The 70,906-nt window shown below is 38.5% G+C and overlaps 6 protein-coding genes and 1 pseudogene across 13 annotated transcripts in view; 5 read left to right on the forward strand and 2 right to left on the reverse strand.

Moving 5' to 3' along the window:
* The first annotated feature begins 9,956 nt into the window (after positions 1-9,956).
* Positions 9,957-13,313, forward strand: LOC122012476 (ATP-dependent zinc metalloprotease FTSH 1, chloroplastic-like). The gene is made up of 5 exons (XM_042569024.1): positions 9,957-11,318; positions 12,068-12,314; positions 12,401-12,584; positions 12,679-12,850; positions 12,953-13,313. The coding sequence occupies exons 1-5, from the start codon at positions 10,032-10,034 to the stop codon at positions 13,172-13,174; spliced, it is 2,112 nt and encodes a 703-aa protein (XP_042424958.1). The 5' UTR covers positions 9,957-10,031; the 3' UTR covers positions 13,175-13,313.
* A 1,140-nt stretch (positions 13,314-14,453) lies between these two features.
* Positions 14,454-17,586, forward strand: LOC122008402 (IST1-like protein). Of its 2 annotated transcripts, none has more exons than XM_042564119.1 (7): positions 14,454-14,664; positions 14,759-14,891; positions 15,456-15,559; positions 15,630-15,801; positions 16,335-16,475; positions 16,638-16,717; positions 16,785-17,586. In XM_042564119.1, exons 1-7 carry the CDS (start codon positions 14,564-14,566, stop codon positions 17,383-17,385), a joined length of 1,332 nt encoding a protein of 443 aa, XP_042420053.1. In that variant the 5' UTR covers positions 14,454-14,563; the 3' UTR covers positions 17,386-17,586. The 2 variants fall into 2 exon arrangements, with proteins under 2 accessions (XP_042420053.1, XP_042420054.1); XM_042564120.1 differs by having other exon boundaries at positions 14,462-14,664; positions 16,800-17,586.
* A 577-nt stretch (positions 17,587-18,163) lies between these two features.
* Positions 18,164-29,649, forward strand: LOC122012477 (DDB1- and CUL4-associated factor 8-like). The gene is made up of 5 exons (XM_042569025.1): positions 18,164-18,493; positions 27,614-27,865; positions 27,945-28,088; positions 28,165-28,884; positions 29,130-29,649. The coding sequence occupies exons 1-5, from the start codon at positions 18,377-18,379 to the stop codon at positions 29,325-29,327; spliced, it is 1,431 nt and encodes a 476-aa protein (XP_042424959.1). The 5' UTR covers positions 18,164-18,376; the 3' UTR covers positions 29,328-29,649.
* A 634-nt stretch (positions 29,650-30,283) lies between these two features.
* On the forward strand, positions 30,284-30,967 carry LOC122011357 (plastocyanin-like). Its single transcript, XM_042567738.1, has one exon. The coding sequence runs from the start codon at positions 30,321-30,323 to the stop codon at positions 30,813-30,815; it is 495 nt and encodes a 164-aa protein (XP_042423672.1). The 5' UTR covers positions 30,284-30,320; the 3' UTR covers positions 30,816-30,967.
* Positions 30,968-32,940: 1,973 nt separating this feature from the next.
* LOC122010517 lies at positions 32,941-46,633 on the reverse strand (annotated as a pseudogene).
* A 1,279-nt stretch (positions 46,634-47,912) lies between these two features.
* On the reverse strand, positions 47,913-57,446 carry LOC122012478 (protein PSK SIMULATOR 1-like). Its single transcript, XM_042569026.1, has 12 exons — positions 57,008-57,446; positions 54,022-54,347; positions 53,805-53,897; positions 53,610-53,700; positions 51,434-51,524; positions 51,013-51,101; positions 50,720-50,789; positions 50,148-50,248; positions 49,806-49,922; positions 48,891-48,967; positions 48,705-48,749; positions 47,913-48,589 (listed from the first exon to the last, which is right to left on the reverse strand). The coding sequence occupies exons 1-12, from the start codon at positions 57,176-57,178 to the stop codon at positions 48,070-48,072; spliced, it is 1,791 nt and encodes a 596-aa protein (XP_042424960.1). The 5' UTR covers positions 57,179-57,446; the 3' UTR covers positions 47,913-48,069.
* Positions 57,447-65,747: 8,301 nt separating this feature from the next.
* LOC122012481 (triosephosphate isomerase, chloroplastic-like) overlaps positions 65,748-70,906 on the forward strand; it is a 5,376-nt gene continuing 217 nt past the window's right edge. Inside the window, exons 1-10 of one of the 7 annotated variants that reach the window (XM_042569032.1) lie at positions 65,748-66,107; positions 66,409-66,435; positions 66,552-66,599; positions 67,050-67,119; positions 67,356-67,479; positions 67,972-68,069; positions 68,396-68,467; positions 69,659-69,757; positions 69,832-69,888; positions 69,972-70,035. In XM_042569032.1, the coding sequence (XP_042424966.1) occupies positions 65,943-66,107; positions 66,409-66,435; positions 66,552-66,599; positions 67,050-67,119; positions 67,356-67,479; positions 67,972-68,069; positions 68,396-68,467; positions 69,659-69,708 (654 nt within the window). In that variant the 5' untranslated portion in view covers positions 65,748-65,942 and the 3' untranslated portion in view covers positions 69,709-69,757; positions 69,832-69,888; positions 69,972-70,035. The other 6 variants (XM_042569030.1, XM_042569031.1, XM_042569033.1 and 3 more) reach the window with 6 other exon arrangements.

Consider the following 70,906-nt stretch of genomic DNA (forward strand, 5'->3'; position numbering starts at 1 on the left):
GTTGCTCAGGATCTCAACCACCAGTAGAGGGAGGGGAGTCACAGGATCTATCCATCCAGGAAATAAATGAAATTTATTATGATGTTGTGGGTGGAAGGACAAAGAACTCCTCCCTCTACGGCCTTGGCTCCCAGGGCAACGTGATATTTGATCGCTTGAAGACTCCTAGGGGTCGTGCGAGTTCCTCTACTTCTTCTTCTGAGGTGGAGTGAAAAGAAAACCAAGACTTGAAGACACAGATGACTACCATGGATCAGATGTGGGAGAAGAAGTGTGCTACACAGGAGCAGGCATTGGCCCAGATGCAAGCAATCATTGCACGATGGGACCCATCACAGCAGCCTCAGTCAGAGGAGACCCGAGACCCATCAGACCCCGCTGATGATTAGATTTTTTTGAGGTATGTTTAACTCTAACTTGATTTTTTTTAGAATTTTTTAGAAATTCATTAAGTCAAATATATTTATTCTATTGGGATATTATTAGATGCTTATGTTAAAGTGTTTTACATTTTTCAGGAGTTCATACTGATACATTCACCATCATCACTATTATTGATTATCCAAAATATAATCCAGGTATTTTTTTTTACAAGTAAAATTAGTTATATATAACAATGTTTGAGTTATATTACATTTGCATCGATTTATTCTAATCATAATCTATTGTATTTGACTTTTACAGGATTATATTCGGATATATGTATAGGTGATGTATCATGGTATGTATTTTGGATATTTTGTATTTGTCGTTCACTTACATACTTTTAGATACTTATGATTGTGAGAACTTGATACTTAGATTTTATTATATTTTGGAGATTTTCTATTTGTCATTCAGTTATGTTTATGTATTTGTTGTATGTTGTATTTTGGAGATTGTGGATTGATTTATATTATGATCTTGTTGTTGTATGTTGTTAATATATTGTGTGGATTGTGTTTGTGATGTCATCACTTATGATGGTTTGTATTTGTATTAAAATTGTATATGGGAAACGAGTAAAACAGGGGTTGGATTTTAAAATTTTTTCAGTTTTTTACCGACGGAATTATAGTTTCCGTCGGTAAAATATCGAAAGAACAGTTACCTTTTGCGATATATCGCCGACGGAATCACTTATTCCGTCGGTAATTACCGATGGAATCACTGATTCCGTCGGCCTATTCCCGACGGAATCACTGATTCCGTCGGAATATATCGACGGGATCAGGGATTCCGTCGGGAATCTCTGTTTACCACCGTTTGTTTTTTTACCGACGGGTAAAAATTACAGTCGGTAATTACCGACGGAAAATATAATTCCGTCGGTAATTACCGACGGATATACTTTTCCGTCGGTAAAGTGAATGCCGACCAAAATACTTCCGATACTATGAATTCCGTCGATATTCCGTCGGTAACGCCAAATACCGACGGAATATTCAGTCGATAATAATAGTATTTTTTATAGTGAACGAGACTGAATGAATCTCAAGTAGAGTAAAATAAGGAGAAACAGCTAAGTATCAACTCAATTCTATAAATTTGTCATGTGATAACTAACTCAACTATGCCTTGGGGGCGCTAAGTATCAATTCAAGAAACAAATAGAGTGAGTCATAAGTAAGTCAATGTTACTTAATCAATATAAATAAAAGGAAAATCATGTACTAAGATCCAAAATCTCATCGAAGACAAAGAGAAAACTACGAACTATCAACGTCTCAACGGTAGAATGTTCTCTAGTTTTTAAGTCATAGGGCATGTCTCTAGCTTGAATCTATATATAAAGGCATTAAGAGCATATAAGGATCTCTAACCGATTAATCATTTCTAATTATTAATTAATCATCCTATTATTTGATTTATTAATCAATATAATAATTTAATTGATCTTAATTAATTAATAACCTAGTCAATTAATTAATCATAACCAAATAAATTAATGAATATTTAGCAAACCTGCTTAGCAATAGGTTCAATTAAATCCATTTTAATCAATATAACTCTAATTTCATTAACTTGGTAATCTAACCACCATTAACCGGCAATTAACCAACCTTAGTTAATAATTCATTTCTAATTAATATAATCCATTTAACATTATCGTCAATACTTCGATTTATCCTACCGCTAACATAATTTAATCAATTGATTAAAACTTAAGTAATTAAATTCGTTACCCCTATAGCCGACTTCTTCTACTTCTCCGACAACGACGGCCAGCATCTTACGACCCACGATAGAGGTCAATAGCCGAGCGATGCTTGCGGTAAACATAGGCAAGATTGAAGCAATGACAGCAGTTGTCGAAGTTTTAAAGTGGCTTTGCTAAGACTAAGCGCGAAGTTTGCTCTTGACGAGAAGTAACAATGGTGTACTACTGTAAGAGAATCCACAATAATGACTAGGGATATTTCTCCCAAGTATTTGTGGTCCCCACTTCCACATCATTTTTCAAATATCCTACTATTCAAATATCTCAACTTTTATAATGAAATACCTCACCAATCAAATATTTATGAGTCTCACTCATCAAATATTCACTCTCAAATATCCTCAATTTCACAATCAAATATCTTACCAACCAAATATTTATAGGACACACGATTATTTAATTAACTTACATTTAATCTTAAGAAAAATACAATAGAAGACATATAAATTTAAGTTCATACAAATACAAATATTTTATAAATTTAAAATTAAAATACAGATATACAAACCATATTAAATTAATAAAATACATAACCATAAACTACAATTAATAAAATAAACATACGGATAAAATAAATCATAGAAATTAATTATATGTTTAATTTTTTCTTCAATTGTTCATATATTGCTAGATGAATTTGAAGTTATTCATCTATTATGCCTTGTGTGTCCATTACGAGGAGTTGATATGCTTAAATGAGTTAATCCACTTTTTTAATATTATTATTCTCTTCCAAATGTGTTATTAATTGTTGCATAGCCTAATTCAATTTATCAATTAGGTCTATTCTTTCTTTGTCTTTCCTTTTTGCTGTCTTCTGTCCCATTGAACGAGATCAGATTTCTCTATCATCTATATCAACAGTTGTGTTAGGATTAGAAGAGTCAGTATATGTACCTAATGATTCTTATGTTCTTACTTTCTTTGTAGCCAATCGCTTTAAGGATTTAGGAGCATACATCGGACTATCTTTCACGATTCTCCACACATGCTCATATTGGAAAGCAGTTTTAAAAGTACTTTTGTATTCTTAATGAGCTCGCACCATCAAATCCTCGTCACTCCATCCGCTTGGTCGATCATTATACCATTTATTGTAGATTCCATTGTATCTATTTACGATCTTTTTAAGCGAAACCCAATGTGATTTTGCTTTCTCCACAGTTCTCTTTTTAGCTCCCTTAGCTCGATTGGTATTGAAGTATGCCCAATGTGATTTTGCTTTCTCCGCAATTCTCTTTTTTAGCTCCCTTAGCTATATTGGTATTGAAGTATGCCACAATTTGTTTCCAAAATGACTCACTCTTCTAAACATTACCAACTACTCAATCTTCACTCATAATTATGTAGGCTGCTGCAAGGAGCTTATCATTTGTTATTGTCTGTACTGTTCACTTGTTATGATCTTCATTGGATTCGTTGCCCATCTCTGGTGCTTGATTGAGAATAATATCATTAGACCCTATTTCAGATGAGAATGGAGGAAATTGTGAATCAAGGACTACATAAGGTGTACCTTTATCACTGTCACTTACATCAGCACTAACTCTTCTTGATTCATTTGATTGAATCTCTGATGATTAAAGTAGATTAATTTCATGAGATGAGGTTTATATGAAATACTGACTACTCTGCCAATATTCTAGAAGATATATATAAAACGGAGCTCGAGGGCCGCCACTCAAAGAATTTGGATAACTTTAGAAATTATGGTAATATGATGGTGAGTATGGAAAAGGTTGGAAATTTGGTGGATGTTGAGTGGAAATGGAAATTGAGGATTGAAGAAATTAGGACGGACTTGAAAAGTTTCTTCACTAGAATTTTCGTCGATATTTGGAGAGTTGAACAAATCCCTAAAATAATGACCAGAATTTTTATCCATTTCTCTCTAAATTTTTGATAGACAATGGACATGGAGTGATGAAAATAGATAAAAAAAAAAAAAAGGTATATATAGGGAGAAATTGAATGTTACCTAACGTTCGAAAAAATGAACGTTTCCTTCTATCGTTTATTTTTTGAAACGTTTGATTTGTTTTTAATTTTTTCAATTTAATTAATTTTTTTAAAAAAAAAACTAAAAACAATGGCAACCCATCGTGGACCCCACAAGATTTAATTAATTTTTTTAAAAAAATAAAAACCCAAAAACAATGGCAGCCAACCATTTTGGTGGGTCCCACAAGAAAGCTCGATAATTTCCAATCACCCCTCAAAGGGCAAACGGGATCTTCTGGACCATATTTTACAATCCAGATGATGGACCACAAAGGATGATTGATCCCTTTAAATGAACCCTACATATTTAACAGATGAGACCCATTCAAATGGACTAATAAATAGAGTGATCCATCCTCTGGACTATAAAATGCGATCCAAAGGAACTGCCCTCCTCAAAGAAGAGATATTTGAAGAAATATCCCCCATTAAAGATGTCGGAAACAACGTCGAGATTTACTCACGTTGGCCAACACGGTAGGGACAATGGTCCCTGATGGTGAGGGAGACGTCAGCAGTCGAGCACGCAAAGGCGACGTGCTTGAACGAGCGAAGGAGCTTATGATATTTTAAACAGATTTTTCAAAAGCTAAATTAATTTATCCCCATAAAATATTCATAAATTCATTTAAAATTCAAAAAAAAATCAGAAATATTTATTAATTCATGTAAATTTATTTTCCTCTTAATTATGACTTATATTATATTATTTTTCCTAAATAATTTTATTATCTCAATTTTTTTATAGTTTTATCACAACCCCCCCCCCCCACACACACACACACATATATATATATATATATATATATATATATATAGCCCCGCCACGAGCCTTCTTCGTCTCTCTCACCGTCACCACCGAGCGTCCACCGCCGGCGACAGTCACCTCCTTCCTTCCCCACGCCAATGACGTCGGTTGTCACCTCCTCCCTTCTATACGCCAACGCCATCCTTCTCCTCTTCCTCTCTTCCCGCGGCCAGCATCGCCTCCGGTCCTCTTGCCGGGCTACGCCGCCAAGGCCGCGCGCATAGGGAGAGTGGGTTGCTTCGTTAGTTTCCTTCTCCGCCGCATGGACCTCGTGCTCGCTGCCTCCCCTGCTGCAAGCGTTGTCTCCTCTCTATCTCTCTCACGTCTAGGTCGCCTCTTGCGACCGTCGGCCTCGTAACCAGCCTCGCACCTCCAGGGACTGCAGCTAGGCACGCGCCCCTGTTTCCCGATGCTGACAACCTCCTTTTCCCGCTCTCCGGCACATAGGGGTATAATCGAGCCGAGCCGAGCCGAACTCTTGGATGTTTGAGTTTGGCTCGTTTATAATCGAGTCGAGCTCGAGCTTTATTTAATGAATATATTCATGGCTCACGAGCTTATTCGAGCTTTTATCGAACCTAAATAAACTTAATAAATATAAATTATAAATTTAAATATTCATTAAAAACTAAATTATATATTTTTAAAAGATTATAATATTCTTGTTAAAATTTATAATTTTATTCTAATAAATAAATTTAATATATTTATCTATGTTTTTCATAAGTAGAGTGTAAAATATATAAATTTAATATCAAAACTATTATTTTTTAAATTTAAAAGTTGATTCATGAACTTAACAAACATGTTCACGAGCTAACGAGCCGAATATTGTGAAGCTTGAGCTTGATTTATTTATCTTAACGAGCCTCATTAAATGAGCTCAAACCAACTTTTATCGAATCGAGCTTCGAATAGCTCACGAACAGCTTGCCTCATTTACACCCTTACCGGCACAATTGCCTCTGGTCATCGTTGTAAAGGGGGCATGCAGCCGCTGCCTCCACCTCTTCTCCTTCTCCGCGGCCAGCCACGATCGTCGGTCAAGCCTGCCGCCGGTCACAGCTTTGTCGTCCAACGTCTTCATTCACTCCATAGCCACCGGCGAGCGATCCCTAGCCGTCGGCGCCGTTGCAGGAGCCCCTACGCCAGATCTGACCACTCGACATTCTCGCCTTCCAATTCGTTGGTCCGACTCCTGATCTGCATTGTTGTGTATGGTTTCGCCATCGATCGGGCCTCCGGGCCACTGTCGCCATTATGCTCCGATCTGACCTGTCGCTAGCCTTTGAGCTGCGATTGTTCTTGGCTTTCGCGTCGTTATCTTGTTATAGCCAGTGTGTTGTGTTCCGGCATTGAGCCACGGTTGTATTTAGAGCTGTCAGACGGGCCAACCCGTGGCGGGGCGGGTCGGCCCGTGGCGGGCTAACCATTTGGCGGGACGGGGCGGGCCAACCCGCCAACTTGGCGGGTTGGGAAATTTCTAACCCAACCCATTCTAAGGCGGGTTGCGGGTTTGGCGGGCCAACCCGCGGGCCCATAAAAATTTTTAAAAAAATTAAAAAATATTTCTTATCTTCAATATTTTACTTCGAAAAAGTTTTCTACAATTAAATGTATGCATAAACATGTATTTTAAATATAAATGAACATAAACGAATACTTATGTTAGATGAAAAGTATTATTTTTATTTCAAAATTATAACAAAGAAAGATAATAAATTAGCCTAAAACTTAACTTACATATGTTTTTTAACCCGCGGGCCAACCCAAGCCGGAGCGGGCCGACCCGCGCGGGTCGCGAGCCTAGGCGGGTTGGCCCACGACGGACTTGGGTTGATAAAATTCCAACCCAACCCGCTTAAATTGTTTGGCGGGGCAGGCCAACCCGACGGGCCCAACCCAAATTGACGGCTCTAGTTGTATTTTAGATTGTGTGCTTTGTGTTTAGCTTTCTTGTTGTTGTTATATCTCGGCCTGCATGCTGAGATTCAATTTCGATTTGCGCATCGATGTCCTATCTCGATCTGTGTAACAGTGTCCTATCTCGGCCTGCGTGCCGATGTCATATCTTGGCTTGCCTGTCGAAGTCATATCCCGCCTGCGTGTCGATGTCATATCCCGACCTGCACGTCGCTGTTAGGTCCTGGTCTGTGTGTCGTCTTCCAGTCGGATACTAGTCGTGCTCGACTAGGTGCTGTCAGATCCAGTTCTTTATCTTACTTAGAGTCATCTACTCTTCCGAGCCACGACAACTTGAGTAACATCCCGATCAACTCACTGATTCACTCGAGGGCACCCCGAGCCAGGGTATGTTTTCCGTACTTGCCCATCGTTCATTTCATTATTATATTATTAACATGTTACTTATATACTCGTTGGATCTGCCTCGAGCATCGGGGTAGTAGGGATCGGGACGACCCGGTCACTAGCTACAGGTGGCATTAAACAGAAGACTTCTGAAGACTTGGTCAACATAGAAGACATCTCAACATACCCCCATTCGGGTCATCGTAATTCGGTCAACATTCCATCTACCTCACCCGACGATCTGGATCTGTCTGACTCAGATTCTGGACATGATCAATATATATATATATATATATATATATATATATATATATATATATATATAGACACACACGATATCCAAAAGGGATTACTGAATAACTTACTAGAATTGATATAACTACTATAGACGGTCCAATACTAAACAAACGAAGATCTCCTCTAGACGGGAGAAGATCTTCTTTTAAAAGTAGTTTAGTTCCATCTGTCAAAGCTTGAAGAATTCTCAAGGGGACAACATATTGAGGCCCAATACGTTGTTGTAGCGCTGCAAATATTTCTCTTTCCAACCCCACAATTACTAATACCCCTATTGTAATTCCCAATATAAGGATTAAAATGGGTACAAAAGTCCATATGAGCCCATGGATCTCTTTTAAGGATTCCGATGTAGAAAAATAATTGATATAAAGTTTGTACTTTTGACGTATCAATTATCATTTCACCAATCAACTTCTCCCATAATGATATCTATATTACCTAGTATCGTCATGATATCAGCCAATTTCATTCTTTTAACTAGTTGAGGAAAAATTTACAAATTTATGAAACCAGGTGGATGAATTTTCCATCTCCAAGGGAAAATACTATTGTCTCTTATCAAATAAATTCCTAATTCCCCCTTTGGGGCTTCTACTCTTACGTAAAATTCTTGTTTCGACAATTAAAAATTGGGTGAAGGTTTTTTACTAATAAATCTATATTCAAAATCATTCCATTCGAAATTTTTTATTCTACCAAAACGTCGGACTTCTAAATTTTCATAGTGTCCGCCATATATATATATATATACACCGAGTCATTAATATTTTAATTAATCATAGTTAATTCTTTAAGACCACTTTAGTCTCAAAAATTTCTAAGAAAATATTTTTAAGAAATCCTCTCTTAATCATACACCTATTCTGCACATCTATAATAGTATAGGTGTCGGGGTAAGCAAACTCCAAAAAAGATAAATAATTTTTAGAGCATCTATAACAATCCCTTATTGTTAAAAGTTTGAGAAGGAGGTGTTACAATACCTTTTGCTTGAGCACGCTTTAGACTTTGAACGAGTTCAAGTAAAGGTGGGCATGTGTATTATTTTTTTTAGTTTTTAAATTTTATTTATTAAAAAATTATAAATTTTAAAAAGTAAGATTATTATTAAAAATAATGATAATAATTTAAATATTTTAAAATATATTTATTTAATATAATATAATTTTAAAATGATTAAGTTGATTGTGGGATCATGTTAATGTTAAAAAAAATGTCGATGAAAAAAAAATATTATTATAATGAGTATGTGACAGTGAACTATTTATTTTTTATAAAATAGTGAATGTTATAGTATTGTAGTGTTATGGATGTCTTTAAGTTAAAAAAAATCATTAAAACACTAACAAAGAAATCAAATAATTTTAGAAAAACAATATTCTCATGATATCTTGCATATGGCTGTAAACAAGCCGAGCCGAGTCGAGTTTTGGGTGCTTAAGCTTGTTTGATAAGATAACCGAGCCGAGCTGAGCCGAGCTTAAAATAAACCAAGCTTTTGAAATGAGTGTTCAAGCTTGACTTGGTTTATTTTTTATGAGCTTGAGCTTGTTTGAAGCTTGACTTGAGCTTGGTTCGTTTAGATGTTATCAAGCTCTCAATTCAAGTTTGGCTTGAGCTTGGTTCGAGCTTGGCTTGAGCTTAGTTTGAGCTTGGTTCATTTAGATATTATCAAGCTCTCAATTCAAGCTTGGCTTGAGCTTGGTTCGAGCTTGGCTTGAGCTTGGTTTGAGCTTGGTTCGTTTAGATGTTATCAAGCTCTCAATTCAAGCTTGTTTGATTGTTTGAAACTTTTAATTGTTTGATTGATTATTAAGATTGATAATTTAAATTTATTTATTTTATTATTTATTTAGCATATTAAAAAGAATTTTATTAATAAATATTGTTCGTGAACATTGTTCACGAACGTTGTTCACGAACGTTAACAAGCTGAACACATATGTGTTCAAGTTTGTTTGTTTAGCTTAACGAGTTGTTCAAGCTTGTTTGTTTAATTAATCTAATGTATATCGAACGAACATAAACAAACTCTTACCAAGCCGAACACCAAATTTATTCACGAACACTTGGTTCATTTATAACCCTAATCTTGCAAGAGAATATTTTTAAACACAAAAATTCGGATGTTAACATAAGTGTTTGGGAAGAGTATAAAGTAAACATAAAACTAGAAATAATCACCGGCAAGAAGGCAATTTTGTGGAATTCCGCACAGAAAGACAAACGAAGTTCTTGCGAAAATATCAAGCCACAAATTCTGACAATAAAAATCCCCAAAAATATTAAAACCATTGGGTTCATATCCTCCACGTGGCCCTTTGTCGCCTCACAAGCAAGCCCTCGAGCTTCCTTCCGCTTCTTAATCTTTCGATTTTCCCAAATCAATCGTCTTCTTCGCTAGGATCTTCCATGGCCTCCACGACCCACCCTCTCCTCTCCTCTTCCCTCGTTGGCTCCAGACTCCGCCCCAAGATAACTCCTAACCCTTCCCTCCCGTCCCGGTCCTCCCCCGTCCGATCCATCTCAAACCGCGACCACCGTCCCCTCCTCCTTCCTCCCCTCACCGCCACCGCCGCCGCCGCCTTCCTCCTCTCCTCCATACCTCCTGTCGCCTTCGCCGACGATGCCTCCCCTCTCCCTGCCCCCACCAACTTGCCCCCTGCCCAGCTTGAGGCCGCCTCCAAGCCTAACTCCTCCTCCAACCCTTTCTCCCAGTCCCTCCTCACCGCTCCTAGCCCCCAGTCCGCTCCCGACCTCCCGGATGGCACCCAGTGGCGCTACAGCGAGTTCCTCAACGCCGTTAAGAAGGGTAAGGTCGAGCGCGTCCGCTTCAGCAAGGACGGCGGCCTGCTCCAGCTTACTGCTGTCGATGGACGCCGCGCGGCCGTGGTTGTCCCCAACGATCCGGACCTCATCGACATCCTCGCGATGAACGGGGTCGACATATCCGTGTCGGAGGGCGAGGGCGGCAACGGGTTGTTTAATTTCATAGGCAACCTCCTCTTCCCCTTCCTCGCCTTTGCTGGCCTCTTCTTCCTCTTCCGTCGTGCCCAGGGCGGCCCTGGGGGAGGGCCGGGTGGGCTCGGCGGGCCTATGGACTTTGGCCGGTCCAAGTCCAAGTTCCAAGAGGTCCCGGAGACTGGTGTTACCTTCGCCGATGTCGCTGGAGCTGACCAGGCAAAGCTAGAACTGCAGGAAGTGGTAGATTTTTTAAAGAATCCGGACAAGTACACTGCTCTGGGAGCAAAAATTCCCAAAGGTTGCCTCTTGGTCGGTCCACCTGGTACTGGCAAAACGCTAATCGCCCGTGCTGTGGCTGGTGAGGCCGGAGTGCCGTTCTTCTCCTGTGCTGCATCTGAGTTCGTGGAGCTGTTTGTCGGAGTGGGGGCGTCTAGGGTCCGCGATCTGTTCGAGAAGGCAAAGGCGAAGGCACCGTGCATTGTATTCATTGATGAAATTGATGCCGTCGGAAGACAGAGAGGGGCTGGACTTGGTGGCGGTAATGATGAGAGGGAGCAGACTATCAACCAACTCTTGACAGAGATGGATGGATTCTCAGGGAATAGTGGAGTGATAGTCTTGGCAGCGACTAACAGACCAGATGTTCTTGATGCGGCCCTGCTTCGACCCGGAAGGTTTGATCGACAGGTCACGGTGGATAGGCCTGATGTAGCTGGAAGAGTGAAGATACTACAGGTCAGTTAGTAGAAATGCATGTCTAATTTTATGAGATTGTTCTTTTGATGTTTGAGATTTTACTTCTTAGTTGTTAATATTGATTATCTAACAGACTAAACATCTAATATTCTTTAGGTATTATCAAACTTCAAGAATACCATGAAAATAGAAGTTGAATTTATGTAATATTTTGTTAGATACATATAATGGAAGGTGATGTTTTGTCCAACTGCATAGTTTTGCCTCTAGTTCATCCTTCATCCTATTGATGCAGTAAGGAAATGGAATAAATATAATGTTGAATCATGCCACATCACTTATATTATTTGATAGGATTTTATAGAGCCTATTCGTGCATAACATTATTTAGCTATGATCTTGGAGAAGACTATCCTCATGTGAACCAACACATCCTCCCCTACATGGGGGCTTTCATGGTAGTTAGATGAGGCTATGCAATTGGTTGTGAATTCTAATTCTTGTTACACTAACACAGATAACTAAGTGTTGGGTTCACGGGCTTTATTCAATTGACATGCTGTTAGGTTCAACTTCAAAATCCTTTATGGCCTCAGTTATTTTATTTTATTTAATTCGTTACCACATCTTCTAATGTAGCCATGTTTAAAATGGTTACCTTGTTTGATGAAGATGCACTTCACTATTAATTATCGTTGTTCATTGGGAAAGGACTGAAACTTTTTTTTTTAAATATAATTTGGCAATGGCTACTCTAGTGAAGGCTAACGCAAATGACCTATTTACAGGTTCATTCTAGAGGAAAAGCACTTGCTAAAGATGTAGATTTTGAGAAAATTGCTAGGAGGACCCCTGGATTCACTGGTGCTGACCTGCAGAATTTAATGAATGAAGCAGCCATTCTTGCAGCTAGGCGGGACCTCAAGGAGATAAGCAAGGACGAGATTTCAGATGCTCTAGAGAGAATAATAGCTGGGCCTGAAAAGAAAAATGCAGTTGTATCGGAAGAGAAGAAGAAGCTGGTAGCTTATCATGGTAAAGAGTTTATTCTGAACTAAGCTTCAAGTTTGCTGTTCCACTTAAATTTTCAAACTTAATAATAAAGATTATGTTCTTTGCAGAGGCCGGACATGCTCTTGTGGGTGCGCTCATGCCCGAGTATGATCCAGTTGCTAAGATCTCCATTATTCCTCGAGGTCAAGCTGGTGGTCTTACTTTCTTTGCCCCAAGTGAGGAGAGGCTTGAGTCAGGACTTTATAGCAGAAGCTACCTTGAGAACCAAATGGCCGTTGCCCTCGGTGGAAGGTTCCAACTATGAGCATGGATCTTCCTGTCATTGTTTAATTTTATCCGTTTCAGGGTTCATGTTGTTTAACAAATGCCCCTCGCTACATTTCAGGGTGGCAGAAGAGGTGATTTTTGGACAAGAGAATGTGACAACCGGGGCTTCAAATGACTTCATGCAGGTTTCACGAGTGGCAAGGCAAATGGTTGAGAGATTTGGCTTCAGCAAAAAGATCGGTCAGGTCGCCATTGGTGGCCCTGGTGGTAATCCATTCTTAGGACAACAGGTATTCATTTGAATGTTCAACCGTTTCCATTTCTTGTTTATTGACCTTCCTATGTAGAGTTGTATCAGTGATAATGATATGCACGGTTGTTATCTTCATCAGATGTCATCTCAAAAGGACTACTCTATGGCGACCGCCGACGTGGTGGATGCTGAGGTTAGAGAGCTTGTCGAGACAGCTTATTCCAGAGCCAAACAAATCATAACGACTCACATAGATATCCTTCACAAATTAGCACAGCTTCTCATCGAGAAGGAAACTGTTGACGGAGAGGAGTTCATGAGCCTGTTTATTGATGGCAAAGCAGAATTATTTGTCGCATGATCGTCAAATATCTTTTTGTATTTTATGCGACATAGTTGGTAGTCTTATGTTTATAATACATTGGTTACTTTGACATAAAACAACCATTATAGAACAATTTTAGGTATGGAGCCATTAAGAAAATCGTTTTCTCAGTTCATTCATAAGCTGTGAACAAGCTGTGTCAAGTTTTGGTAACAAGAATAACTAAGTTAAACTGAAAATGAATTTAAGTATTTGAAATGATTGTTCAAGTTTTATTTGATTTATTGTTTATAAGTTTGAGGTTGTTTGAAGTTTGACTTGAGCTTGATTTATTTATATGTTATCGAGCTCTTAATTTAAGTTTAACTTGAGCTTGGTTCAAGCTTGATTTGTTTAGATGTTATCAAGTTTTTAATTTAAGTTTATTTGATTGTTTGAAATTTTTATTTGTTTGATTGATTATTGGATTTGATAATTTAAAATTATTTAATTATTTTATTTATTTTGTATATTGATAGGAGTTTTATTAAGGATCATGATTAGTGAATATTGTTTACTAACGTTATTTATAAATGTCAAATTGAATACATATTCAATTTTATTTATTTAATTTAACGAATTTTTTAAATTTATTTATTTAATTAATTTTGTCTATATAAATTAATATAAGTAAATTTTTATCTGTTGAATGCTTCATTCATTTACCCTCCTACTCATTCATGAGCTGGATCATGGCGGTATTCTTGAACTGGATCATTGTGCAAAAGGCGGGTCCCGTCGTCCAGCGGCCCCCTAGGTCTAGCCCCACAGGGATCCTAGGAGGAGGTAAATTAGCGGTGAATGCTGGTCCGGGTAAAGCGTGGTGTCTCCGGAATTTAACACAGCCCAGATTATTCATCCAGTGCGCGTTCATGGACCTTCGATCCTACAACTCATTGTGTAAAGATGCCACGCCTTAACCGATTGATCCAGCCCACGGGGGCATTCTTGAACTGGATCATGGCGGTATAGAACAATTTTAATTTGACTGTTCTTAGTTGCTTGATTGATATTCAGCTTTAATATTAATTTAATTTCATGGTTATTAGTTAGTTATTTCTTCTGTTTTTTTTTATTTATTTCAGCAGTCCACCAAATCTATATTAAATTCTTTTGATAATTTAATTTTCAACCTCAGACCAAACGTACAAAAGGCTTAACTTAATCATGTAATTAATTAAGAACGTAGATCCCTTTCTTTTTTCCAACTTTGTAGCCTTGTAAACAATTTTGAAGATCCAACCTAATTTAGCCATCATAAGATTCCATCAAGTGACCGTTGCAAGCTCATCCCAGCCCACGAAGAAAAGTAAAGGGGCTACCTTCCTCTCTTTCTCTCTCACACACGCACACCCTGCGCACTCGCCGCTCCGACTGCATCTGGAAATGGCCTCCGAGATCAATAAGTCGCCCATTGGAGCCCTCAAGAAGTTGATGGGCAGCGGAATCTCCTCCATCCTCTTCCGAGGCTTCAACTCCTCCAAATGGTTGGTTTCTCTTCCCACCACTCTGTTGCTTCTTCCTCCCTCTTTTTTCTTTGCAAAATCTTGAAATTTGATCACTTGCCGGGGTTTTGTGTAGCAAAGCGGAGGCGAAGATGGCGATGTTTAGGATCAAGCTGCTGCGGAACAAGCGGGAGGCGCAGGTGCGGCAGATGCGGCGTGATGTCGCCCTTCTCCTCGAATCCGGCCGCAACGAGACAGCTCGCATCAGAGTTTGTATCTTTTTCTCTTGTTCGTTCACTTATCTTTCCTGAACCATAATGTTCGGTGGCGCACATTTACAAATGTCTTTGTTCTCATTTGTTAATGAACATTCCTTTGTGATTAAGTTACGGCACTGACAAATATGTTTCATGATCTCTCATCTGAAGTATGTTACCACATATAGTTGCTATTCTCCATGACTTTTTTTTTGGCTTAAAGTTAAACATGAAATTTCTATCAGCTCTGAAAGTCATTTAATATGCAGTAACTGTTGTAGTCACTTCCTTTTTCTTGAGTTGTAACATAAGCATTTTGGTACCATTGAATTTCAATTATGGGATGCTCTTCACATTTAATTATGAAGTATTTAATCTTTTTTTTTTATTTTGTCATTCAACAATTTATAGCCAAGCTTCTCAGTATGCAAACTTTTGGAATTCCTTTTGAGATATAATATACATATGTATATCTATGTGTGTATGTGTATACTTTGAATATGTTGAACATTGTGTCTCTTTTGGTAGTTTCTTGAAAATATTTTAATCCATTGTATTAACGGCATTTGTTTGTAGGTTGAGCATGTTATACGTGAACAAAATGTTATGGCAGCTAATGACATCATTGAACTTTTTTGCGAGCTGATAGTTGCTCGCCTACCTATCATTGCCAAACAAAGGTTATAACTTTGCTATCAATCAAGTATCAGCAAACTTTGAACAAGTCCTAAATTATCCTTAACATTTTAGGGAGTGCCCGCTAGATCTAAAAGAAGGAATTTCGAGCTTGATCTTTGCCTCTCCAAGGTGCTCAGACATTCCAGAGCTTAGCCGACTTCTTCTTATCTTTGAAAAGAAATATGGAAAAGAGTTTGTATCTACTGCAACTGAACTGCGACCTGAATCTGAAGTTAATCGCATGGTGAGATTTTTGCTCCTAGAGTACCTTTTGATTGTTTTGTTGTATGTCCGTTTATTTGGTATTTTTAGTTTATGGTCCACAAATTTCCTTGTCCAACCTCGAGAATGAAAAGCCATCAATCCCACATGTAGTGGACTATGGAGTGTGATCAGTCAGAGATTGAACATTAGACAAGGTATTCATAAAGAGATGTGACACTAAATTCATCCAAGGTCTACAATGACACGAGGCTTGGATTCACCCTCAAAATGGAAGGTTAAACATGATTCTCAGGGTACAGAAACATTGAGCTTGGAGTAATTTCCGATAATTTTAGGACCATGTATTTTGAGGAAAAGAGATGTAGCAAAAAATCCTGTATAGAAGGAGTATGTTCAAAGCTTTGTTCTATGTTCATAACTTTAATAGTGAATTTGGCTGATTATTTTACATGCATATGGATGCAGATTTAGTTTAGAGGAATAGTGTCTGCTAACAAATACAACAGGGAGACTTATTTTCACTTGTTTTCTGCTTTTCTTTCTATTCTGCAGTTAATTCAGAAGCTATCAGTGAGGAAACCTACTGGTGAAGTCAAGCTGAAAGTCTTGAAGGAAATAGCAAAGGAGTATCAGGTTCAATGGGATTCAACAGAATCAGAGCAAGAGCTACTCAAACCTCCAGAGGAAGTTATAGTATGCTGCTAATCCTTTCTCCTGCACACACACACAGAGTTAAACACAGATATTTTGCCTGCTTGCATCTGAAAACCTGTGATTATGTTGCCCAATGAATATCTGTATATCGTGTTTTGTCAAATTTCCAATTATTTGGTCTCTCTATTATAATTTTTGCAGGAAGGACCACGGGAATTTGCAGATGCCAAAAACATTCCTGTTAGACCTACATTTCCTATACAACCAAAGGATTATAACAGGTTTCTTCTTTTCTCTTCTGGTTTAAGCAATCAGTGAGTGATTTAATCTTTCCACTCAACTACCTAGGCCTAACAATAACAGAGAATGGCAATTCAATGACCCGGCCTCAGCTGCTCAAGCTGCTTCCGAATCTGCTGAAAAAGCAATTTACGCTACACAAGCTGATGCTCATCTTCCCAGTCAGAGTTCTCATCCATTTGATCTGTCAACACCTGTGGATACCTTGGCATGCAAATGTAGAAACTTTAATCAGGCAGAGCTTCAGAGAGAGTCTCAGGAATTAAGCCAACTATCAGGGGCATATGCTCCTTCAAATTATGAGGCCAAGGCCGTCGAGAAGAGGTTCTTCAGCTCTAAGAGTTTCAATTTATCAAACACTTTGGATGATGATATCATGGACACTGCCAACCTGAATGAGAAGAAGATACTAAGAAGGAACAGTTGCATCAGTCCGACTGTTAATTCGGAGATAAAGTTTGATGACTCAGATGGTCTTGAATCAGAGACTGATGGAGAGCAGGAAATGGAGTCGCCTTCCCCTCCCAATGTACCTCCTCCAGTTTTGCCTCCACAACAAATTAATTCATTCACTCATGTTCATCCAAACTTGCCTGATTATTCAGCACTGGCTGCTCGCTTTGAAGCTTTGAAATCTCACAGGATTTGAGTTAAAACTGGTGAATCTAACACATGCATCGAATTGCATATAGATCATATTTAAGTGCTTATGCTATTGGTAATTCTTTAAGGCATGATTGGTTATCAATTTTTCTGTAATTTTCAACTTGATCATAACAATCTCGATAAGCTTTAGACCATTTTGTCCTACAAAGTACTGTAATGCAATTGAATTACATTATTCTGATAATTTTTTTAGCTTGATCAACAGATTTTGATGGCGAATAAGCTTCATTTCTATTTATGGCACGTTCTTACGGGAAGCAACAGCCATGCGGCATGATATTTCAATTCGAATTATGATCCATATTCCTTATTAGAGGTGTCTTGTAAGGTCTAATTGGGTCATTGCTCTATTGTTTTTTTTAAAAAAAATAAGGATGTTAAAAATAAGAATCATAGTTACTTATAAAAAAAATTTAAGGGCAATTCAGTACGATTTTATTTTGTTTTTTAAAATTCACCAATCCAAGGGTTATTATAAACAAATGAAAAACACGGCCTGCCTGCAAATTAATTCTTATGTAGTCGAATTACATTTAACAACCAAAAGACAATGAAGAATTGAGTAGTTTCAAATTTCAATCTTATTTTTATTGTTAAAAAATAATACTAACAATTTTTTTAAAAAAAAAAAAATACTACCTTGGCACTATCCTTGATTTTTTTTTTATATTTCAAATTTATTTAAAGAATTTCTATTTACGAGGTCCGATCCGAACAAATACTTTTAAGCCAACGACGATGCAATTGGGTCGAACCTGATCCTTGCGCATCACCCAGGTTTTCTATAAGAAAAACCACGAACCGCAACCGCCTCGCTTGCGATTGTGGAAACCCTCGCCCTCTTTGTCATCCCCGACGAGATCACGCATTTCCATGCTCCTTCCTTCGCCGTCGCCCTCGAGACGGTGATGTTCTAACACGAGAAATTTACGTGCGGTGTTTCCTCAAGTAGTTACCGTCTTTGAGCCGCTGCAATGGTGATCTTGGGCAAGCGCCAGAGGAGCTCCGACTGTGGGATCCTCGATTTGTATCGACGCGAGGTTGGACTCCTGTCATCAAGAGCTTTCTCGCAACGCGCTATGGCTTCAAAGGTGCATGCTTTTTTCTTTTTTCCTAAATTCTATCTATCGGAAGTTCTTTATCTTCCCTTATTTCTAGATCGTTTTTTTTTCTTTTAAAATTATTCTGATCAAATTTGCACTTTCGAAGAATCTCTCATAGCAGCTGTGGTTTATGACAAACTCAATTGGAAAATGGAAACGCATGGTAACAAATAATTTGTCATTGCTCGTGATATGAGAGTGGAGAGCGATAAGGTTCCTGGAAGGAAATATTCCTTTTTTATGATAATTTACTATGTCGACTTGAAAATTCCATCCAATTTGTTTATGGTTGCCCTCTTGCTTAACGCTTGGAGTGAGGGTGTCTAGCTTTTAGTATTTGCAATTTGATTTTAACTACAGATCGAAAACTGTGAAGGTATGCAGAGAAAACAAGGTACTATTGAGTAAAATGGAGGAACTATAGACAAACATTTAGTTAATGGATATACTTCTTTCATCCATTATTGCTGTGTGTCTACATGTATGTATGTATTTATAAATATATAGCCAGCATGCATATTTAAATACAGCTCTGAAAAGATATTTGCCAACTTGGTGGCATTGCGAACTTCTTTCAAGATATGATGGGCGTTAAAAACTATTCTGGAAGTGGAATAGGATGGTAAATTAAGGTTCTGTGTTCTTGTGAAGATAGAGGAAGGTAAGCAGTGAAAGGGAGATAGAGAATAAGAGACAAAATAATTCAAACTGTTTACCCATGTTGTTTACTTGGGAAGATAGAGATTTGAAGAGGTGATGATAAACTTGTTGGTGCAATATCCCTCAGGTCAAGGTTGACCTGGGTGACCAAGCAGAGTCTTGGTTTGAGTTTAGATGTTTGACAATAAGAAATTGATTGAAGAAAAGTCAAGTAGGTCAAGGTTGACCGGATACTTGACAGGGAAGTCCTGGTGAGTGAAGCCAGGCAGAAGGAAAACCCTAGTGAGTGAAGCTAGGTGAAAGTCCTGGTGAGTGAAGCCAGGCAGAAGGAAAACCCTAGTGAGTGAAGCTAGGTGAAAGTCCTGGTGAGTGAAGCCAGGCAGAAGGAAAACCCTAGTGAGTGAAGCTAGGTGAAAGTCCTGGTGAGTGAAGCCAGGTGAAAGCCCTAGTGAGTGAAGCTAGGCAGAAGGAAAACCCTAGTGAGTGAAGCTAGGTGAAAGTCCTGGTGAGTGAAGCCAGGAAAATCCGGATGGATCGAGGATGATCGGACATCTGGTGTTGGGAAGTCCAAGTAGGTCAAAGGATTGACTGGATACTTGGCATGAATAGAAAAGTCTAAGTGGGTCAAAGGGATTGACCAGACACTTGGTGGGAAGTCCTAGCAGGTCAAAGGAGTGACCAGATGCTAGGCATGATGTACCAACAGGTCAAGGTTGACCGAATGTTGGTTTGAGAGGCTTGGAACTTGGTTTCGGGCAAAAACCAAGTGTTGGATCGATCAGTGGATCGATCCAGGAGCTGGATCGATCAGTGGATCGATCCAGGCTTCTCCTAAGCGAACAGAGAGCCTCTGGATCGATCCGTGGATCGATCCAGATATTCCAATCGATCAGTGGATCGATCCAGATGTTCCAATCGATCAGTGGATCGATTGGGACGCGGCTGCTTCGCGCGATAAGCGCTGGATCGATCCGTGGATCGATCCAGAGCACAGAGGCGCTCTGGATCGATCCGTGGATCGATCCAAAGCCTCCCCGATCGATTGGGAACATTCGAATCGATCGGGATCCGACCGTTGGCGTCGATAAAGGCCGCAGGCGTTCATTTCCTTCGGCATCTCTTCACCGTTTTATCTCAGATCTTCGTCAGCTCCTCCACAGCACTCTCAAAGCTCGTGATCGCCAGTTCTTGAAGGTTCTTGGAAGCTCTCCGAGTCAAGAGGCGGATCAAAGGCAAGAAGAGAAGCTAGGGTTAGGGTTTTCTGCATTCATTGTAAGATTTGTGCTTGTATTTTGTTTCCCTTTCCTTCTTCTTGTACCGAGAGTCTTGTAGGGCTTCTCCGCCCTCGGTAGTTACCGAAAAGGAGTGTTTCATAGTGGAGGGTGCGTGCGTGGTGTGGATCCTTGGATTAGTCACCTCCTTTGGAGGTGGATACCAAGTAAAATCCTAGTGTTAGCGTGGTTGTATTTGTTTCTGTATTTTCCGCTGCATATTCTTGAAGAAACAAGCAACGCCAAGCACCGAGCGAACGCGACGAGCTATTCACCCCCCCTCTAGCTACTTTTGGTCCTAACAAGTGGTATCAGAGCAAGGCCGCTCTTCACCGGAATCATCGCCGGAAGGGTCAAGCATAACAAGAAAAGCTAGAGGGGTGAAGAAGTTGGAGCAAATTCTTCAAGTTCAAGATTTTATCAAGCTCAACTTCAAGATGCAATTCCAAGATGGACTTGGATTTGACACAAGGGTGGCTCCACCATATTCATCTACAAGCTTCGATTCTTGGAAATCAAGAATCGAAAATTTTCTTATGATGGAGATAGAGCAATGGTTTGCTCTCATGGAAGGGTTTGAAGCTCCCACAAATTCCAGGGGCGGAGTACCCAAAAGGAGCAAGTGGAGCCAAGACCAAATCCAAAGATGTGAGGCCAATGACAAAGTGACCAAGCTTTTGGTCAATTTATTGCCAAGCAACATCTTGGAACAAATTGGAGAGTTTGAAGATGCCAAGGAGCTTTGGAGCAAATTGGCGAAGGCTCAAGAGATCCCTCCACTGTCATAATCAAGAAGAATCCAAAGAGGGCGACTCATTGGATCAAGACCAAGAGGAGGACTCAGGGGTTGAGAGATGCTCCACCTCCGAAGAAGAGGAAGCTTCATCTTCAAGGGAATGCAACGAAGGGAACAAGGAGGAGCGTACTCCTTGTTTCATATTCAAGATGATGAAGCCTCCACCTCTAGGATTGAGGGGGAGCAATCCTTGGTGACACCGGATCAAGAAGAAGGAGAAGCTTCTACATCCGGGTCAAGAGATGAAGAGATTGACGAAGCTTCTACCTCCACGAGTCAAGAAAAATCAAATGGAGGAGAATCAAGATCGGATCAAGAGGAAGCTTCTACCTCCGGATCCAAAGGGAAAGATGCCACCCCTACAAGCAAAGGTATAAATATTTCAATTAAAAATAAAAATCATATTATATGCTTTGAGTGTAGGGAACATGGGCACTACAAGAGCAAGTACCCTAAATTGGTCAAGAAGAAGGGCCAAGTGGCACAAAAGGGCAAGGCGAAGCCCAAGGAGACCATCCCCGGAACAAAGAAGAGCAAGGAGCACGTTGTGTGCTTCTCTTGCAATCAAAAAGGGCATTACCGAAGTCAATGCCCCAAGGGGAAGAAGATGGTCAAGGCTCAAGGAGGCATTCGTCAAGGGGGAGCCTCCAAGGTAAAGAAGAAGGTAACATTTATTGAGCCTACCCCTTTACATTATGGTAAAAAGCATGATAGTTCTAACTTTTATCATTTTAATGCTATTTACCATGAAAATAGAAAGCATGATAGCGTTAAAGAAAAACATATAGCTTTTCATGCTAAAACCACTACACCTAAGGCTAGGAATGTAGGTAAAAGTATAGGCAAGAACTCTAAGGATTTTAGATACAAGCTCAAGAACAAATATGCTCATGAATCAAATGAAAAATCTAAAACTAAGGACTTAGTGATAGAAAATCAAGTCTTGAGGTCAAGGCTTGATAAAATGGAAAGGACCTTAAAAAGGATGGAAAATATCCTAAAAGGGCAAAATGAGCATAGCCTAGGTCTAGGAGCACAAAGGTCATCTAATGGCCATAAAAGTTTGGGATACAAACCAAAGGCTAAGAAGGATGTGCCCTCTTACCATAGAGTTCCATATAGTTATGGAACAAACCCTAGGTCTAGTGGTCAAGCCAAGAATACTAGGGAAGTCATCCCTAAGAGTATTTTTGCAATAAATGTGACTAAGACTTCTAAGAAGTCTAAGAAAGTCACAAAGAAGGTTACAAGGGAAGCTATCCCTAGAGTTGACCTAGAAAATGTGACCAAGGCTTCTAAGAAGCCCAACAAGGTCACTAGGAAGGTATGTAGGGAAGTTATCCCTAGTGAGTACCTAGAGCATTCAAGGAGCACCAATAGGTGTTGGGTTCCTAGGAGCATCTTCTCTACCCCATAGATGGGTTAGAGAGTGTCAACTCCGATTAGAAGGGTAGTTAACCCAACTTTGAGGAAATTGACACTCAAGGAGCATTTTCAAGGTTTTAGTTAACCTTTGAAAATGAAATGGAATTATTGATTACTCCTTGAAAAAGTAAAATGTGTCTAATGGTGAAAAATTGATTTTATCTTAAAATGACACAAATTGGGAAAACCTTGAGAAATACCAAGTTGGGATTTTGGTATTCTCTTGGAAATTTAAGGCAATCCGGGCCTTGATTTATGTAATCACTCTTGAGGAAAAATGGAATATGCCAACATTTGAGGACATGTTTATTTTCAATTGGCATACATTAAATCAAGGAAATTAGAAATGCCAATTTAGGCTTTGGCATTCTCTTGTAGCACTTTAGGGCAATCTAGGTTTAAGGTGTAAGTTTAGCTAAGACTTTAAGGATACTTAGATAGTTAATCTAGGTATATTTTATTTATGCTAAATTTTGCCATGATTGTTTGCCCATCATATGCCATGACATCATGTCTAGTTTTGCATTCATGTTTTATTATGAAAAATCCAAAAATACCATGTCATGACATTCATACATCATGTAGTAATAGGATATTTTCTTTTGAAAATTATTTTCTTTTGATGTATGCCATAACATTATCACGCATTAAGTTTAATTCCTTGTAATTAAGGACAAATGGCATTTAACAACACTTATTAACGAGTGACATCCTAGGTGGATGTCTAATATTTCTAAAATGCCTAGATAAATATGCATGATCCCTAGATTAGGGCAAAAACCAAAATCTACATCTCACAAAGACTATAAGGTGACTTGTATGTGTTTTGTCCACAATAGATACAAGTGAGATGTTAGGATGATGAACAAAACTCAACATGTTGATTTAGTGCATTCTTCTGAGTTTTAGGTTCATCAAAACACATAGTTATGTGTTTTCCCATCATTGGGAAAGCTAATGTACAAGTAATGTGCATTATGCCCAAGGAACATGATGGGATATTGGTTTTGAAAATGGTTTTAAAATGTTTTTGGAAAACCTTGGTGAAGGCTATCTTTTGATAGTAATTACCATTGAATAGTTAGACACAAACTTGAAGAAAAACACTAAAGTTTTTGCAAGTTTTCAAGTTTGTGTCAATCTTTGAAAATATGATGTATTTTCATAGAAAGCTATTTTTCCATGATTAAGTATGCCCTAAATAATGTCTACACGAAATTTCATGATTTTTGGATTTTTGTAGAATTTTCTAGGGGTTTCTGAAGTTGACTGAAATGGAATTTCAGCAACTATCAGAGCTCCGATCGATCCATGGATCGATTGGAGTGCCCGAATCGATCCGTGGATCGATTCTCCCGCGAGCAGAAGCTCGCTGGATCGATCAGCCGATCGATCCAGGTAGTCTGAATCGATCAGTGGATCGATTCAGAAAGGTTCAATCGATTGGAACCCAACTCCAATCGATCCAAGTTGCTGATTTTGGCTGGGAAGGCTTGATTTCAGCATCTTTGAACCTCTTTGAGTCTAGGTAACCATTCCAAACCCCTAAAATACATTTGTATACATACAAAGGGTGTTTTCATGTGAAAACAAGGATGGATTGGTTAAGGAAGGCTTCATTGAAGTTTAGGTTGAGGTTTGTTTCAAATTTTGAATATTTGAACCTCAAAACTTCTAAAATTGGGTTTCCTAAAGTTTTGGGGATTCCAAGTCATTGTTGGTGCAATGACAGAAGTTACCACCATGTCTTTAGGGGGAGGGACTCTTTAAAGACATGAAAATTATTTTTCATGAACCTTGGAAGGTGGTTAACCTTCTTTAAAGAAAATGCTCATGTATGAGCTTTTGAACTTGAAATGGGGAGTGGATATCCTCATTATTTCAAGTGGGAACTCAAGTGGTTAGATAATGCTCAAGGTTGGGTATTTGTCTACATTGAGGGAGAAGTTAAGGATAAATGAAGGGTATGGGACCTTCATTATCGTGTTGATTACAACGAGTGATGTTGTGAACAATGATGAGTAACTCTTCAGGGGGAGAGTCGTCAACAAATGGATTTGTTGATGTGTACCCAAAATTGGGGCATGGGTTGATGTGTGCCCAAAGATGGGTTGATGTGTGCCAATAGGGGGAGAATGAAAGGACCTATGAACGGGTGTAAGTTAGGCTTTCATTACCTAGAGGGAGTGTGCCCTCGTAGGGGGAGAATGAAGAGCTTAATTTATATGTTCATTACCTAGTGGCATGAAGATTGAGGCTATAGGATTAGCCTAACTTACATGTGGTATTGTAAGTGTTATTGTGGTATTGTCAAACATCAAAAAGGGGGAGATTGTTGGTGCAATATCCCTCAGGTCAAGGTTGACCTGGATGACCAAGCAGAGTCTTGGTTTGAGTTTAGATGTTTGACAATAAGAAATTGATTGAAGAAGAGTCAAGTAGGTCAAGGTTGACCGGATACTTGATGAGTGAAGCCAGGCGGAAGGAAAACCCTAGTGAGTGAAGCTGGGTGAAAGTCCCGGTGAGTGAAGCCGCGGAAGGAAAACCCTAGTGAGTGAAGCTAGGTGAAAGTCCCGTGAGTGAAGCCGGTGAAAGCCCTAGTGAGTGAAGCTAGGCGGAAGGAAAACCCTAGTGAGTGAAGCTAGGTGAAAGTCACAGTGAGTGAAGCCGTGCAAGGAAAATCCGGATGGATCGAGGATGATCGGACATCCGGTGTTGGGAAGTCCAGTAGGTCAAAGGATTGGTGGATACTTGACATGAATAGAAAAGTCTAAGTGGGTCGAAGGATTGACCGGACACTTGGTAAGGGATTGAGTCGAAGGGTGACCGGATGCTAGGCATGATGTACCAACAGTCGAGGTTGACCGAATGTTGGTTTGAGAGGCTTGGAACTTGGTTTGGGCAAAACCAAGTGTTGGATCGATCGATGGATCGATTCAGAGCCGGATCGATCGGTGGATCGATCCGGGCTTCTGCGAGCAGAGCCTCGGATCGATCCGTGGATCGATCAGATGTTCCAATCGATCGTGGATCGATTGGGGAGACTTCGCGCGATAAGCGCCGGATCGATCCGTGGATCGATCCAGCGCTTATCGTAGGCTCTGGATCGATCCGTGGATCGATCCAAAGCCTCCCCGATCGATTGGGAACATTCGAATCGATCGGGAACCGACCGTTGGCGTCGATAAAGGCCGCAGGCGTTCATTTCCTTCGGCATCTCTTCACCGTTTTATCTCAGATCTTCGCCAGCTCCTCCACAGCACTCTCAAAGCTCGTGATCGCCAGTTCTTGAAGGTTCTTGGAAGCTCTCCGAGTCAAGAGGCGGATCAAAGGCAAGAAGAGAAGCTAGGGTTAGGGTTTTCTGCATTCATTGTAAGCTTTGTGCTTGTATTTTGTTTCCCTTTCCTTCTTCTTGTACCGAGAGTCTTGTAGGGCTTCTCCGCCCTCGGTAGTTACCGAAAAGGAGTGTTTCATAGTGGAGGGTGCGTGCATGGTGTGGATCCTTGGATTAGTCACCTCCTTTGGAGGTGGATACCAAGTAAAATCCTAGTGTTAGCGTGGTTGTATTTGTTTCTGTATTTTCCGCTGCATATTCTTGAAGAAACAAGCAACGCCAAGCACCGAGCGAACGCGACGAGCTATTCACCCCTCCCTCTAGCTACTTTTGGTCCTAACAAAACTAATATGTTCCATTTTACTCACTCTCCTAATCTTATCTGTAGTATACATTGCCATCTCTTTCCTCTCTTTTCCCCATTTTATTTTTGTATTCTGCTGCCACAAGATGTTGACCTTTGTGAACCTGTTGAATTAATTTTGTTGGGAGGAAAATTTAGCCTAAAGGGCATGCTCTGATACCATGTGAAGTTTAGCAAATAAATCTATTGTATATGTTGTAAAGGGATAATTACATATATAAATATGGAAACTCCAAGCCTAAAATATATGTGAAACTAAACTCGCTACTCTAATAACTCTATTAATCCAAGACCTCTAGCCTATTGTTAAGCTATGACTTGGAAAGAAATTCAGAATAGGGGATGATAGTGGATCAGGTACCCATATTTTTGGTACTGCCTGAACACATATCCAGTAAAAATCACTAGTGAACCTGTCTAAATAATTATTTTAGATGATAAATGGGTACCTGCAGGCATCTGACTTGAATGGACATATGTGGGTACCCATAAATCTGTAATTTGAAGCAAATTTGAATTTGATTATTAAGTATAATTGGTTATTGAATTAAACTTAAATCAGTCTAGGACTTGCAGATACAAGATTATAGGTTACTCATTGTCATCCCTATTGCAGAATGGAGTGCTTACTTATAATTGACAACTTACCTTGTCTTTGGCGCAATTCAAGGAATCCACACTTTGGTGTTGGTGCTATGCACTTTCTTGTCTGAACTTTGTGGTCATGAGCAATGCTTTTAATACTGGAGAGTGGATGAAGCAGTGGCCGATCTGGTTCCTGGTTTTTCTGGTTGAACCATGTACTGTTTCAGTTCAAAACGGATTTTCCCTGCTGATTGAACCAGTTTGGCTTCTGGTTCCCTGGTTAACCAGTTGAACTGGCTTCTTCAGCTTGGCTTTGAAAAAAACAAAGCTGGTCAGAGAAAAATGTGTATTGTTGGTGCTTCTGCCTTATGATAAGAGAGTGATTGGAAAACATGAAACCTACAGTAGTAATTTCAGGATGAGAAAAAATAACAAATGTATGGATTGAATTGCTAAAGTTTTACAGTTTGGACTTCAAAATCAGATTGGAAAATTAAAAGAAATTTATTTGCACTTTGTAGGGTTTATATGTCGTGCAATTTGCCTTACAGCCGTCAAATTGCTTCTAACTACTTTTTTCCCCCTTATTTTCCTTTTAATTATATTAGACTTGCATGCTTATTTTTGCTTCCTTTAATGCTGGTGTTTAACTTTCTAAATCCTTGTTGACCAGGATCTTGTTCTGTATTTGGGACTTGACAGAAAGCTTAACAAGCATAATGGCTGTGTAAATACGGTGAGCTTGAATGAGAATGGGAGCATTCTTGTATCAGGATCAGATGATCAAATGGTAATACTGTGGGATTGGGAGGTTGGTACTGTAAGGACTTGCTTCCACTCTGGTCATAAAAACAATGTTTTCGAAGCACACATCATGCCTTGTACGGATGATCAGACAATTGTTACATCTGCTGCAGATGGTGAGGTAATATACTGCTATAGAATTTCCTCTCTGTTTCTTCTTTATGAGAAATGCTCTCTTGGGGTCACTAAATTTTCATCAGGTAAGGCTTGCCCATTTGCGTGAAGGTGGTCAGGTAACTACAGAATTGCTAGCTGAACATGATGGTGCAATCCATAAGGTTGCTTTTGAACCTAGAAATCCCTATGTTCTTTATAGCGCTGGTGAAGATGGTCTAGTTCAGCATGTGAGTGTGTAATTTGCTTCTCTGTGTTTCTGCAAATTTCATATACACGATTCTGATACAGTTTGCTTGCTCTCAGTTTGATCTTAGATCCAAAAATTCAACAAAGCTCTTCATATGCAGATCGTTTAGGAGAAGAACAACTTATACATCATTTGTCAGTCTCATGGCTATTTCATTAGACCCAAGAAATCCAAACTGTCTTGCAGTTGCTGGTGCTGATGACTATGCTCGGGTGTATGACATTCGCAAGTACAAATGGGATGGATCAACTAATTATGGTCTTCCATGTGAAAACTTTTGCCCTCCACATCTGATTCATCACACACAAGGGATAACAGGATTGTCTTTCTCTGATTCAAGTGAGCTGCTGGTCTCTTATATGAATGAATATATCTATCTCTTTCAAAAAGATCAAGGTCTGGGTTCAAATCCTGTCTCCTGGCTTTCTGATAGCCATCCAGATGATAACTCCAATTCAGTTCCAATATCTACATCCAACTTGAGCCAAGGGATTAAGGTGTATAAAGGACATCGTAACAGAAAGACTGTGAAGGGTGTGAATTTCTATGGACCTAATTGTGACTATGTAGTTAGTGGATCCGACTGTGGTCGCATATTTATTTGGAGAAAGAAAGATGGGGTACTTTTACGTGCTATGGAAGGAGATAAACATGTGGTGAACTGTATTGTATCTCACCCTCATACCACCATGCTTGCAAGTTCTGGAATTGAGAAAGACATAAAGATCTGGGTTCCTAACACAATGGAACCTTTCAAACCAGCAAATCTAGATAAGGTAAATATCATATAAGTTACATAATCTTTGTCGTTACCATATTGAACTGATGTGTTAGAATAGACTTGAATGCTTACAATTCCTTGTTGATTGTATTGTGAACTTGTTCCCAATCAAGCATCGTTTCCTCTGTAGAGGCTAATTTATCTGGGGAAAAGATCTTTTGTTATTTGAGATTTTTTTTTGTTTGGTATTATTGTTCAATTGGATATGGCTAATCAACTGAGCATTGACTTCATTTTCAGAAAGACAATGATGATGATGAGGATGATGAGGATGACGACGATGATGATGAAGGCAAAGATCTGGAAGATGATGACGACTCTTATGATTCTGATTTCAGTGATTGTGATGATGACACTGAGGAAGATGTCTTTGGCGATGATATTAGTTCCGATGATGCTGACCTGGACTACTATGTTCATTTCAACAATTCGCCGTAATAGCCACTGAGATTTGGACAATAATTTACCAAGTTTAAAGTAACCGGTCTGCTTTCGTGGACTGTCGGTGCAAAGCTAGCTACGCAAGTACAAGCAATGAATATTTGTTGCCCACCAGAAGATCATAAATCTCAAAATGTATTTACCTTAAAATGTCTAGTATGAAATATTAGAAGGTTCTAAACGTACATTTTACAGGGTTTGTAAATTTGTAATTAACGTAGGCGATTGAGTCCAGTTTGCCGTATGTAATTATTCTGACATTGTCCTGATTCGAACAGTATCTCAATGTGATCCAGTGATGCACAGACTTTGGTGGCTTCGTTAGTAAGTATTAAATTTCACTTTGCCCTCTGTCTGTAGCTAATTAAGAGATTGAAACTTCAAATTTCGTGTGTATATATGACTACATTATGTGCGCCGATCTATTTGTCTAAGAGGATGTCTAATCATCACCTGCAAACCATCAAGAGAAGTATTAGCAATTTCTCATGCGTCGCTTGGATGGATGGATCCATGAAAATCTTCTTATTACATCAAGTGTACGCGGATTAGTCCCAGGCTTAGTCTGATTCAAAATCATTGAAGCTTAAGAAATTTGCCTCTACGTTTCAACGTGTAGATTGTAGACTTTTATAGGATCTAATCGATAGTCGGATTAGATATATGGCTTGTAGCCTTCTCCAAGTATTTGCTACGTGGCAGATTTTTTATGCCGGCATCAAAAGGCCCAAAATTTGACACGTCGGCCGGTCCAACTAGATATTGAACCTGAACGAACGGAAGTTCAGGGGGAAAAAAAATCTGCCATCGCCACTGGACAGGATCTACCTCATCCACCACTTGCCAATAGCAGCGAAGCTTAGGAGATAACGATAACCCCTTGGTCCGATATTAGCCACACAAATAAACGACGCTGTGACTGTGATCTATAAATTAATAATCCGACACTTTCCTCCTTGATTCCCTGCTTCAAATCGTAGTAACATTGCCATGGCCAGCCTCACCTCTGCAGCAGCTACGGCCCCTTCCTTCGCCGGGCTCAAGGTCGCCGCCCGAAGCTGCGGCGGCGGCGGCAGGAGAACGACCCAGCCGATGGTGGTCCGGGCGTCGCTGAGGGATGCCGCCGGCTTGGCGGTGGTCGCGACGGCGGCGAGCGCGATGGTGGCGGCGAGCAACGCGATGGCCTTCGACGTGCTGCTGGGTTCCGACACCGGAGAGCTGGCGTTCGTGCCCAACAGCTTCTCGGTGGCGTCGGGGGAGACGATCGTGTTCAAGAACAACGCGGCGTTCCCGCACAACGTCGTGTTCGACGAGGACGAGATCCCGAAGGGGGTCGACGCCGGGGGCATCTCAATGGGGGAGGAAGACCTGCTCAACGCGCCGGGGGAGACCTACTCCGTCACCTTGAAGGAGAAAGGCTCCTACAGCTTCTACTGCTCTCCCCACCAGGGCGCCGGCATGGTCGGAAAAGTCACCGTCAATTAGAAGGAAAAAAATTGTGAAGCTTGCACGCTTTCACTCTTTTGTACGAGTCGCCGGCCGGTGATGAATATTTATGTATCTTTATGCATGTTGTCTCAATTATAAAGTCTTTGATTTTTGCCAATACAATCAATAAATTGGAACGATTGCAACAACCACAACAAATGAATCAAAAAAGACAGGGCAAGGATTGATGAACTCTGCCGATACATTCACATCCACATTTCTCAGTACATACCGAATATTCATGATAAAATTAAATATTCGTTTATGTTCAAGTATTAATCCTATATTTTGTTTAGAGATTATTGCACATAAAAGACTAACCAAACAGAACAGAGTATTCATGTCCGAAAGAAATGAAAGAAAATAACAAATACTAACTAGTTGATCTCGAATCAAATAAATTTAAATTGTGGGCACCGGCTAGCTATTTACATCGCGTCAATATTCTAATGAATTGAATTAAACACACTAAAAATACTCGAATAGATCCACAGAGAGCGTATTCAATAATCTAAATGAAGCAACACATGAAGATCCAGACCCTACTCTACTGAAATAGGAACGTAAACAAGTGAAGTCGAGCCAAAATTTAGAATGTTCAAGCTTAAATTTTTGATAAGGTAATCAAACTGAATCTAAAATGAATCAAGTTATTGAAATAATTGTTCCAATTTAATTTGATTTATTTTCTATGAGCTTGAGTTTGATTCAAGTTTAACTTGAGCTTGGTTTATTTAGATATTATTGAGTTCTCAATTCAAGCTTATTTGATTATTTGAATCTTTTACTTATTTGATCGGTTATTCAGTTTAATAATTTAAATTCATTTTAAATATTTTTATCTTTATTCAACAAGTTGATAAGAATTTTATTAATGAACATGTTCATGAACGTTGTTTACGAACATTATTCATAAATACTATTCATGAATATTAATAAGCTAAACACGTATATGTTCAAATTTATTTAGTTAATTTAATGAGTTGTTCTAATTTATTTATTTATTTAATTGATATTATATGTATTGAACATAAATTTTTATCAACTGATCCTCAAATTTATTCACCAACGTCCAATTAATTTACAGAAAATTGAAAACCAATAAAGTGGAGAATTTTAATGATTCTTTTTTATTATATTTTAACACAATTGAGAAGTCAAAATAAACAATGGATAGTATATTTGAACTCCTTGCAACTCCATAAATTTACAGGAACTGAAATGGGTGCAATTGGAGCTCTCTAGGTCAATCAGTAGATTTTAGACCTAGAGAGCTCCGATTGTATCCATTTCAGTTTCTATGAATTTTTGCTGTTACAAGAAGTTCAAATGATACTATCCATTGTTTATTTTGACTTCTCGGGAGTGTTAAATATTTTTAAAAGAATCGGCATGTAAAAGAGAGGAAAGAAAAATGAGAAGAGGAAAGAGAATAGATGATGCATGCATAGTTGGAAAGAGAAAAGAGAGAGAAATGACAGAGAAAATTTTATCAGGAGAGTAAAATTGAAAGATCACTATAAAAATATGTGCTCTTTGGTAAATAATAAAATAGTATACATCTTTTGGTAAATTTAAAAATCTATGTACACCATTTGATAAATTGAAAAAAAAAACAAAAAGGTGAGAGGAAAATTAGTGCGAGAGGTGAAATAAGAAGATTCTTGAATTCATCCTATCCATTCACATAGAACTCTACCACGCCGGACTAGTCCCTGGGGCCATGGTGCCATGGTAGAATATTCAAATTATCACTCAGATACTTATGGTTCGAACTTCAGCTATGACATATTTATAAGAATTTTTCTTCCAAATGGAGGGTGTAACTAAAGGATACTGGGCTTCTGGGCTGGCCGCTGCCTGCGCTTCCCGATTTACCTTGGTGGTCGATGAAAAACTTCTAGAAAACTGATCATCCCAGAAATAATCAATAAGACAAATTGAGATTATCATATTCCTACTATGACGGACTAACAGAATTACCACTACTGTTATTATATGCTTCAAACATATACATACATTACAAAATCTACTATCGCGGCGTAGAAACAAACCCCGAAAGTGTAAAATTATCTACATGATCATCGTGAACGCCATTAATTAGAGGACAAGGAGGCATCGGCTAGCGGGCAGCGACGTCGAGATCAGAGAGCATGTGAACCACCTCCCTCATCGTCGACTGGTCAGTGCTTTGCTCCTCCACACAGAGCATTGCCACCTTGAACAAATTGGTGATCAGCTCCGCCGGACTTGGAGTCAGCCTGTTGTCCACAATCGCCATAATGACTGCTAAATCAGTATCCTCTTTCACTCCCAATACCGTCTTCCACACCCATCTCACAATGTCCACACCATCGCCTAAGCCGCCCACCGACCGTTGCCCTGTGATCAGCTCAAGCAACACAACGCCGAAGCTATACACGTTGCTCTTCTCGTCCACTTGCAGCGTGTATGCGTATTCTACAAGAAAAATTAAGTTATGAACATACGTATTTTGTGATTCGAGAATTTAATTATTTATCGAGGGTGATGTAGCCGTAGGAACCGGTGATGGAGGAGATGCACTTGGAGGCGCCAAGGTCATGCAGGAACTTGGCGGGGCCGAAGTCGGCGACGTGCGCCTCAAAGTTGGAGTCGAGGAGGATGTTGTTGGACTTGACATTGCGGTGGTGGATGAGCGGCGAACAGTCGTGGTGGAGGTAGGATAACCCCTTGGCGGCCTCCGTCGCGATGCGCCACTGCACCTGCATGCCACCCGAGTTGCACCCCCTTGTTGTCGTGCAACATATCCCCTAATCTCCCGTTGGGCATGTACTCGTACAGCAGCAGGTTGGTCTCCCTGTTTGAGACGAAGCCCAGCAGGCACATGATGTTACGGTGGTGGATCCTTCCCAGCGTCATCACTTCGACAGTGAATCCCCGGTCATGCTCCGATCCCACGCCCTAGCCAACGAGGTGTTTGACAGCCACCTCCTCCTTGCTCAACATGCTACCCCTGTACACGATCCCAGCGCCACCTTTCCTGATCACGTTTTCCTCCTTCAGGCAGCCCATCACGTCCTCCACCGCGAAGTCCAACTTCTGAAACGTCGTCATCCTCTATGTCTTTTGCCGGGCCTTCCGCTCCCTCCACCTCCTCCAGCTTTTCACTGCCATCACGAGTAGGGGAACGCTAGCTACTGCTGCGAGCCCTTCCAACGATAGTGATTCTGTCCGAAATTTGAGTCAGACGAAGGTCGGTTGAGATGTCACTAGCGTTGATGGAGAGGCGACTTGGACACCCCTGTGTATATGCCCGAGAAAACGGACCCACGCGTGGGACTGATGGGCGGCTGTGACTAAGCCGGTGGTACTTAGGCTCTGCGCACACTTAGACAAGCACATGAAATGTTAGAGACCAGAAACCAGGGAAAAAGTCTCAGCGTAGGCCCTCCGACGCTCAAGTCAGGTACTTTTTTCCCAGAAGAACAGTGTATGAAAGAAAAAGAATTGTAGAAGACAAGTGCGAATATGCAAGAGAGTGTACCTGCTCAAGGGAGAAGACCTCCCTTTTTATATGACTGTGCGTACCTCTGGAGCCCGAGCGATATCAAAGAATGTCGAGTGTCAGGATCTGTCAGGTGATGGAGGACGCGTGACATCCTCCTATAAACTGAAAGAAGGTTCCATTCATAGATGACAGCAGACCCTTAGAATATTCTCTAACATATGACAACTATTCTCTGACAGACGGTTATGATTCCCTGACATTGTAGTCGCCTGATGCCTTCTGTCCTGCCCGAGTTTAGCTATGGATAGCTCAAGATGACTCTTACAACATGGCGTCTGGTTTGAGTCTTGATGAGGGATACGAGTTGCGACGAGGGTCTCATCTTTCATGCTTGGAGTACTGGAAGGGCCAACCGAGAATTGTTTTACTGAAAGTACCAAGCCTGTCTATGCCGATCAGGTTGAGAAAACCAGACCGGTCAGGGAAGGTCAAGCCTTACTCTAGGCTAGGTTTCATGTCTTTGATCTGGGATCCTGACCCATATGTACCCGATCGAAAATTATGTGGCTGATGACGTCAAGCGGTCTACCTCCTTCTTTTCCCTAACTGTTGACTATCACGTCTCCTTGACTTTTGACTGCTACGCCTCTTGACTTCTGATTTTCACATCACCTTGACTTCTGACTGCCATCTCTCAAAGTACGTTGTGTCCGATTAACCGAACTGCCACTGTCAAACGTTGCGTATGGCAACCGGATCTGTGGCGCACAGAGTTTCAGGTTTCGTACGAATCCACTCTCGTCGAACACTAGGAATTGTCCCTACGTCGGTACCAGCCTCAAGACGCGATTGTAGGATATGTCGAACACGGTGAGGCTCTACATCCATTGTATCTCTGGTGGGATTTGTAAAATATCGAAAATAGGCGAATATTAATAAGGGAATTTTCCGGAATTTTTAGAAATTTTTTCGAGAATTTTTCGGAGCTCGTATAGACGAGTTAACGGGGATGAAAACGAGGCCAGGAAAAGTCTGTTTAGGCTATCCCGTTTTAGCGAGGAAATGTTGATTTTCTTTATTTCCTTTTCTTTTCTTTATTTTCTATTTCCTCATTTTTTTCTTCCCCGCTTCTTCTTTGACGCCGTGTGCCCGACTCCTCCCCTGCGCGTGCCGACGCCGAAGCCCTAACCGCCCCGGCGGTTACCTTCCTCCTCCTTCTACTTCTTCTCCCTCTCTTCATTTCTTCTGCCCGACACCGCTTCATCTTCTTCTCCTTCCCTTCCTGCGACGCCAGTCATCTTCCTCTCCTTCTCCGCCGAGCCACCGTCGGTCTGTGCCCTAGCCGTGGAGATCCCGAGCACTAGCCGCCGACTCTCGACACGAGTAGCACCGCCGCACCCTTTTCCCTAACACCGGCCGACTCCTCCTCCTCTCTGAGCTCGCGACACCGCCGATCCCTTGCCTCTGCCCTAGCCTCCAGCCGCGTGCCCTATTTGATCTTGGAGGTAAGTTTTGGTTGGAATTAGGTTATTGTTGAGCAGTAATCTCCACTCATGAACTTGATCCTCTCCTTGCTGCTAATCTAGGTCACGGATTGGTGAGGTTTTGTGTATTGTGGGGTGTTTTTGATTCCGACAGCAACCCCATCCTGCAGCATCTTGTTCCAGCGCCAACAGTGGCTAGGTAGTGAGGTAAGGAGTAGAGAATTTTATCCTTGTTGTAGATTCTGTGTTGTTTGGACTACTGTAATGATTTTTGAGCTCCATTCTAATCTAGACACTAAAATGTAGGGTATTTGATTTAGAGGGCAGCATCATTTACCTCGCTTCAGTCAGGTTTATTGGCTGCAAGTTGTCTCCGGTCGTGGATTCATGTAATGACTGTGAATTGAGGTAAGGTATAGGGTTTTATTTTGATCATGTTGTCGATGATCGATGGATTTGTTAATAACTAATGTTAACCTAGGTACATGTATTAAATTAGGGCTAAATCGGGTAAGATGCTATGATTACCATGCTTATTGCAAGTCCTAATTCGAAGGGATTAATTAGAAATGATTGAGAAGTTAAATGATTCAATTAGGGTTTATAATTGGATCTGGGTTTATATTAGCTTCTCGGGGATTTGATTTAGCTAATTTATTTATATATAATTAGCTAAATTTGGATACCATGTACTACAGGACTTTGACGCGAGACGAGTATCTCGATGTCGGATTTGGGCATTCCTATTAGAGGTGGGTACTTCTGACTTTATGTCGTTTGATATGCATAGTAGTGAATTTAACAAATTGTAATAATTATGTTTCTTATCTGTTCCGGTTAGTCACTACCCGATACTTGTTACATGCTTGGTTGATACTTATTTTGCATATCATGTTATTTCTTACCTGCTTATACATGCTTATAGGGGGTAGTGATATACCATTCTTCACCATGTTCAGGACCTAGGTTTTATACCTTATCTTATCTGTGTACCTTTGATTTGATTCATTGACCTAAGGTACACCTTCTATATATATATGGATTAGCTCAGTATATTTCCATGGTTAGTGTCATGTACCATTCGCATGATTGCATGTTGTGCGATGTTCTGCTCCATTATTGTTGAGCACATCGCCAGTTACATGGATCTGCACACACCACCACTCATGGGTTAGTGGTCGATTCAGGCAGAGTGTGTTGCAGCAGGGACTTTGTTTGGCTTCGTTGGTCCGCTCATGGGTAGTGTGACGCAGTGTGGTAGCCGACAGAGATTCCTCCCTGTCATCATGTACCGGGAGATGAGAGCATTGCGCTCCCCCATTTATGATTTGGGGTAGGAGGATAGGTGTACTCCGACAGCATCCCGCCCACTCGGTCACTCATCAGGAGCAGTGACGACAGAGTGCACGATTGTCACAGCCCTACCCACTCTGTCTCACTATTGTGTGTGATATGGTTGATTGGTGTCAGGGGTGACCAGGACGCATCATTGGCATCATACGCATTGATGCATTTATTTCTTGTGATTATGTTTGCTGCATTTATTTGTTGCATTTTGGTTGGATGGCCATGCTTGACATGCATACAGGATTTCTATACCTCTCGGACTGTTTATCCTTGTACCTGATCCTGGTTAGTGTACAGTTTTCTCCTGTTTACTACAGTTGCATTTTATCCTTCTTATATCAGGAGACTGTACGCATGATTAGTACTAGATGTTATTTCTCTACTATGTATATCAGTTGTTACCCGCTGAGGAGTTGACTCACCTCGTAGATATTTACTATTTTCAGGTTGATGCTGTCAGGAGAGAGTTCCAGTTGCTAGTCCCCTGCAGCCACAAGGATGTTTATTTATCTTTTGGCTTTATGTACTAGACTATGTTTGGACTTGTTTTGTTTTGATACTTGGAGCTTGCATTGATTGTACTTGTCGATGGGTTTTTAATTGGATTTGTTTTACTATATGCTTGCCTAGACAGCAGAAGAGGTAAGTGGATTTGATCGTCGGATTTGTGTTTTATGAGTGTAGTGGAGTAGGATATCGGTTTTGTGCTTTATGGGTGTAATTGAGTAGGGTGGATTTTGAGTCTTATTATCATTGCTTATTAAACTGCGTGGATGTCTATATGTTGTGGTTTGTTTATTATTGTTATTTATTCCAGCCGCATGTGGTTGAGGTATATAGTGATGTAGTAAAGTTTCAGATTGTCCGCTGTACAGGGGAGATGCTGCCGAAATTTCTTCAGACAGAGGCTCCTCCGGGGCATGACAGGATTCCCCCGGTGATATGGTTTCACGAGAGGTTAAAGGTGTTGAGGTTTTGGAGCACCACAACCTCCTTTGGAATCACGTCGTTTAATTGGTTCCGGTTGAGGTCCACAGCTACGAGAGATGTGCAACGCGTGAGATCCTTGAAAATTTCACCGGTGAGGTTGTTGCTGCTCAAATCCAATTTCCACAGGTTCTTTAGCTACTCGACCTCAGGGGGAATCGCGCCGGAGAACCGGTTCGAATCGAGCGAAAGAGTCTGTAGCGTGGGCAGTTTGTCAATTGCTGACGGGATGGGGCCTGACATGAAATTGTTCGACAGGTCAATTTTGGAAAGCACGTCGCCGACCATCAGCGTCGGCATTTCTTCAGACAGGGCGTTGTCGTTGGGCTCCAGCATGGTGTTCGAAGGCAAATTGAAGAAACCCGCAGGGATCAACCCTTTCAAGTAGTTCTTGGCGAGTCGAACCCGTATCGACGATTTGCACTCGCCGAGCTTGGTCGGAATCTCCCCATACAAACCATTTCCCATGAGTACCAGCGTGTCGAGCCGACCACTAGAGCGGAAATCTGGCGAAATCGTCCCTATGATAAGGTTCCAGGCCACATCCAGCTTCAAGAGATTAGCGCTCCAACCCAATGTCTCTTGGAGGCACATGGTAAAGTTGTTTTCCCACAGTTGGAGCACTTCGAGCTCGGGAAGCTTTGCAATGAATGATGGGATGAGACATTTGCATGTGGTTACGAAAGAGGCTCAGTAGCTTCAGCTTCGCAAAGCTCTATGGTATCTTGCCAATGAGCTCATTGATAGAGAGGTCGAGCTGCTTCAGCTGAGTGAGTCCACCGAGTTCAGGAGGGATGGTGCTGGTAAGATTGTTGATATGGAGGAATAGGGTATCGAGATTCTTCAACTGTCCTAAACTCGCTGGGATCATGCCAGTGAGGTTGCACCCTCCCATGTCGAGTCAGACCAACGATGGCAGTCTCACGAACTCTGGCGGTACCCCACCGAAGAACGTGTTGAAGTATCCAATGTACATCTCCTTGATCTTAGAGAGATGACTGAGGCTAGCGGGCACACGACCGGTGAGGCTGTTGCTGTTGAGGCCGAGGTACTCGAGGTTCTTAATCTCAGAGTACGACTCTGGGATCTCCCCATAAAAGAAGTTGTTGTAGAGGTTGAGGTACCAGAGTCGTGGCGCTGCTGCCAGACCCAGAGGGAGAGGGCCGGTGAGGTTGTTGTTGTAGGCGTCGATGAACTCGAGTGCCAAGAAGCCGTCCGGGTCGACGTCGGGGAACTCGCCGGAGAAGTTGAGGAAGCGAAAGGATGGAAGGGAAGCCAACTCCAGGGGGAGCGGACCGACGACGTCGAGGTTGGAGAGGGTAAGGTTGACGAGGCCATGGAGGAGGCCGATCTCCAGCGAGAGGATGTCGTTCAGTTCGACGGAGTGTTAGAGAAAATTGGGAGGAGGATAAGAGGACAAGATGGACAAGTGGAACACAATAATCGTTCATGCTTCAAATAAATCATAAAACATATAGCCTATTTATAAGCTACCTACATAACTCATTACAACCCACTAACTCCACAATTCACCTCACTAACTCAACTACTCTACCCCACTACTACCACTATTACCATTCATTGCCATCTCATCAATTCACTAACTCAATTGTTAATTTTGAGTCATTTATCAACCCTTCCCCTTGATTCAAAATTACTAACACCAAGACACGATCTAAAATAAATACACTTCTCTCTTGAAAGTGACTTCGTCAAGATACCCGTCACTTGTTTATGTGTGTTGCAGTGCTCCAACATAATTTCTTTATTTGCAACTAAGTCTCGAATGAAATGTAGACGAATATCAATATGTTTAGTCCTCACATGGAAATCTGGATTTTTTGTCATTGCAATTGTCGCCTTATTATCACAAAAAATAGTAGTTGCATCTTTTTGTTGTTGGTGAAGATCTGCAAGTAATCTTCTAACTCAAATTGCTTGACATGTTGTTGAAGTTGCTGCAGCATATTCTGCTTTTGAAGACGATAAGGCTGTAGTAGCTTATTTCTTTGAACTCCATAAAATTGCTCCTGATCCAATATTAAAAACACTAGTTGAGGTGCTCTTTCGATCATCCACTGAACTTACCTAATCACTATCAGTGAACCCGTAAAGATCAAAATTTGAAACTTTAGTATAATAAATTTCATAATCCACGGTTCCAGTAACATATCGTAAAATCCTTTTAGCTGCTCCAAGATGATGCTTCGTAGGATTTTGCATAAACCTGGAGATTACACCAACAGAAAAAATAATATCTGGTCTAGTATGAGTTAAATAAATTAAACCTCTAACTAAACTTCTGAAATTTCTTGCATTAGCTTTTTCTAAACCATCTTCCAGTTGCAATTTCTCATTTATATTCATAGGTGTAGTAGGTAGATTACAATTGAATAAGCTGAACCTTTTCAGAAGATCTGTCGCATATTTTCTTTGTGAGATAAAAATCTCATCAACTCCTTGCTTCACTTCAAGACCAAGAAAATAATGTAATATTCTCATATCTGACATCTCAAATCTCTTCATCATATTAGATTTAAAATCAGCTAATAAAGAATCATAAGAATTCATATAAATTATATCATCGACATAAAGGCACATAATAACATAATCATCTCTACCTTATTTTTTCACATAAAGAGTGACTTTATTTTCACTTCTTGTGAAACTATGTTGTCGAAAATAACCATCAATCTTGCTATACCATGCCCGTGGTGTTGGTTGCTACTCGGAAAACCTAATGATTCCACTGTACAAAAATTTTTGTACAAAGGTCTGAACCTTTTCCTAGCTACCATGTGTTCTTTTAAATTAAACTTAGATCGCTTGCGGAACTTAACACGTTTGATCCAAAGTTTAATATATTTGTTCTTTTAGGTTAAGACTTGGATCTCCTGCAGAACTTAACACGTTCGATCCAAATCACCTAGGTTATTAATTTCATTAAATATTAGTTTCCAAAATTGACTTCCAGGACTGCATGGCGAGGTACATGGCCTTCTTGGATATGGGAACAACCACCACCGCCTAGACAAAGCCTTTTAAGGAAAGTTAATATTTAATTTTCTTAAATAACTTTAGGTCAACCGAAAAGAACAATCAAATCACAAGGAAAAGAAAAACAAAAGAACACAACATCGAAAACAAAATCGAAATACTAGAATCGCATGCCTCTTGTATTTGGTATTTTTTACATGAAGATAAAACTAGTATGATGCGGAAATTAAATACTAGTATACCTTTTCTTTTGCAAGTAAAAACCTCTAGGTCTTCTACCGTATTCCTCTTCTAACCTCGGACGTTGTGTGGGCAACGATCTTCCGAGATGAGAAACCACCAAAGCACCTTCTTCTCCTCCTTGCAAGGTTCGGCCATAAACAAGAGCTCCTCCAAGGATGAAGAGAAAACACCACCAATGCTCCAAGGGATGCAAGCTTTCTCTCCTTCTTCTCGAAGCTAGAATCCGGCCACCACTTGATCTCCAAGAGGGATGTGAGGTTCGGCCACAATGATGGAGAGAAGAGAAAGGGAAGGGTCGGCCACACCAAGGAAGAAAAGAGGGAGAAGAATAATAAAGGTTGTGTGTCTTGAAGGCACCCCAACCCCCTCTTTTATAATCCTTAGCTTTGGCAAATAAGGAATTTTAATTACAATAAAATTTCCTTAACTTTCCTTGACATGAATTAATTAAGAAAAATAAAATAAAATTTCCCAATTAATCATATCATGGTCGGCCACCTCATGGAGAGCAAACAAGTCAATTTTCAATCAACAATTAAAAATTCCTTATTTGTCTTCAGAAATTTAAAAAAATAAAATTTCCCTTTAAAATCCCTTCATGGTTGATAAAAAGAAATTTCTATAATTTTAATTTTTCAACATGTGAATAATTTATAAAGAAGAAAAATAAAATATCTTTCCAATCTACAAATAAGGAAAGAGATCTAATCTCTTTCTTTAATCTTTTGTAGATTCTTTTAAAAAAGATATTTTAATTTTAAATCTCTCTAATAAATTATATCTTTCACGTAAGAAAATTTTAAAATTAAAATTCTTTTAAATTTAATGGGGGCCGGTCACCTAAGCTTGGGTTCAAGCTAGGGCCGGCCACCAAGGCTTGGCCGGCCCTAGCTTGATCCACAAGCTAGCTTGGCCGACCCCTACATCATAGGTATGAAGGCGGGTATAGGTGGATATAGTACTCTATAAATAAGAGACTACAATAGGGACCGAGAGGAGGAATTGGTTTTGGTCTCCCGATAAAATTAAGCATCCCGTGTTCGCCCTGAACACACAACTTAATTTTATCAATAATAATTGATTCCACTAGAGAACTATTATTGAACTATCGCACCAATCCCAAATTATATTTTTGGGCTCCTTATTATGAGTGTGTTAGTCTCCCTGTGTTTAAGATGTCGAATGTCCACTAATTAAGTGAGTTACTGACAACTCATTTAATTAATATCTTAGTCCAAGAATAGTACGACTCAACCTTATCATCATGTCGGACTAAGTCCACCTGCAGAGTTTAACATGACAATCGTTATGAGCTCATCTTGGGGACATTATCAACCTAGATCACTAGGACACAGTTTCCTTTTATAATCAACAACACACACTATAAGTGATATCATTTCCTAATTTATCGGGCTTATTGATTTATCGAACTAAATCTCACCCATTGATAAATTAAAGAAATAAATATCAAATATATGTGCTTGTTATAATATTAGGATTAAAAGCACACACTTCCACAATAACTGAGGTCTTTGTTCCTTTATAAAGTCAGTATAAAAGAAACGACCTCTAATGGTCCTACTCAATACACTCTAAGTGTACTAGTGTAATTACATAGTTAAGATAAACTAATTCCTAATTACACTACGACCTTCCAATGGTTTGTTCCTTTCCATTTTGATCGTGAGCTACTGTTTATAATTTATAAGGTACTGATAACATCATGTTCTGTATGTGACACCACATGCTATGTTATCTACAATATAAATTAATTGAACAACTACAAACAAATGTAGATAATTTGACCAATGTGATTCTTTATTCAAAATAAATGTTTACAGAAGCTTAGACTTTCAGTATACACTCCAACACGTGGGGCTTGTTTTAACCCATAAAGTGCCTTTCTCAATTTGTATACCTTTGTTTCTTTGCCTTTAATTATAAAACCTTCTGGGTGATCTACATAAACTTCTTGCAAATAACCATTCAGAAATGCAGATTTAATATCAAATTGATAAACATGCCAATGCAATTGTGTAGCTAATGCTAGGATAATTCTCATAGTTTCAAATCTAGCAACCTGAGAAAAGGTTTCTTCGAAATCAATACCTTGTTGTTACGAATATCCTTTTGCAACAAGTTGAGCTTTGTGTTTTTGAATGGTTCCATCGGCATGATATTTTATTTTAAACACCCACTTGAGACCAATCACATTCTTGCCTTCGAGTAGGTTTACCATCTCCCATGTTTCATTTTTATGGATTGCAATTAACTCTTCTTTCATTACATTCCTCTATTCCTCTTTTGTTACGACTTCATCAAAGGTTATAGGATCTGTAACAAAAAAAAACAAATTGACTTGACTCATATATTTCTCTTAAAGATCTAACCTTTGCTGGAGGTGCTTCATCAGAAGATTCTTGTAAGGAGGATGAACTGCTACTTCTTAAATTTGATGGTGAGGGAGCTGGTGATTCCAAAGGAGACGATTCAACACCTTCTGTTGTTGGAGTTCTATCCTCCATTGGGATGTGAATTTGAGTCTCTTCACCTTGTGTATTCCAATTCCACTTTGAATTTTCATCAAAATCTACATCTCTCCTTATAATTAGTTTGCCAGTAAGAGGATTATACAACCGATATATATGGTATTGATTGATTGCAACATCCAACAAATATGCATTTTTCAGATTTCTTCTCAAGTTTATAACGAAACTGAGAGTTAATCAATGCATATACAATACAACCAAAAATTCTTAAGTGATTTACCGATGGTTTTCTACCTCGTCATACTTCATATGGTGTTTGATTTAAAACGACCCTTGTTGGAGAAATATTCAGCAAGTAAACTGATGTGACCACTGCTTCAACCCAAAAAATATTTGGAAGCCCTCTGATATTCAGCAAACTTCTAGCCATTTCTACAACGGTTTAATTTTTTCGTTCGACAACACCATTTTGCTCCGGTGTATAAAGCGTTGTTAATTCCCTGTGAATACCATATTCTTCACAAAATTTATTAAATTCTTTAAATAAGAACTTATCTCCTCGATCTGTATGAAGAGTCTTTATTAAAGTATCAGTCTGATTTTCCACAAGTTCCTTGAATTTTTTGAAAATTTCAAAAGTCTCTGACTTGTCTACTAGAAAATATACCCAACTCATCCGACTAAAATCATCGGTAAACATTAAAAAATATTTACTCCCACCAAACGATGTAGTTCTCATAGCACTACATAAATCAACATGAATTAGCTCAAGGCATTATGAAGCTCTCCATAATTGCCCACTTGGAAAAGATTTCCTTGTTTGTTTTCCATAAATATATCCTTCACATCAACTAAGAGAATTAATTTGAGGTAATCCAAAAATCATACCTTTCTAATTTAAAAGTTGCATGCCTTTGATGTTGAGATGTCATATCTCAAGTGCCACACCTTGGATTCATTAACTTCACTAGTAATAAAAGCTTGGTTTCCCACATTAGAGATCTTCAGTGGAAACATCTTATTTTCTGACATTTGCACACTAATAATAGAATGCTCATAATCTTTGTCAGAAGTAACACAAGCTCTATTATTGAATATAATAGCATAGTCACCCATCAATTGCCCAACACTTAATAAATTATGTGTCAAACTAGGAACAAAATAGATATTGTAAAGTAATTTTACTTTACCATCGCTAGTCTCCATGACAATTGTGTCTTTACCTTCGACTTGTATTTACTTATTATCTCCAAGTCTTACTAGCATATCTGTGATTCATCAAACTCTTTAAATAATGATTTATTGTCAGTCATGTGATTTGAACACCCACTATCTAAAAATCAAATATCATTTTGAACTTCGTTAGAATGAGAATGAACCATAAATAACTTACTTTCCTCCTTTCACATAGTTTACTTGTGAGCCATTTCTGCAATTTACCTTTATATCCCCAAATCTTTTGCAGCCATAACACTGAATGGAATTATTATTCCATTTTTGATCCCCATTAAATTGTTTCTCTTGTCCATTAAAATGGGTTCTTCCTCTACCACGTCCTCTATCACGAAAACCTCCTCTTCCACGACCTCTGCCAACGAAGTCTTCCTTTTTTTCTATCTCCCCCTTCACTTGAAAAACCTAAAATGTCTTTTCTTCATTCTTCTCAGCAGATCTATTTCACCTTGCCTCATGAGCTTGTAAAGAACCCATTAGTTATCAAAAGATAAAATCAAAAGGTCTTTTGCCTCCTCGATCACAGTTATTATGTAATCATATTTAGAAGTCAAACTTCGCAAAACTTTCGAAACAATAATTGTATCAATGATCTTTTCTCCATAAGATCTCATTTGATTGATAATCGAAATTACTCTAGATAAAAAGTCTTGTAAAGTTTCATTACCCTTCATAAGCAAAGCCTCAAATTCACTTTTGAGAGTTTGGAGTTTCACTGCTATAACCTTGGAGGAGCCTTGGAATTATTTCTGCAATATATCCCATGCTTTTTTGGAAAATGAGGCAGTTGCAATTCTTGAGAAAATCGTTTCATGTACTGTTTGTTGAAGAATGAACAGTGCCTTTGAATCTTTCCTTTTATTCTCCTTCAATCGACCTTCATCGACATCCTCGTCGTCAAAGCCTTACTCTATTAAATCCCAAAGATCTTGAGATCTAAATAAAGTCTTCATTTTGATACTCCAAAATTTGTAGCACTCTCCTTTGAAAATAGGGATGAGGGGTTGAGAAACCTCGTTGATTGTCATTACGAGCAAACTAGGACACGTCAAACTCGACACTCTGATATCACTGTTAGAGAAAATTGGGAGGAGGATAAGATGACAAGATGGACAAGTGGAACACAATAATCTTTCACGCTTCAAATAAATCATAAAACATCTAGCCTATTTATAAGCCACCTACATAACTCATTACAACCCACTAACTCCACAACTCATCCCACTAATTCAACTACTCTACCCCACTACTACCATTCATTGTCACCTCATCAATCCACTAACTTAATTGTTAATTTTGAGTCATTTATCAACACGGAGGTGATGTGGAGGGCAATCATGCGAGAGTTGTTGTCGCAGTCAATGTCGGAGAAGGAGCAGTAGCCGTAGACTGCCTAGCGCCCCAGTCGGTAAGGCCATAGCCTCCGGGCCCCAACAAGGCAGCCTTCAATTTGATCAGAGGGTTGTAGTCTCCACCATTACTAGGATTGGAAACAGCAACACCGACGAGGAAGAGGAGAAACACGAATCCAATCTCCGGCTTCATGCTGCGTTAACACGCACCAATCGCTGCCAACTCATTTAATAGAAAACAAAGAAGCAAATTGAAGAATCAAATTGTTGGATATATGTGAACGTAGAAGAAATGGAAGAAAAATGAAGCTGCATTGTGAATGAGACTTTAGTTTCATATTAGGAGTTTTAAGTTATATTGGTTGATTTACATTGATTCACATGCATTGTTGATGTGAACAAATGCATGAGAGAGGTTCTCTCTCACGCGTGGGTGCGCAAGGGGTATAACTCCAGGGTGTAGATTGCACTAAACCATGTTGACTCATGTCCACAGGCAAAATGTTACACGCTAAAAAAGTTGAAGCTCTCCACCTACATTCCCCTTCTATTCTGTCGTGCATCTCTTACTAGGCAGTGTACCTGTAATAGCAGTCGGGTACCTCTCAGTTCACACGACCTAAGGAAACCTCGAAGCACAGTTGGAAATGGGGCGAATTTGTTTTAAGGAAACTGTGACCCTCACAGGCCTCGGTCCATCTGCTCGCTCGAATTCTGCTTTCGCTCGACCGCTAACTTGGTTGACCTTTGCGTTCGGTTGGCTGCACGCTCGTCTGGCCGCTCTGTCACTTTGTCTGTGACTCGCCCGATCGGCTCGCCCAGTTCGCTTAGTCAGTTCGCCCGACCGGCAGTTTGCTCAGTTCGCTCAGCTGGACACTCATTCGCTAGGTCATTCGCTTGCCCAGCCTCTTTGTTCGCTCGACCACAAGCCCGCCCGCCCGCCGCACGCTTGCTCGGTCTGCTCAGCCGATCACTCGCTCAACCACTTACTCGGTTTGTTCGACCGCTCGACCCTCTATTCGATTAGACATTAGACAGCTTGAGATTACATGTTTAAATCATCTTGACAGATAAATTAAATTTAATTTGATATATTTAAATTCAACTAATTGGCAAAATCTTTGGCAACGTATTATTTTGTCCAACACAAATTAGGCAATTAGTAAAAGATCATTCCACGCATTAGTGGAAGAAAAGGCATGCTGTAAGCATCTTCGAACAAGAAAATAAATCGACTGTAAATGGCAGGGGAAAAGGAATAAAGGTAAAAACAATATAAAAGCAGGAAGCTTTAAGAACCCGCCAACAGTCCTTCGCCTCCATGTTTCTCATTCGCGTGATAGGTAATAATGGAGTGGACGGGACATATGAAAGGTAACCTTCCATGTCCACTCGTTGCTAAGTTGGGAATCCAAGTCCAGTGCGGTCAAATTTAGTCCATAAGCTAATAAATAGCACTGCAACTACAATCATGATCAGCACTACCAATCAAGTGATCACATTCTATGAACCGAGTAGTACATATGCAATACGGGACATCAAGTAAACAATATACAACTGCAAAAAGAATCATTAAATCCTTGAGGCATTTACAATGAGAAATAAAAGGCTTAGTGCCTACGAACCGAGTTAAGCATAAAATTGAACAATTGGTAATGCACTAAGTGTATCGAGCCCATCTATCACATCCAAGCATCTCAACTTTTCCGACCGCCAGTCTAACGCTGCACTGAACTCCTTGTTTGGAGAATTCCCACAGCTCATGGTTAGACTCGCACGTCTCCAAAGTCGCTTGGCTGTGTTGCTTTTGAAATCCAAACTTTTGCTTCTCCTTAGCTGGATGTTTGTTTGGCTCACTTGCTCCAACAATTTTCTTTCTTCTTCTGAAAATTTGAGATCATCAACTTTAGCATTGCGCTCCTGAGATAGTCCTGGAACAGTTTCTCGAGACGCCTTTGTCTGTGGTTGACTTTGGACTGAGTCGACAGACTTCAACACAAATCCCCTGTTTTTCACCTGAGTAACTAGATGATGGAGCCAGACAACCAATTCTAATATATAATCCTCAGTCTTCTCTTTATTTGCATAATGAAGAGTTTGGATGCGGATAATGCAGCCTTGCATGTCCTGCTTTTTGTTAATCTCAGTACTGCAGAAAAAACGAATAATTTAATAGAATACATGCAGAATAAGAAGATACTATCTTTTCTTCACATGTATTATTGCAGAAGATTTGGAATAAAAATAATAGATCAAGAACTAACCACATATTTGCCCATTCTCCTACCCAACCAAAACCTTGATGTGCTCTGATTAGATCAAACAGAAATATATCAGAAACTTCATATGTATGACTTGGGAACATTATATGCTTGGATGAGTCCATGATATAGGAAAAGGAGTATCTTTTTAATAAAACATAAATAGTTGATGGTATAGTGGAAACAAACCTAATCGTGTTTTCTGATATTGGAGTGAGCCACCTTAAAATCTTCTGCATTTCAGCTTTTACTTGAGGAACAGTGAACTGTAAAATCAAATTAGCAAATACACACTTTTAAATCAGAAATTTCAAACCTTCAAACCAGCTTCACATGTAAAAACCATGTTGTAAAGATTGAATTGTATAATTATTTTATCAGTACTACTGTAAGAACAGCAAGTCATCTTTGTCAGGAACAAGTACTACTCTAAGAATAGCAAACATTTTTGTCAGCAACCAACAATTTACCAAGTTTATTTGCCATAAAATGACAAGTTTTGGATTTTATTTTTGATTCAAGAATAAGTGGATCAATTTGTGTAAACAATAATTTTTTAAAATGAAACAACAATTATACATTTGTGGCATTTGCGCCCACTTATATAAAATAACAATAATCTAAGTTTGCTATTATCTTACATAACCCATTGAATTGGATAAGTATAAAAAGTGGATTAGTTAAATTGGGCGCCGGCAATGAGAAAGAAAAGCAGTAGTGAATGGACAATCATGTTAGTTTTAGACGAGCTTGGTGAATCATACTAGTACATATTTAAACACGCACAACGTAACTATTCTTCTAGAATTTTGTATTGGAATAAGATAATTAAGCGATGAACAAAAGAAATCAAACCATAAAAATGTGGTCTTCCTAAAACTGTTCCTTCACAACAGCTTGTATATAGTAATGAACTCTAAACTCTTTACTTATGTTAGGACACCGAAGGGACAGTAATTTTGATGAATAGACAAAAGAGACTAACTATGCATGAATATGCACTAATATGCATGAAAATGGCACACGAATACATGATGGATGAATCAAATTATGAGATAGATTACATAAGCTTAGCACCTAAAATTGGAAAAAAGATGATCATACCTCTTCTTTTGCATCAGAAGACTGCAATCGAGCGCGAAGACTTGCCTTCACTCGGATTGGCAATCCCTGATACAAGCTGTCTCTTATAGTTGGTGGAAGTGAAAGTGGCCGAGATACCTAGGAACAACAAAAAAAATCAAGGAAAAGTACCATAAATATGAGAACAAATATATCATAGAAATTTTCTGAAAAACAGCACAAGTCACATGTTTATCTTAGTTCTGTGGGAACCTAGATTTACTAGTATATAATCTTTAATCTGAGAAGTGAAAGACAAACTCCAATGCCCTAGAAAGAAAAGATTGCCGACTATAACATAATTCACAGCATACTGAAACTTACTATATTATCAATCTGATTAATGATGTTAGCATAATGCAATGCAAGACCAGAAGCACCTAAGCTTCCATTCAGAACTTCCTTATGGTCGAGCAAGTTGCTACCTGAAATTAACACAAAAAGATTTCACATCACAGCACCAAAAGTCTCAGACTACATCAACGATGGAAAATTCATGGTAAGATAAATAGCAAATTATGCCTAACAGCAAAATAGACAGTGGCAGAAACATGAGCAATTGATAGTTATAAATTATCAAAATGGCGCATTAATATATTATTCGTTGAGATTGAAATGGAATTTTGTTTTCATGGTACACTAGAAGAATATCTTTGGTTAGTTGCATATTAACTCACTTCACATATGGCCATGGGACACTAAGATCATTCGATTCATAAAGATAAATCAGCTAATTATTTCACAATGTGAATAATACATATGATTGCCAAAAAGATCATAATATGTATCATTAGTAATGTTGGAAATAAGCGACAATAATTTTGATTTGATAATTTCAAATTTATCACATCATTAACTTTGAAAGTGTTACCAATCTTGAAATTTCTACGACATACCAGGAACTTCAAACGATTCCCAAATCTTCTTATTAAAAAATGCCACAATATCAACAAGTTTCTCCACAACCTGAAAAATAATTCAGAATATTTGAACTATTTTATTTTGAGATTAATATCTAGAGAATGTTAATCTCATGCAGTTAAACCATAGATTTTTAAGATGCATCACACATATACTAGAATGTTAATGAGAATAAATAAAGTACTAGCAAAGATAAAGATGAACTCCTTGAAAACCATTAGTGACAAAAATTACAGCAGCTTGAAGGATGAAAAATAATATTTCATACCTCCTCTAAGGTTCTGGACCAAAGAGATTTCTTTTTCAAACTCCTCACTAGCTTTTTTTGATGTTTGAGTTCAGTATTGAGAAAACTATCTGCTCATAGACAAGTTTGCAAGAGATTAGTGGGGATAAATATTGCCAAACAACCAACGAAACTAGCTCATCAAAAAGGAACCACAAACATGTAGATCCAGAGAAAAGGCACCCTATACCATAATGTGGCTCCTTATTAATTAGCATACATAACCCCACTAAGAGTTAACCACTAAACACTCATATAGTTCAACTATGCCCTATTGAACACCTTGGACTTCAACATACATTCAATAAGGCAAAAACATATGCAGTCAAATTTCCAGTGAAACAAGTAAAGCTTCACTTTAGTCTTTAGTAGTTGAGTCTACACAAAGAAACATGCGTCTTACCCTGTTTAGATGCAGGAATCAACTCCTCTTGAAGCTTCCTTCGGTAATCTTGTTCGTATCTATCTAGTGCATGCAGCTCATGATAAAGCTCCTATAAGTAAAAAAACAAAATGAATTTAAGTTTATTGTATGTGAAGCATGTTATTATACTTTGTAATAAGATTACTGGTAGCATTTGTTATTATGCCATAACCAACACAATCATCATAATAAACTTACGGATGGATTTAATCTTTAGAAAATAAATGGATTGATCCCAGAACATGCAAAATTTCTTCCTCGAACACGTTAAAATGTTACACATGCACATGTTTATTAAAAAAAAAAAGATAAAGTGGCTCATGCTAAAGTGAGTTTAACTAAACTAAAACTCCACGTACTTGATCACTAATAATCAGACAATAAGAATAAACAACCAAGTTGTGGCAGTTGCATAAATACCAAAGAGAATTACAGCAGAAAAACATCATGTATCTATTTGGCACCATACCCAAGAGAAATATATGGAAGTAAAATGTACGAAAGTTAGCATAAGAAGTGGACAACTTTAAGTTAGGTGATCCATGACAAATTGGACACTGCCAATATGCATATGTTTTCACCAAGTAAATGTATGCCATGTCATGCAGGGTGACACCTGCTATATTATTCAAAAATGCATTTGTTTATTGTGATAGTTTTGTTAGATAAAACTACTAGAGATAAACAAGTCAAAGGCATTCCTACTAGTATGCATACTTTTATATAAAATTAGTCATGTCTAAAGTCACATGAATTGCACTAAATCATATTTGATATATAATAAGATATCAAGTTATTTACTAGCTCCGATAGGCATTTAGCTTGAATTTAAACATTGATCCACAACCAAATTCTATCCTTATGTTGAGCATGCTTACACCTAAGGAATATAAAACTAAAAGCACAAAAAGGTTGAGAAATCATTCCAGTGGAGAATGCAAAGGTTAAGCTCAATTACAATCAAGGTTTAAAATATTGAATGGTGGCTAGAATAGTCTGACTTGTACCATCCAACATGCTGTGTCAATACAAGATAGTGTCAGTCGACATTGATCAAGATGTGAGGAAGAGGGAGAAGAAAAAGAGGAAAGGAAGGCAGTGGCAAAGACACACTAGGACCTTCTATGAGTTCCATCAGGAAATTATCAACTGCCAGACCTTGCCTCATAGAGTTACACCAGTTCGTCGGAAAAATTTGCACCTTGATTCATATGTATTTTTGTGGCACGCTTGAAAGTATTATTTAACAAGTTTGCACTGATTTTAGTTAAAATGTAAAATTCACATGATGTTTTGTTAATTAAAATATAAATAGTCATGTAGCTTGTATCGTGATGTCGGCAGTTACATTGAGGTCAAAACACATTGGCTATGACACCATCATTTAATCCAAATGGTCAGTTGTGGACTAAATTAATCAAGCGAGTTTATTAACTTAGATAGGTGACACCCTCATCTTGTTCTTGCCAGGTATCAAAACCCTTGCACCGGAAGATTATAAACCTTTGTTTCAACATCAGTTTCAATGAAGAACGATTTGTGCTGCCTATTTGAGCCAATATAAAATGATATATCAAAGATGTATCCCAATTGACACCAATACTAAAGGTTTTTAACATGCCTACTCATAATATATCTCAATTGACACTATCTCGATGGAAATGCCGTTAAATGATATTTTAAATCCCTCTCAAATTACCAAGTATATGCAGAAGTTACAATTTTATACAATAAAGCAAGGTCTATTGCATGACTGACAAGAAAGGAACCACATGATGCTCTGTAATCAAGCTTTATGATGAGGTAGAGATGTGTGTTTTTCAGTGATCTCAAGATTCTATATATATATATATATATATATATATATATATATATATATATATATATATATATATATATATATCAGAATTGACTAGTTGCAATCTATTGCACTGATGTGTTTATGTTTGGCACTTGAATCAGGATACATAAGCATTGGTTTGAAATTATCACCAAAGTAAAATTTAAGAAGCATATCCGGATCAACTTCATGGTAAATCTTTGGTGCCAGAAATAGCAAAAGATACATAGAACGCTTGAATAATGGACTCAATCATCATCAAAAGCCTAGATGCTATTAGAATAAGAAATACTATTTCCAATTGATTGTACTTACAGAAGTATTCTGAGCCAAATTTATCAAATTTTGCATTGTTGCTTCTGCCTCCTTTTTTGTCTGTTCCACGAGAGTCATATCCATACTCAATCTGAAAACTCTTGGGCCATTATATTTCAAAGAGAAAAAAGAAAAATATATAATAGAAGAATGTTTCCGAATGCTTAATATGTTTTCCAAGTTATAGAAACTTACTTTTCAAAATAGCGACCGAGATTGTGCCATGTTGGATCTTTACAGAGGTCCCCAAAGCGAACTACTTCTCTCAAGAAAAAGTCAAGTTCTTCTCTGGTAAGGTGATAAAGATTATAGATTAGCATCAGATTAGTTTAAACAAATACAAAGCTAATGAAGCAAAAAAGATATGCCAATTGATAGATCCACAATCCAAAGAACAAATTCTTAAATCCACCTTTTGTCCAGAGCAGCAATACAAAGCAATTCATTAGCATCTTCAGAGATAAGTCTTCTCACTCCATCTGACTGCAAAATTTCTTCCTTCAAAGCATTGATGTTTTCATCTGAAAGACTTCTCCACAAATTAGCGCCTTTAGCAATAGTATTTGCAACTTCAAATGCTAAGATTGATATTTTATTTCCTCGAGATGGCATTCCATATGGGAAGCCACTGTTAGGATTCAGGTTTGACATGCTGCTTCCAAGCGTATCAAGGACTTCTACAGCTTTCTCAAGACCAGCAATACTAGCCCGTCCCAGAATTGAACTTGATTCTGGTACCTAAGAAATGGACATAAGCCATAGACAATCAGAATCAGTAAATACAGACACTAGAATAGGAAAAACCTTTTAAAGCAATTTTCTTATGTGCACTTTATAAAATAATTATGTGTTGTTTTTCACAGTACAGTAATAAATAGTTAAGCTTGAAAACTACTAAACTTCTGGTGAGTGCTTATAGAAACTAGTCATGTTCAATCATATATTCGCAATGAATGGTACAAATCCAACCACATATAGCAAACACCATCAGATTGTCTTCACTATAAATTCAACATTAAAAAAATTGTCACATTCAGATGATTAACTTGAAAATCTATGATAGATAGGAAGTGGGAACCGGTTTTTCCCCGTCATAATAAACAATGAAAGATCTGAGAGATATCCTTTCATGTCCCCCAAAGAGAGTACTACAGAACCATATTAAAAGATATCAACACTGCTATCACTTTGAGACAATGGCACCGACATGAATAAGTAGCATAAGTACTTACTGTAGTGAGAATAACAGTTAAAGGAAGGTTGTAACTGAGGGTTCAAGGAGGTATAGATGAATTTGAGGTATTAGAAAGGTTTCAATAGAGTGTTTCAGAGTTCATCGCCCATGGTGACCAAAGAAACAAGAAGGCAGGGAGAACATTACCCTATTAAGAGGACAGAAATTTTGATGGATAGATTTATTGAAAATTCACCATGACAATTAAGCAAGAAACCCACTTTGGACATGGAGGTCAGTAGGCAATATAGCTATAAATTGGCAAAAGATTGGCAAGGGATGCATTTGCTGCATTAGGTAAATCTGAGTGATACAACACCCCTCACATGGAATTCTTTAATTTTTGCTTCTACCACCCATAAATTTCCAGTCGATGCCTCAACTCAACAAGTCTAGTTTTCAAACCAGATGTCTATCACTATGCAAGTAACCTTGTTTCAGTCCAAACTCCATGGTTTCCACACATAATTCCATAAGAAAGGCTGTCTCAACCAGATTCTCATCACTCACGTGGTCAGTGAAGACTCGGGCAAATGTGAAAAATTAATCACAACCTCAGCGGCCTTTTCTACCTATCTATATTAAAATAATGATATTTGCAAACAGGCTCCTATATGTTTACAAATTTACAAGTAGGTCATCAACATTCCCCCACAAATTAGTTGACATTATAGAATCTCAGCTTGTCTCAAATGTATGCAATTCTAAGCCACTCAAAGGCTTAGTCAGGAATCAACCAATTGGTCATTGGAAGTAACAAGAGATGTAACAAGTCCACATATCGCACCTTCTTCACAAAATGACAGTTTATCATTGTGTTTTGTTCACTCAAAGGAGACTAGATTGGAGGCAAGGTCAATGGCAGTTAGATTACAGCTTCATTAACTGATTAACATCTATCTCATCATTAATTGGATGAGGCAAACTAACTCATTTGTGGCCAATATCTACAATTTTATTTTCTATCATTGCAATTGATCTGGCTACTACGCTGTGCTTTTTTATTCTTGAGATATTAGATTCTCTTCCAAAATAACACAATTATTGCTCCTTCCTCGTTATTTGTTCAAGCAAGTAACAATATGCTAAGCATATCCTCAAATTACAGCATACAAACGTTGAAACATTATGCTTCTTCCACTCTTAAAATAATTGGGACAAATGGGATGCACTTTGTTAATGGAGCAATCCGGCATACCACTGCTTGCTCAATAATCACTGCGATCTATTATAAACAGAGTTAAAGAATGTTTAGTGATCATGAAGACACTCACTGCATGCATTTAAAAGCTAGTAACATCCTCAATTAGCTCAACTTATGATGTTTCATTTCTCATTCCTCAATGCATCAGATGATCACTCATAAGGCATTTGTCATGAGCATGCTAATAGTCGCATGTTGAAAGACAGAATTGTTTTTCTCTTTTTTGAGATATTATGTAAGGAACAAATTGCACGGTGTGAATTGACAAGAACAGATTCATAAGAACGCTAGGAAATTACTACCTGCATTAATCAAGTTCACACACCCATTTATCAAGCTAAGATACATTGGATGTGCGTATCATAGTCCACCTAAAGCTCCTCCCTAAATTCCAAAACTACATTCAAATTGAGTTCTAATTATTTTTCAAACTTGCAGTTTGCAAGGAAGCAGATCCAGTTATTTTTCAAACTTGCAGCTCTCATTCTTTTAATGCTTTTATCCCTAACTTACAAATTTCACAGTTGATTTGTGAAAATAAGCTTACACAAGTGCATATATGCAAATTCACTATGTATAGCCTTTGCTTTTGAAGTAAAATTCTCCCTATATACCTAAACAGCGATGAATGATTCCAAAGCTTAATCAGTTGTCACAATCCGTTCATATGGACGAGGCCACGAGTCAGTATATGTTTTCCCTTTTGGTAGACAACTCGAGATAACTCAACGTGATCTATGACTCGCTGATAAATCATCACCGAGTTGATGACATCGATCTAGACTTAAGCTGCCAACGTATCTTCGACATGTTCTAGCACACTTCGACAATCGCACCAATTAACTCTTAAATCGCAATCCAAACCGCTTTCACAAGCAACGGCTAATTTTCCTAATCGCCTTGCTCGTGTACCTCAAAGAAAGAAACAAGACGTCAGTTAAGCTGTAAAAAAAAAAACACCTTTCCCGCCATAGTCTTGACCGGCAGCACCCGGAGCTCGCCGGAATCAAAAAGCTTGTAGTTGCTCTTTCGATCTCCACGGAAACCGACCTCCACAGCTCGATCGTCATACAGTTCCCCCTTCTTCGCCCCTGTATCCTTCCTGATCTGTCTCGAACAGACGCACCCCATCTCCGAAACCGAAGGTAACCCCAAGCAATTCTAACCGCAAACACCGACCTTAGGTTTATCCACCACCACAAAGCCTCCTCTTCAGCCCTTCCGGAGCGGTATTAAGGGAGAGACCTCCAGGATTTGCACCACGCCGTCGTCTTTGACCTGTTTCGCAGGGGTGGGAAGTCCAACTACGGAGTATGAAAGCGAAGCGGTGGCAGGGCAGGCGCCCTGCAATTACCGTTCTAACCTTCCGTTTGCCCCACGGCGGTCTGTCCGTTGGCGGCGAGATCCAGTTACGGGCCTGCGGCTCCTGTGACGACCTGGGACCCAGTCGCAACTTCTTCATCCAAACCCTTATCGGTACCCGCCCAGCGACCTGTACCTGGGGATGCATCGGACCCATGGTCTCCACCAACAGGACGATGACAGAGACGTCCGACGCGATGGCAGAGGCCACCCCTCGAAACGCGTGGTGGGAGGAATTTTTGGCCCGCATAAGTCAAAGTTGCGCAAACTGAAAAGATTACGAATTTAAATAATAATTATTATTAGAGAATACGATGATGAACGGCCGCTGCTAGATGTTTTTTTATTTGTTTATTAATTATCTATCCTCCTCGTCAAACCACCCTTGGCCGTGTTTACCTTTGCAGGGAAGGGGCAGTCACTATGACTACATTTGATGTCCTCTCCTCTGTTTACCTCGAAGAGGGGCCCGATGTTCAGCGCTCTGAAAGGTGTAGGCACCAGATAAGATAATCTATAATTTTCAACTCTCCTCTTTTCCTGTATCCTCTGCTCTTCTTCTTGCCCCCCACCTCTCTTCCCTTCTCCTCCCCACAAAAGTAAACACAATCCTTTTTTTTTAGTCTACGTGCGAGCTTAGATTTTCTTAAAAAAGCATTTGTGAAAAATGATTTTCGCTGTTATGTTGAGAGTCTTTGTTTCCAGCCCTTGCCTCCAGTTAATTAACAAATACAGAATTGACATTCCATAGTGATTTTGATCTTATTTCTTAGCAGTAACATTATGACCAGGGCGAAGACTGTTAAATTCATATTATAAACTAATTAATCTGTCATTATGATGCTATTTCCAGATAATTTTTGTCTTCTCCTCCCTTTGCCTTTCCTTCAAGCCACGCAACGGTAAAAACAAAGAAAAAAAAGAAAGGTTCTTTTGCTTTGAATGGAACGGAAGAGCATGCATCTTTGAAAATGTTGAAGGAAAAAAATTTATTGATTTTTTTAATATAGGCAAAGTTTAAAAAGAGGACAAAAAACTGAGGTAATGTTTTTCCGATTTCTTTTTATCTTGTACATTGGAGGCCAAATTTGAACTAACGATTTTTTTTTAAAAAAAAAATAGTTTTATTTGTATTTAGAAAAAAAAATGGCACTAACTGGTTAATTAATCATACATGATTTTAAATCGAAACGTAGCAACAGGTTAAATGTCGCAGTCCGACATCTGGCGGACAAAAAGTCAACCTCACTAATTATTTGACTTTGACCAGAATTTTGCATGTTTTACCAATGGCCGCCAACATTGCAACGTCAGCCTCTTTGCGTGCAAAAACATTAACAATATGGTTATTGATCGGACGGCATGATGGTCAACAAGGTGTGGTGCGACGTGGCAGAAAATTGAGTAAATATGATTTCAAACTCAACGTTGCACGACATGTATAATGTTTGTTGTGCATTTTTGTTTTCAATAATGTAAATTCTTTAATATTTTATAATATTGTGCGGCCTAATATAAAAATATTATTATATAAATATATTAGTATGATAATAACTAAGGGCGCTTGGTATATATTTGGTAATGGGAATGATAATAAATTTTTATTGAGGGGTTAATGGTAATGGAAATAATTACTGGATTGATACTGGAATGGATTGGTGGTGCTTGGTAATAATATCAATTCCATTTGCCACATGGAATGGATATTATTCCCATTATTCTCAAAAACGACGATTGAGTTCCATAGTCTTAAAAAAAGGACCACCGTTGTTACCAATAGAAAATAAAGGACACTAATTCCGATTGACGAAAATTAGGTTAAAAAAAAAAAGACGTTGAAATGCGAAAATCAAAAGAGAAAGAAAGACGAGTTGAGACAACTGACTCACCTTCGATAAACCAAACTGTGGCAAAGAGGCGAGTTGAGGCGTAGCGGCGAGTGAGGAAGAAAGACGTAGAAATGCGAAAATTAAAAGAGAAGAAAAGGTTCGGCTCGAGGGGTTGGGCCGTAAAAAAAAAAAAATCACATGAATAGGGAGGAATGGGTTTAACGATAACCTAGGGGTGGGTAGGTTATGAAAGTAGGGGTATCAAATTCATATTTTGATTCTGATTCCCATCTACCAAACATCAAGAATGGGAATGAAATAGATTTCATTCTCATTCCAGCATCTGAAACCCGCCTACCAAGCATCTCCTAAGTCTTATCCCATTAAGTGGGATCAACTATATATATTTTTTTATATCATTGAACTTTATCCTCCAATATATCATCATCATCTATATTTAAATAAATTTTTTTTTAGTCTTCATCTTCCTCATTTAATGTCTGTGTTTGTCATAGTTTCACTTTGTCTAATTGAAATTTTTATTGGTTATCTAAGTACATACTCGTATCATCTTAAACACGTCTCTTAGAATTTTCCTCGATAGATGCAACTTTAATTTTTCTCTAACGCTCTAATTTCTTATTTTGTCCGTCCTCGTATATCAACATATCCACCTTAACATCCTCCACTCTGCAACTCTCATATTCTGCGTATATGATTGAGTCATAGCTTAACACTTAGCTTCATATAACATAGTAGGTCCGTCTAACTGCGGTTTTATAAAACTTTTCTTTAAGTTTTAGAGGTACTTTAAGATCATATAAAACACCCGACGCTCTCCTCCATTTCAACCATCATATTTGTATTTTATATAAGATATCTCTCTCAATTCCTCCATGATTTTACAAAAATGATCCTAAATATTTAAAACTCTCGGTTCCAGACAACTTATCATCTCATGTTAACAATTGTCTCATTATGTCTAATATAGCTAAACTTAAATTCTCTATATTCTGTCTTTATTCTACTAAACCAAAAACTTTTCCCTTCTAATATTTTCTGCCAAGATTCTAATGGTATTACTTCTTCGCATGTTTCATCTAACAAAATAATATCATCTGCAATTTATATGTACTACGATAATGTGTTTTTAATGTGTGCAATGAGTTTATCCATAATTAGTATAAAAAATAGAGACTTAAAGTTGATCCTTAATGTAATCTTATCTTTATTATAAATGTTTCAGTTACTCTATCTAATTTTGTAAGTCATTCAATTTTTTATTTTCCTAGTCACTTCTATACCTCTATCGTATGGTTCAATGGGTTTTCCATTGTGCATTCCATTGAAAGCTTGTTCTACTTTTGAAGTTTAAATTCTACGATAAAAATTTAAATTTATATATTTATTTAACCTACTTAAATTATCTAAGTTAAGTTGGTCACCTAAATCTTTATTAAAAAGTTGATAAAAATACATCTTCCACCGCTCTTTTATTTCTCTAACTTTTGCTAGTACCATATTACATTCAATTTTTAATACATTTTATTTGCCCCCAGGGCGTAGCGCAGACGGTGGGCGCATGGTATCTCTGGCGTAATTGCCAGGGGTCGATTCTCAAGAATTGACGACCTGGGGTTTACCCCACCATGCGCCTATGGCCTGTGTACCTGCATGAACCTCCCTCCATATCCGTGGGGCCGGCACTAGGGGGGCCGCTAAGGTAGCGGATCTACCTTTTTAATACATTTTATTTAGATAAGAATTTTTGGCTTCCTTTCTCTCACTTTAGATATTCTATAATTATCTCTTTCCCCTTTTTTATCTAATTTTTTATATAATCGTTTAAAAGTTTCATTCTTTGTGTTATTCACTATTTTCTTAGTCTCTTTCTTGACTATTGTATATTTTTTTAAGTTTTCCTCATTTTTACAAATATATAATTCCTTATAAGTTATTCATTTTTCCTTTACTTTCTCTTATACTTTCTCATTCCACCACTAAATTTCTTACTTGATGGTGCATATCCCTTTGACTCACCGAGTATACTCTTAGTTATTATTTTCAACTTTGATAGCATCTTATCTCGTGTCATATTAGAATTACCGTATATTTCACCTAATACTTGTACTCTTACTTTCTCTTTAAATATATTTTAATTCTCATTCTTTAACTTCTACTACTTAATTCTAAGAGTTGTATATTTTTTTCTATTGATATTATGTTTGAGGTGTCTATTCAACAGTACTAACGTATGTTGGGTAGTTAAGCTTTCTCTAGGGATGATCTTGTAATTCCTCTTTCAAACCATAAAAAAGTCAATTTATGATTTATTATTCCCACTTTTAAACTTGACCAACTGTTCTTTTTTCTTAAAAAAATGTATTAGCTAATATAAGGTCATATGTTATCACAAAATAGAATATATTTTTTCCTTCTTCATTTCTCATTTCAAACTCAGAATCCCCATGTACTTTCTCATATTTCTCATTTTTCACTCCGTCATACCCATTTAGATCATCTTCTATTAAAATCATTTCATTTGGCGGGATATTTTATAATACTTCATCTAAGTCGTCTCAAAATCTTGATTCAGTAGTTTCATCTAATTATACTTACGGTGCATATATATGCTAATTATATTAATAATTTTTTCATCACTATTATATTAAGGGTTAAAATTTTATCTCCTATTTTAATTATTCCTATAACTTCATCATTTAATGAAGTATATACGATAATATCCACTTCATTTCTTGTTTTACTATTTCCTGTCTACCATAACTTAAAACCTTAGTTCTTTATCATCTTTACCTTCTTACCTACCCATTTTATTTCTTGTACAAATAAAATACTAATTCTTCTCTTAATCATCGCATCTACTACTTCCATTGATTTACCAGTGAGGGCTCCTATGTGTTGGTGCAGGTTTCGCTAATAATCAGGTTTTGATATATGACAAATATGTTAAAGTTAGATGTGTTGTTTGTCTAACCTTTTTATCAAATATGCAAGACTTGATGGGTCTAGAGGACCTGAATACTATGCTGAAGTCCAATTAGGTTGATAGTTAGCACGAAGTCCAGATTGGTTGAGATATGACATGAGGAAGTCCAATTGGGTTGACAACTGACTGAAGTTCAGATTGGTCGAGATCTGGCAGGAAGTACTGGTGGGCAAGGGACCTAGCATCAAGGAAGTCTGCAATTGGTAAGTGAAGGTAAATAATTGGAGGAGAGATTTAATGAGGATGTGTTTCCGGTTAAGGGAACAGTAGACATCGATCCAACTTAGGTCCATTTGAGAAACTTAAGCTGAGACAGTGACTATATCTTGGTTTCGAGGAAATATGATCTAATTAATACTGTTACATTATTGTTCTAACTTTATTTTGTAGCATAAACATATTATGGTTGTCTGAACTAACTTCTTTTTATAGGAAAGACAAAGGTGAGAAAGGGTGGTCAAGGTGCCAGGAAGGATCTAGGCACCCGGAGTTGCTCTGGGCATCCGAACTAGTTTCGCAGAGGCAGCAACCCCGAGTGGGTGCCTGGCAAGGCACTCGGGCAGTCTGGACGCCTGAAGTTGTTCCAGGCACCCAGACAAGGGAAATTCCATCTACATGCTGAGTTGGAGCACAACGACTGACCGACCCACATCAACGATCTAGGTGTCCGGAGGTGGATAAACTATTAGTATCCTGAGGTAGTTTTGATGTAGTCAATCGAATTAGAGTTAGGTCTTATTGTGTTTTGATCCCCTATGTCTGAGTGTGCAGGAACTTAGGGGCACAGGAGGTTGAGAAAAAGACGCGGCTAGCAAGAATGACGGTATGGAAGAGAGACGACGGGCTTGGTACGTCCGAGGGATGAGGCACTGCGGAAGAGTACGTTGACAAATGAGAAGGAAGCGCGTAGCGATTTTAAGGGACGAGAAGCTAGAGCGGAAGGTTGCTCGAGAAGGCTAGAAAATATGTTCGGGTAAGCCCTATTATGGATAGCTGAAATTACTCAATGAATCCTGATTCATTACTGATTCTCTGAGATTGTTGAGTTCTATGATCAGTTCTTTAATCTTGGTGTGCAATTGAGCCACCTTTCCTCCTTCTTTCATTCGGAGGTTGGTTAGTCTATTTTGGAGGATGTCTTATCTTGCTAGCTTGGCCTCCAATGTCCCTTAATACAACTCTAGAAATTTCTCCCAAAATTCTTTTGCTCAGTCATAGATGTCGATTCGATTTACTTCTTGGGGTGGAAAAACATTCAGCAGGTGGAACTCTGCTTCGTCGTTCGTCGTGAAGTCGTTTTGCTATTTTTTGCTCTAAAGGTGTTCTTCTTTTTCCTCTCTATGCTGATCTCTAGGTACTATAAAATCATATTTGATCGTAAGAAGAATTTTAAAATCAATCTTGAAGAATACCTCCATACGGTGTTTCTACAGCGCGGACTTCCCCTCGAACTTTGATGGGTAGATGCTTGATCCGACCATCGTCTTCTTGCTTTAGCAGACGGTTAGTCATTTTAGCATGATTTGGCTCTGATATCAATTGTTGGACCAGGTAGACCAACTAAAGCGGGTAAATAGCCATGAAAAGAAGTTAGAAATTTTCTCTTGCTTTTTGAACAAAGCAATGACACAATATTAATTAAAAATAAACAATTAACATAAAACTAATAACTTAAAAAGTAAAAAAGCTTAGAAATTTATTGTATTACAACCTAGGTGATTGTTAATCTAAGACAGTTGAAAAGCTCTACTAAAATGACTCTTCATGAAGGCAGAATAACCTCTTATAGACTTTGAACACTCAAGAATTTCTTAAGAAATGAATACAAGAGTTCATATCTAATTCTTAGCTCCATGAGACTTTTTATAGCCTCCTGGAGAAAGTTATTATTGCTCTCTGAGATGCCTCTAATGTGCTCCAGGGTGCCTTCCCACAGTAAACTTCTATCCCCGAACTTTCTCTATGCGAGGGTACCTCCACCCTATCCAGGGTGCCTTCATTCAAGCTTTAAGGCGCCTTCTCGTAGCTTCGAGGTACCTTAGACACTGTTCATCCAAGGTTGATTTTTGCACTTTAACCTTGTAAAAAAATGTTAATCCACAAAACAAAATATAACATATAAAATAGAGTTAGCACAGTTTAAATAAAATAATTATTAATTAGATCCTATCTTATCAAGACAAAGATTTAGTCATGGTCTCAGCGTAGACTTCCAAAATAGCTATAAGTTGGACCAGTGCCTATAATTCCACTGGGACTTATTTTCACTGGATCACTCTCCTCTAATGACTTAATTATCTTCACTTATCATTTGCATTATTTAACTTGTCTCTTGAGCCACCAGGTCTTTTTACTAGTTGTCAGGTTCATAGACCCAACTGGACTTTAGCCAGCTGTTAGGTCTTGCAGACCTAGCCAAACTTCTTGTAGGATATCAGACCACACCTTGACTTATCTGAACTTTGTGTCAGTTATCAGGTCCTGAGACCTGACTGGGCTTCAACCTGGTATCAGATCCTCTAGATCCGTCAATTCTTACACACTCGGTAAAAGTATCAGATTACACAGAATTTAACTTTAATCATTTGTCATTTATCATAACCAAAATTCAATTATTGTGTCAACTGTACTAACATTCATTAGGTGAGCTTGAGTCCAAATAAACACTTGTTTACTATTTTAAGACCCTCCCAAAAATACTAAAAGAATTTGAAACTTTCATGACACTATAGTGCTGGTGTTCATAAACCAGCACCGTATTGATGTTGATACTTAAGTTGTGGTATTAATTTACGAAGACCAACACCAAAATAATTTTTATTTTATTATTTTTATTAATAAAATTAGCTCTATTAATTTTATTTTATTGTTCTTTTATAATTTGATATTACAAATAGACAATATTAAAAATAGAAAAATATTTTGGATGTTTTATTAAATTTTTTATATATTTTTTAAATTTTTTATTAAAGTTTTAAAATAAAAATAAATAAATTTAGAGTGTCAATAAAATATAAATTAATGTTAGTGGAAACAGAAGAAAGGAAAATGAGGCAAGAGAAAAAAAGGAAAAATTAAATATTACATGTAAATGAGAGGAAAAATCTTCAATTGCCAATGGGGTAAAATTGAAATCAAGTCTGCATTTGGGGAAAAATAAAATTTGGGTGTTCCTTTTTAGGCAAAACTAAATTTGAAATGCATGAATTTACCGAGTTTAATTAGGGCTGTGTAATATTTTTTTCTAGGTTGGGTAACAATAATTATTTTTATCTAGGCCCCGCACTAAATTGATTCAGCACTTGGTCCACTTCCACCCTATTAATATTTAGATAGAGATCCTCTGATCTAAAATTTCTAAATTAGTCCGGATCCTTATTAATTAAATAGATCGAATCCTACTTATTAAATAAATAGAAATCAATTTATCTAATTAATAAATTAACAGGACTTTTTCTGATCCAGAAATTCTGAACCAGATATCTGACCTCATTCCGCCGAATCTTGCTTGATTCTTCGACGCCGAAATCCTGGAAGATACGTGTCGGCAGAAGAGTGGGCCTGCGGCGTTATCTCGAAAATCTTGGTTTTCTCTGCCAGGCAACTCTCGAGCGGAATCTATAGGGGATCCAATGGGGAGGACATCCTGGCACAGAAATAAGTAAAGGAAGGGAGAAAGGTTCGGTAGACGACGGCTATGGCGGCGGCAGCGTCATCATCTCTGGCATCGCAGTTCTTAGGGCTTCGCCGCGAGGCAGCCCCTTCCACCGCCCTCTTTGTCCAGAGTGCCCAGTCCAAGCTCCGACTCCCCTCCACCCGCTGCCCTAACGGACGAGTCGTGGCCATGGCCGGCACCGGAAAGGTCAAACTCCTTCCATTTTTTATCTGCCCTGTTTTCTACATTTTTGGACGGCAGAACGTAGAAAATGTGATCTGTGTCGAAGATCCATTCGAAAGACGGGATCTTGCTGATTCTTGATTTGCGTTTACAAGGACAAAAATAAACAATTTTGTTCTTTCTTCCTTTTATTTGGGTGATACTGATATTTCAGTATCTAATGAATCATAGACACCTATATAAATATATTATTTTATGAGAATACCTTTGATTTCTCTTTATTCTGCGCTCTTTCTGATATGTATCTTTTTCGGACGCCTTGCAGTTTTTCGTTGGGGGAAATTGGAAATGTGTAAGTCTAACTTCCTATATCTTTGGTTTATTTCTTGTTTTTGATTACTTGGAACCAATGGCAACAATTTACTTATAGTTAAATCAACTCTATTATAATTTTTGCTTATGTGTTAGCGTCAAGAATGGCTGACATCCAAGACAGACAACTTGAATTACTTGAAGGTGTGAGTTACCAACTCAAACACTTACCATATTTTCCCACCCATTCAATCGATCCATCATGTTCACATCATTAAGAGTGATATTCTTGGGAATGTTATTCCTACAAATATAGTTTTCTGGAGTGGTATTCTCTGGAGGAAAAAATTCACATTTTGATGCCACAATGGGAGTGCATTAATCTATGATGAATTAGGAATTTTTATTTCAAGGTATTCATAGACAAGAAAAACTGCATTTTGTGTGTTTAGGATATAGATGGTCATCTCATTTTTAGTTAAATATGTAATAGGGATTTCTTTGGATGTAAAATTGAGATCAAATCCTATATACGAATGATAATTCTCTTGACTCTTAATGATACCATTTGGTTTTGGCACTATGATTGTAATTTCAAACACATCTTACTCCTGTAGTCATGTATATCTAATTGGTCCATTTGTTCTCTTCTAGAATGGGACAACAGATTCTGTTAGCAGACTTGTCGCTGATCTGAATGATGCCAAGTTGGAAAATGATGTAGGTAAGATTATCAAGTCACTTTGTTGTATACTCTTCAAGTGAAAATATCTGAGTTTAGCATGAATCACTACAAACCAATATAATTACATGCTATGCCATTTGGAATTTAATAATTTGTCTGTTCACACAACCTGTTCTCTGGTTCGGAACATTTCAGTTACCTCATAAATGAATCACTACAACTATATATGTGATTTGGATGTTTTTAATAATCACTTTGCCATGGTACTAATGCAGATGTTGTTGTAGCACCTCCATATATCTATCTTGACAAGGTCAGGCAATCATTGACTAATCGCATTGAAATATCTGCTCAGAATTCTTGGGTTGGGAAAGGTGGAGCATTCACTGGTGAAATCAGGTCAAAATATTGATTCTTTCTTCATCCAAAACTAATTCTTTCACTAGGATAACACTTTAAGCTGAAATATTTCCCTCTTTTAAAAGAAGTTGAGAACCTTTCTTTCTTACACAAGCAATTGTGCAATTATTACATTTTGTTAACGTTGACCAACTGACCATTAATACTCTTTGGACCTTTTTTGGATATTTGGTCAAAGGTTAACTTTAAAATGGTACAAAAGAAGGTCTTTTGTTCAAATCTTGCTAGTGTTATCAGTCCATATAGTTGAATTGTGTAACTTTGACATCTATATAGCTAAGTGACAACAGAGTTGCTACTTTTATCACTGAAAGCATATACTTTCTCAAGTGTGTTATTTGCTTAATGATGGTATCCATTTGAAGGGAAACTTAAATACTCCACATTTCTGGCAATAGAATTAACTCTTGTTGTTCTATTAACAGCATGAAACATAATATATTATTGTTAATGTTAATTTGTGCTATACAGTGCAGAGCAATTGATAGATATCGGATGCAAGTGGGTTATTCTCGGTCATTCTGAGCGCAGGCATATTATTGGGGAGGACAACCAGGTAGCACTCCAAGGTTTATTATGCTTCTCTATCTTTGGCATATTTCCTACATTTAAGAGTCTAAACACTTCCATTCCATGTTTTGATTGTCTAGTGCAAGCATATGTAGATGTCTAACTGTATTAGTTGAGACTTGGATGTAAATAGACGATAGTCAAAGAGCTTTAATGCATTTTCTCTCTTTAAGATACTTGGGGCCTAATAGTCGAGTTATGCATAGTTTCTTCTCATTTATCCTCTAAAGATTATATTTCTGTAATCAAGTTTTTCTCTTCCAGTTTATTGGAAAGAAGGCAGCATATGCATTGAGTCAAAATCTTAAAGTGATTGCTTGTATAGGAGAAAAGCTAGAAGAGAGAGAGACTGGAAAGACATTTGATGTCTGTTTCCAGCAAATGAAAGCTTTTGCAGGTATTACTATAGTCCACTCTTCTCCTGAAAACACAGAATGAATATACATGTTACTTAGGATGCAAATAGATAGAATTCGCCCTTGGACATGTTATTTAGCTTCTCCGTGTTGTGAGGAAAAGAAGAGAGTTAGCATTCAATCAATAGAAAGCCACAAGTAGAATAAAATACATCAAAAGCTTTCTTCCAGATTGAAGAAAGAATTGCCTCCCCGACAAAACCATGCTTGCTCTGTCTTACGCGTCAAGGAAGGCACCGGCTTTGTAAATAAAACTCTTATATGGTAGATTTTATAAAAATAATTACAAATGTATGAACGAGATTCAAAGTAATTCTCTGAAAAAAAAAACTAAAATTAAGTAGAGAAAGAAAGTAAGATAGATGTTTTAATATTAAATATTGTTTGCTTATTAAAAATAGAGATAGAGAAAAAATTTAGTTACCTTAAAATGTCACATTATTATGATACATAAGAGATTAGAGAAAATACATGGACAAAAAGAAAGCAAAGAAAATGATACCTCTTAATTAGCCTTAACAAGCTCTTTTATATATACAAATATAATAGTAATATGTTATCTTTTTGATAAAATAATATACATTTAATAATTAATATAATTTGTTAATAAAATAGATATATATTTGTCATCTAAATTTTAAATCTTCCCCTCCTCAACTTTCTTTTCCAATTTGGAATAATGAAATTTGGGGGCATTTTCTGTCATAGTAAACAAGATCAGCTTTTCCATCACTCCAACATTAACATATATGCTTTGCTTCCGGTAATGGGCGAGAGAAGAGAAAAAGCTTCTCTTCCTCTAAATTCTTCTTCAGTCTGTCTCCCTTTTCCGTCCACTTCTGTATCTTATTTTTCCGTCGATGGCAGTCGATGCGGTCCCGTCCACCACCGCCGCGCCTGTTGGCGGCGTAACCAACTCCTGCCACTTCCATAAATAGCTTTTCGTACTGCACCCCTTCATCTCTTCTCTCGAAGGCAACCATCCCTTCCATTTCCCCCCTTTGATCTCGGAGGTAAATCTCATGTTTGGACGTCGTTCTACTCGGTAGAGATCGAGAACGATGTGCGCTTTTTTTACCCGAGCATTGCTGTAAGCGATTCCCGCCCTAAAGTTGTTTGCTTGACTGTCGCAATGACGGCGAATCTTACTCTGTGCCATTTGTTCCTTGCAGAATGGTCTTTGGCTATGTTTACCCCGCTTACGACTGCTACAAGACGGTAGAACTCAATAGGCCAGAGATTGAGCAATTGCGATTCTGGTGTCAATACTGGTCAGTTATTTTCTTCTCATGAACGCTGTTGAACAAAAAAAAACATTTTTTAAAAAAATTCTTTGTTTTTTCAGGATATTAGTTGCCATACTATCAGTGATAGAGAGAATTGGCGACACCTTTATTTCTTGGTAAAGAATAACCAAACTGTGTTTCTAAGGTTCACTATGTTCTTCATTTCCTCTAATCGTTCGATTATACTTGTTTTCTGAAGGTTTCCAATGTACAGTGAAGCAAAACTAGCATTTTATATATATTTGTGGTATCCTAAAACAAAGGTATTCGAGTTCTCCTTCATTTGCTTTGTTTGTGATCTTTCTTTGTATTGTATTCTTAGTAGTTTCAGTTGTAACAGGGAACAACATACATCTATCAAAACTTCCTTCAACCCTTTATTGCAAAGCATGAAACTGAGATTGATCGTACTTTGCTGGAGTTTAAAACAAGGGCCGGGGATGTAATGGTACAGTTTTGGCAGAAGGCGGCAAAGTATGGCCAGACAAGGTTCTCTGAAATCCTGCATTACCTGGCTTCACAGTCACAATCACCACGAAAACATACTGTTCAGGTATAACTTGAGTGATGTCTTTAGTTGAACAAATTACAACCCATGCTACATTTCTTCACCAAAGATTTATGAATCAGTTGATAGATGGAACCTGCAATTTTGCTAATGAAACCTTATCAAATATTTAGTAAATCAATTGAATCTGTGCTTCAATTACAAGTATGTCAGTGGGTTGGGAAACTGCATACTTTGTTGAAAAGATACATTGCAATCAAATGTCCCTTTTTCAGGAACTAAGCTAAGGATTAGATGACGAAAAGGATAGTCTGTGTTGGTATTCCTTGGATTCTTTGCCATAACATTTTGTTTAAGTTTCTTTTCCTCGAAAACTTGATCTTTTATTATGACATTCCTCCTAAGTCCATCCGTATCCGTATGGCAGCTTGGACTTTCTCAACAAGGATCAATGGCGCTGCCAAACCCTATCAAAATCAATGTGCAAGAGAAGTCCATGGAAGATCTGTCTACATCACGGTCCACTGGTGTTCGTTCTCAAGCCCAGCGACAAACTTGTCAAGCAGCAGCTTTGGGAACCAACACCCATCAGCCACATGCTGGAGGCAAAGCAGCAGCGATGGAGG

This window comes from Zingiber officinale, chromosome 8A (assembly GCF_018446385.1).
Source record: "Zingiber officinale cultivar Zhangliang chromosome 8A, Zo_v1.1, whole genome shotgun sequence".
Lineage (NCBI taxonomy): Eukaryota > Viridiplantae > Streptophyta > Magnoliopsida > Zingiberales > Zingiberaceae > Zingiber > Zingiber officinale.

Coding starts and splice junctions, on each gene's coding strand:
- LOC122012477 (XM_042569025.1), top strand. CDS start 18,377: ATGGTGATCTTGGGCAAGCGCCAGAGGAGCTCCGACTGTGGGATCCTC. Junction 18,494..27,613: donor AACGCGCTATGGCTTCAAAG/GTGCATGCTTTT, acceptor CTTGTTGACCAG/GATCTTGTTCTGTATTTGGG. Junction 27,866..27,944: donor CATCTGCTGCAGATGGTGAG/GTAATATACTGC, acceptor AATTTTCATCAG/GTAAGGCTTGCCCATTTGCG.
- LOC122012476 (XM_042569024.1), top strand. CDS start 10,032: ATGGCCTCCACGACCCACCCTCTCCTCTCCTCTTCCCTCGTTGGCTCC. Junction 12,585..12,678: donor GCCGTTGCCCTCGGTGGAAG/GTTCCAACTATG, acceptor GCTACATTTCAG/GGTGGCAGAAGAGGTGATTT. Junction 12,851..12,952: donor ATCCATTCTTAGGACAACAG/GTATTCATTTGA, acceptor TATCTTCATCAG/ATGTCATCTCAAAAGGACTA.
- LOC122012478 (XM_042569026.1), bottom strand. CDS start 57,178: ATGGGGTGCGTCTGTTCGAGACAGATCAGGAAGGATACAGGGGCGAAG. Junction 50,249..50,719: donor GGAATCGTTTGAAGTTCCTG/GTATGTCGTAGA, acceptor TGTTAATTTCAG/GTAGCAACTTGCTCGACCAT. Junction 48,968..49,805: donor CTTCTGATGCAAAAGAAGAG/GTATGATCATCT, acceptor TTGATTTTACAG/TTCACTGTTCCTCAAGTAAA.
- LOC122008402 (XM_042564119.1), top strand. CDS start 14,564: ATGGCCTCCGAGATCAATAAGTCGCCCATTGGAGCCCTCAAGAAGTTG. Junction 14,665..14,758: donor GGCTTCAACTCCTCCAAATG/GTTGGTTTCTCT, acceptor GGTTTTGTGTAG/CAAAGCGGAGGCGAAGATGG. Junction 15,802..16,334: donor AATCTGAAGTTAATCGCATG/GTGAGATTTTTG, acceptor TCTATTCTGCAG/TTAATTCAGAAGCTATCAGT.
- LOC122011357 (XM_042567738.1), top strand. CDS start 30,321: ATGGCCAGCCTCACCTCTGCAGCAGCTACGGCCCCTTCCTTCGCCGGG.